The following is a 72089-nucleotide window of genomic DNA, read 5'->3' on the forward strand; positions in this document are numbered from 1 at the left end:
CGAACAGCGCGCGGGAAAAACGAACACCTAAACCTTTCTGTTCGAGCTCTGATTTCTCTTATTTTATTTTGATGATAATTCCTACCTATGTAGGTTGGGCTCAACAAAATATTTTCGCATTCAGAAGAGAAAGTTGGTGACTGAAACGTCTTTGCTGTAATGACTTCCATCCCAATTCGCGTATCATATCTGCCACACTCTCTCCCCTATTACATGATAATACAAAACGAGCTGCCCTTTTTTGCACCCTTTCGGTGTCCTCCGTCAATCCCACCTGGTAAGGGTCCCACACCACGCAGCAATATTCTAACAGAGGACGAACGAGTGTAGTGTAAGCTGTCTCTTTAGTGGACTTGTTGCATCTTCTAAGTGTCCTGCCAATGAAACGCAACCTTTGACTCGCCTTTCCCACAATATTATCTTTGTGGTCTTTCCAACTGAAGTTGTTCGTGATTTTAACACCCAGGTACTTAGTTGAATGACAGCCTTGAGAATTGTACTACTTATCGAGTAATCAAATTCCAATGGATTCCTTTTGGAACTCATGTGGATCACCTCGCACTTTTCGTTATTTAGCGTCAACTGCCACCTGCCACACCATACAGCAATCTTTTCTAAATCACTTTGCAACTGATACTGGTCTTCCGATGACCTTACTAGATGGTAAATTACAGCATCATCTGTGAACAACCTAAGAGAACTGCTCAGATTGTCACCCAGGTCATTTATGTAGATCAGGAACAGCAAAGGTCCCAGGATGCTTCCCTGGGGAACACCTGATATCACTTCAGTTTTACTCGATGGCTTGCCGTCTATTACCACGAACTGCGACCTTCCCGAGAGGAAATCACGAATCCAGTCGCACAACTGAGACGATACCCCATAGGCCCGCAGCTTGATTAGAAGTCGCTTGTGAGGAACGGTGTCAAAAGCTTTCCGGAAATCTAGAAATACGGAATCAACTTGAGATCCCCTGTTAATAGCGGCCATTACTTCGTGCGAATAAAGAGCTAGCTGCGTTGCACAAGAACCATGTTTTCTGAAACCATGCTGATTACGTATCAATAGATCGTTCCCTTCGAGGTGATTCATAATGTTTGAATACAGTATATGCTCCAAAATCCTACTGCAAACCGATGTCAATGATATAGGTCTGTAGTTCAATGGATTACTCCTACTACCCTTCTTAAACACTGGTGCGGCCTGTGCAATTTTCCAATCTGTAGGTACAGATCTATCGGTGAGCAAGCGGTTGTATATGATTGCTAAGTAGGGAGCTATTGTATTAGCGTAATCTGAAAGGAACGTAATCGGTATACAATCTGGACCTGAAGACTTGCCCGTATCAAGCGATTTGAGTTGCTTCGCAACCCCTAAGGTATCTACTTCTAAGAAACTCTTCTAGGGTCTGCAGCACACCACAGCTGCCTTGGCAGCAGTTATAAATAACACCATTCTGTCATGCACAGTATACTTTAACCATGGAGGCATGCAAACAGTTTTCAAACTTAGCAATTTCAGAAATGCTTCCACCCTCAGCCTGGAAGCTCATGCCCTTTTGGACATCAGATACATTGCTTCATTTCCAAATTACTATGACTGCAATGACCCTGCCCCCAAGATGCATTACACGCCTTCCATTACCAGTGCTACCATCTGTGGTGTGTGACTGGTTATTGCATATTAAAATTGAACATAGGCAGTCATCACATTAATGTGACTGGAGTGTGTATTAAGCTGAAAAAGCGTTAAAAATAGATTATCATCTGGAATTGGTGACATCCCATATTTAACTGTAAAGAACCACATAAACAAAATGACTGTACCAAAATTTATCTTTGATCTCAGATATATTTCCTAATTGCATGGAAGTCAAAAAATTTATCCCACTTTTTAAGGGAGGTCGAAAATAATGCGAGAATTAGAAGCTGAGATCATTGTTACCTTTGTTTGGTAAACTTCTTGAAAGATTAATTCATCCAAAATTAATTAATTTTCTGGAAAGGAACTAAATCCTCTCTGATGCTCAGCAAGGCTTCAGGAAGAATACAGCTATGACTGTTATCGTTGCAACTGGTGCTTGAACACTACTGTCAAGTGTGAAGTTCACGCAGTTATTTGATTTTTGAATGCAAAAAGCATTAAACTGGTTGAAATTCATTGTCAGTTGACAGAAGTATGTGGTCAGTCGTGCATGCATGTCAAAAATGTTCCAAGTGGTATGGAGAGTTTAAAGCCAGTTGCACTGAAATTCACAACAGAGACAGGAATTGTAAGCGATGAATTTCCTACAGGACAGTCATGAAGGTTAGGAAATCATGCATAATGCTCAGAGTATCACTCTGGATACTCTCTGCATTGTCCCTAATTCTACTCGAAAAGTTGCAATTTCAGAGGCTGTGTGCAAGATGGGTACTGTGTATGCTGACGGAAGACCACAAACAGCAACAAGCTGATTCTTCCCATGAATCTCTTGACCACTGTACAGATGCAAAGGACAACTTCTTGGACTCTACTGTCTCGGGTGACAAGAGCTAAGCTGGGTATTCAACTTTACACCTGAGACAAAACAACATTCATGCGAGCAGCAGCATCCCTCTTCTTCCAAGAAATGAAAATTCAAACACAGTCTGCCGGTAAAGTCATGGCAGCTGCCTTTTGGAGCCAGAAGGGCACACTGTTTTTGCATGCTGCGATGAGAATAAATGGTGACAGGTACTGTAAAATAATGGAAGAACTCAGAAGGAACACTAAGAAAACTCAGAAGGGCAGTTCAGTACTGGAGAAGAGAAATGTTGAGCAAGAGTGTATACACTATCCACAAAGGCAGTCCACACATCGCCCATCGAACCATTCATCTCCTGCAGATTTTGGCTGGCACGTCATCACCCATCCACCTGACAATCTAGACTTGGCAATGAGTGACTACCACCTGTTTCCTAAACTGAAGGAACATTTACATGGAGGGCATTCCCCTCCAATGATGAGGTGAAAGGTGAGGTTAACACTTCCTGAAAGGCATGGTGGCAAGCTGGTGTGACATGGACATTGTAAAACTGCCACAGCATCTGCCAAAAGGCATTGGTATTCTTCAATATTTAAAATTATGATGTAGAAAAATGTTATTTGTATATCTAAAAATATAAGAAACCTCGCTTTCGGGTTTGCCCTCGCAAATCTGACATTCTCCTCACTCAGAAGAGAGCTGTGAGAGTAATAAACAGTCCAAAGCCAGCTATGACATCTCCCCTGAAAGTCACTCATTTTACCTCTTGGCAATTTCTACATTTTAGAAATATGTATTCGGAAAAAATAATATTGAGAAATTCAGCAAAAATGTGAATGTCCATGATCATGCTACAAGACAGACAATAAAACTCAACGTTTGAATAATTCTTATCTCTGCCTTTAAAAATTCACCATTAACCAAATAATGTAAAATCCAGGATGGAATAATGGCAGTATTATAGAAAGGATAGATTGCTATTCATTATATAGAAATGTTGAGCCACAGACACAAGAGAAAGAATTGCTATACATATGAGCTTTCTGCCAAAAGGCCCTTTCCCAAACATAGAAAACACACATTTTCACATAAGCACTGAGACCTTAGTGACCAGAGATGTTAGCTATTTGTGTGTCAGTTGTGCTTATGTGAATGTGTGTGTATTTTTTCTATATTAGAAGAAGGCCTTTTGGCCAAAAGCTCACATGTATAGCAGTCTTTTTATTGTGCCCACATGCGACATAACATCTCCTCTATATGGTGAGTATCCATCTGTCCTTTTCACACTACTGTCACCATTTAACTAAGGCATTGAACTTTACTACAGTCTGCTATCAACTATAAAAACATGAAGTTTCTGTCTTCATTTGATAGTAATGTAAAACCCTTCTAGCTAGATTATTGCATTTACAATGTATCCAAGTTTTTGGCCCATACTTGTGTGAAGAAATATACTATCTGCAACTATAGGAAGTGTATGCTTTGAGAGAGGGGGATAGAGACAGAGGGAGGGAGGGAAAGAAAGAGAGAGAGGGGGGGCGGGGGGGGGGGGGGGGGGGGGGGGGGGGAGTAAGCTGTGACTATGCCATCCACACATTTGTTTCGTATATGTGTGAATAGGATGTAAAACTAAAATAACGTTTTCAGGAATAAAACCTATGTAAAATAGGTTTCGTAAATTCTCGTCACATCACCTCACATCATTAATGATTGCATCATACTATAAGTTGTCCAATATCATAATGCATGTGTTGTGCATCACCATGTGCATGTGTTGTACAACAATAATTCAAAGGAGAAATAAATAAATATAAATAAACACTATTAGTGGAATTATAATTGTATAGAGTAAAACTCTAACTTTAATCTTATCACCTTTATCACATTTCTTATGTATTGGGATGGGTAATTGCATCAGTAATTAATACACTGTTATAACTCATCTAAATGATGTTTCTAAATACTGTTTGGTATTTCATGTTACTAATGCACCTGTGTTTTTCTGTTTCATGTGAGGTGTGTGCACACATTATGACAATGAGGTGTTATTTGGCAACTTAAGCAAAACTAGCCATTTCTGAGAGGATAACAACAGTTAAAGTCCATAAGGAGATGGAAGCAAATTTGTCACAAGGAGCAGTCCAAATTATTACTTATACAAATATTTGAAAAAAATCCCTCCTGATGAACTACCAATGTAAGGTATAGGAGCATCCAGTTGACAAGCTACACTATAATTATCTTTTATAAAATGAAAGTGTGGTATGGTTTTTATTTATTTTGAAAATAACATTAAATTGACATGACTTTTATTTGTTTTGAAAATAATAAAAAAGGCTTCTTAATAAAAACAAATTAAAATGTCCAATGGAAAAATAAAGAAATTCATTGCAATATGACATTATAGTTTGCAGGAGTCATGTAAAATTAACAAACTAAATATTTGTTGCTAACATCCAGTGCTGATATAAGTAATCAGTTTCAAAATAATATGGGCCTCTCTCTATCTTTTCTTCTTTTTATTTTTTAAAAAAACTGTATGAGATGCAGTAATGTAATAATTTCATGAAAAATAATTATTTTATTGAGATTCATCAGTTTTTCAGTAGGATATAATGAAGGACTGATATATATCATGCTATGCTGAAGTATCAAAGTCTGATCCACTTACGAGACTTACGAGGCTTATATTTTCCAGTGTAATACACCACATAAGCAGGATAAAACTCATTATCAGAATATTTGACAATAACTTGACGGTTTGGCTTGACTGTAGTGTCATACCTCAGTTTTCTTAATTCATCTTTGTAAGGTGGTAAAACCATGTCTGGATTTCCCTCAGTTTCATCTGCTATGATGACTCTGAAAACGAATATAATTTTTTCCACCATATTTTTGTCTGAGTAATGACTTGCATAACATGAAATAGGAGTCAGTGAGACCCCTTTCCCAAAGATATTTCCAGTTATAGATCCATGTTTTCTCCAGTCAAGATTTTTTTCACAGATTGAAGAAATATTTTCGATTTTAGAACCATGGAAGAGATATTCTTCTTTAATATGACCATATCTGGACATCATTTCTGCTTTTTTCAAAAGATAATAACTATACAAAAAAGGATTTTGCACTTCAACTATTTTGGTGATATTAAAATGCTTTTGTGTAGTACCCTGAAACAATGTTTTTATCATACTGTATTTAGCACTAATACAAGAAATATCAACTAATTTGAATACTTCATCCTGTAATAAGGCTGTCCAGGATATTTCTTGTTCAAAGACGATCATATGAAGACTCTTTTCTGATTTATTTTTTGCACTGTCTGCCACTTCCTCATTTCCTTTTTCAACCAAAAGTAAGCCGTGGTTTTCTGCACTATGTGCTTCATTATGTGCTACTATCGCATCTGATGATGTCTCAGCTGGAAGCATGCAGTGAGTTTCTTCATCATGTACTTCATTAGGTGTTAGTATTATGTCCGATGGCGTCTCATTGTTTCCTTCTTCTTCTGGACTCGGTTGGTTCGTTGTGAATGTGTCATTTGAGATGAATTCCTCACACACTGGCTTTGTAATTCCCCTATTTTCCACATTCTGATTTTTATCCTCAGTGACCAGAACAGCAATTTCTTTCACAGAACTTCCTGAGCCTGATTCATCACAAGCTGTTTCATTTCTTTCTGAACCATCTTCAATTTCTGATTTATTGATTTCTTTTGCTGTACATGAGCAATTATTTTTCCCATAAGGTGCTTCATTCAGTGTGGTTGTTTCCTTTTTCTGGGGCTTTTGATTTTGATCCTCCAACATTATTATTTCCTTTTGAGGATATTCCGTGCCTGAATTATCATTGACTGGCCTCTTGGTTACACTTATTAGTACTTCCTGGCCTACGGAGACTGGCTTCACACCTTGCATTTCTTGACCATGGAATTTTTCCAGTGACTTGGGAAACAGTGTCTCTTCTTGATTGTCCACTATGGACATTTTGCTCTTTGTTAGTCCCTTATATGCTGCTTCCTCTTCAGCTTCATTTATCTGTCTTTTCCCAACTGTAGAAGAGCAATCAATTTTGTTATGAAACACTTCACTTGTTATTGTTTTCTTGCTTAAAGTATTTTGATCATCATTACTGTTGTCTTCATGAAATAAATCTGCAGTTATATTAAGAGGAAAGCCAGTAACTGACTGTTGAGACTCTTGCTCATTTATATTACTTTCTGACTCCTTATCTGACTGAGTACAAACATGAAAATCTTCTATGTTGTTCGCAACACTTTCTTCAATCTCTAATTTGTGTTCTGTTTTTAACTTCTTTGTTGGTGGATCTGCAGACATCTCAGCTTCTTTTCCCTTCAATAATGTTACACACTGATCCAGACTAGATTGTATGTTTGCTTCATTATAGCCTTGTGCTTCTCTCAGCTGCTGTGCAACTATGTCCACTCCTGACAGTAAACAGCTTTGTGAGCAGTTTTCACAATTCAAAAACATGGTGTTGTCTTCCAGGTATGTGTCTTTTACATCAGGTTTCCCACAAGCTTCCTGAATATGTATATTTTGTATATCCATAGTACTTGTAACTTATCTTCTGCCTGTAAAGGAAGCAGATATGACTCATAAGTTATTACTGCATTTAACTACATTAGATTAGATTACTACTTGTTCCATAGATCATGAACACAACACTTCGTAATGATGTGGAATGTGTCAGGTTAATAAAAGATGTCCATACAAGATATTACATTAGACAAAATATTGGGAAATTACCCACTTACTATATCCAAAAATTCATGTAATGAGTAGAAGGAGTTGCCATTAAGAAATTCTTTTGATTTCCTTTTAAATGCTATATGGCTATCTGTCAGACTTTTGATGCTACTAGGTAAGTGACCAAAGCCTTTGGTGGCAGCATAATTTACCCCCTTCTGAGCCAAAGTTAGATTTAACTTTGAGTAGTGAAGATCATCCTTTCTCCTAGTGTTGTAGCCATGTACACTGCTATTACTTTTGAATTCGTTCGGATTGTTAATAACACATTTCATAAGTGAATATATATATTGTGAGGCTACACTGAAAATTTCTAGCTCTTTAAATAAATGTCTGCAGGATGATCTTGGATGATCTCCAGCAATTATTCTGATTACACACTTTTGTGCAATGAACACTATTTTACTCAATGATGAGTTACCCCAGAATATGATGCCATACAAAAGCAGAGAATGAAAATAGGTGTGATAAGCTAATTTACTCAGATGTATATTGCCAAAATTTGCAATGACCCTAATAGCATAAGTAGCTGAACTCAAACGTTTCAGCAGAGCCTCAGTGTGTTTTTTCCAGTTCAACCCCTCACCAATGCATACACCTAAAAATTTTGAATATTCTACCTTAGCTACCAATTTCTGAGCAAAGTCTATATTTATTAATGGGGTCATTCCATTTACTGTGTGGAACTGAATATACTGTGTTTTGTAAAAGTTCAATGAGAGCCCATTTGCAGAGAACCACTTAATGATTTCCTAAAAAACATCGTTTACAATTTCAACAGTTAATTCTTGTCTGTCGGGTGTGAGAGCTATACTTGTATCATCAGCAAAAAGTACCGGCTTTGCATCTTCGTGAATATAGAATGGCAAGTCTTTAATATATATTAAGCACAGCAGAGGACCCAAGACCGAACCTTGCGGCATCCCATTCTTGATTGTTCCCCAGTTTGAGAAATCTCCAGTTTTTTTTTTTTTTTTTTTTTTTTTTTTTTTTTTTTTTTTTTTTTTTTGCATATTATGTGAACTGCTTATTTCAACTTTCTTCACTCTTCCAGTTAGGTATGATTTAAGCCATTTGAGCACTGTCCCATTCATAGCACAGTACTTGAGCTTATCTAGAAGTATTCCATGATTTACACAGTCAAAAGCCTTTGATAGATCACAAAAACTCCCAATGGGTGACTTCTGGTTACTCAGAGCATTTAATATTTCATTAGTGAAAGTATATATAGCATTTTCCGTTGAGAAACCCTTCTGGAAACCAAACCGACATTTTGTTAAAACTTTATTTTTACAAAGGTGTGAAGCTACTCTACAATACATTACTTTTTCAAGAATTTTGGATAAGGCAGTCAGAAGAGAGATTGGGCGATAGTTGTTGACATCAGTCGTATCCCCTTTTTTATGCAGTGGTTTAACAATGGCATACTTCAGTCTATCTGGGAACATACCCTGCTTCAGAGAGCTATTACATACGTGGCTAAGAATCTCACTTATTTCTTGGGAACAAGCTTTTATGATCCTGCTGGAAATGCCATCAATTCCATGTGAGCTTTTATTCTTGAGAGAGTTTATTATCTTCCTAATTTCAGCAGGAGAGGTGGGTGGAATTTCAATTGTATCAAATGGTGTGGGTAAGGCCTCTTCCATTAACTGCCTTGCTTCTTCTAATGAACATTTACATTCTATTTTCTCTACAACATTTAAAAAATGATTATTCAAAATGTTTTTGACTTCCAGCTTGTTGTTTATCAAGTTTCCATTCGCTTTGATGGTGATGCCATCATCCTGTGCTCTTGGTTGCCCTGTCTTCCTTGTAATAATATTCCAAATTGTTTTGATTTTGTTATCAGAGGCATTAATTTCAGACATGATGCACATGCTTCTGGACCTTTTAATAACCTTTCTTAATGTAGCACAGTAGTTTTTTATAATATTTGGCTGTTTCTGGGTCATTACTCTTTCTTGTTGTTAGATACTGTTCCCTTTTGTGGTTACAAGATATTTTTATTCCTTTAGTAAGCCAAGGTTTTTTGCATGGTTTCTTATAATGTGATTTAACTACTTTCTTGGAGAAACAGTTTTCAAATTCTCGTACAAGTGTATCATGAAATAAGTTATATTTTAAAATTAGCATCAGGTTCAAAAATGGCTCTGAGCACTATGGGACTTAACATCTATGGTCATCAGTCCCCTAGAACTTAGAACTACTTAAACCTAACTAACCTAAGGACATCACACAACACCCAGTCAGCACGAGGCAGAGAAAATCCCTGGCTCCGCCGGGAATCATACCCGGGAACCCAGGCGTGGGAAGCGAGAACGCTACCACACGACCTCGAGCTGCGGACAGCATCGGGTTCCTTGTACACCTCATCCCAGTCTAACTGCTGAAGATTTTCTCTTAAATTTCTAATTGTTGAGTCATTAATTGAACGCACTAACTTGGAGGATAGTTTTGAATTACTGAATGGAGCTATGTCATATACTGTAACTAGCTGAGCATCATGATCAGAAAGTCCATTCTCAACAGGACAAGAATTTATGTTTTTAAACCTATCTTGGTCTATAAAAGTGTTATCTTTCAATGTGCTGCTGTCCTTCACTACCTGAGTAGGAAAATTAATGACAGATGTCAAATTGAAAGAACCGAGCAAGACTTCCAGGTCATTCTTCCTATTACACTCTTTCAGTGAATCAACAATGAAGTCCCCACAAATAATAATTTACTTTCCCCTACCTGACTGATAGCACAACAAGGCATCCAAGTTTTCCAGGAATAAATGAAAGTTTCCTGAAGGGGACCTATATACTGTTACAATTATAAAAGAGCCCTCCTTCAGTTTAAGTTGACAGGCACATGCTCCTATATGTTCCTCTAGACAAAACTTTTTTGTATTTAAGCTTTCTACACAGTGATAACTTTTGACATATATGGCAACTCCTCCTCCCACTTTATTCTCTCTACTCATATGTGGAGCTAGTTTATAACCACTGATATTTACCTTTTCCATATCAGACACAATGTGATGCTCAGACAGGCACAGTATATCTATTAAATTATCAGATTCAATATCATCTAAACAAACCAGGAGCTCATCTACTTTATTCTTCAATCCCAGAATATTTTGGTGAAAAATGGTAACATTATTTTTTACTTTACTTTTGTGATAATCTACTTTTTTCTTTAATCCACCAATATTTTGGTTAAATATGGTGGCATTATTATTTACTTTCCTGTTGTGAGAATTTTGTGAGTTTTGGACCTCTTTAGCACCTGACAGCCTGAACTTCTCACTGGACACTGATATTAGTCTAAAAAAGAGGTACATCCATGAATACTAGTGTCCCCCCTTACGGATTTCGCTAACAAACCTGCCAGTTTACCCTTCCCTTTCCTACTGAGATGTAGGCCATGCCTTGTGAAATCCCCCCTATCAATAGCCTCGACAGGAACCAGTCCAATGTCTGACAGAGTGGCCGCCCGGCGCAACTGATCGAACTCCATATTTACCCTCCTGACAGAGTGGTTCAACTGGGGCTGATGATGCCGCATGAAACCAGGCACCAGCCCAACATTGGTATGGGCATTATAAACACTAGACAGAAATGATGAAATGCAACCACTCATTTTTTATGATTGATGCATGATACACACATGTAACAGCACACAAACTTTACCTTTTACACCTCAAAATTTTCTTGCCCCATACATCTATCCCACATCCGTTGCCACATTAATTTCCTCTCACTCCACTCCTCTCGATCTGAGTAACAGCTCATAAATGGTTAGCACATGGGTGTGTTTGAGTGACAATGTGTGAGAGTGCAGAAAGTATAACAGCTTGAAAGCTATGAACAATCTCTCTATTATTATATATATATTTGTACAATACATCAATCAGCCATAGGTGAGTGATTGCCTTTCCTCATTTATGGATTTTCATTCACAATATCCTGCCCGTCTAGCCCAATGCAATTTCCTGTAACATCACTTAGTGACACCTGTTGCCACTGCAAGCCTGTCACTGGTCACCAAGGCCTTCAAAAGCTCAACTTCATCTTTTGCCAAGGCTGCTACACATCTTTATGTGCCTTGAGGTGAGGAATATCTTACCCAAAATATTGCCCTCAGTACAAAAAGCAGTATTCCATCACCTACCCAGCCTATGGAGTACCCTAGTTCATCCCTATGATATACCCTGCACCAAATCCTGCACCATTACAACATCCACACCTACTATGGTACCCATCCCTGTGGATGAACAAGGTGAAATACATGTTCTGTACATCTATCCACCAACTACTACTGCACTCCTGAACAGGCTCATATAGTCCTTAAAAAATCGCATTACACAACACACATGAAGGCAGTCATGTTACACTAGATTCATTGCAGAAATTACTGGAGAAAATTCCGTGAGTGGATAACTGACCACCTACTTACTAACATGAAATGATTACCAGCAAACAGTGGCTAACTGCTAACTCAGCCACTCTGTTGCTGAAAATTCTGCACAAAACACCAAGACTTCAATATCTGATATAGTATCCAAATATTTGGATTCTCCAGCCCCAGTGTCTTTGAAATATGTTAATGGAACAGTCTCTCAAGCATATCCACCTTCCTCCCAACATGTCTCGCCTAAATCTCTGTGACTCCCTTTCCCATGACTTCAGCCTTAGCCATTACTTTTCCTCTCCTGTCATTTACCACACCAGTCACTGTCAATCCAAAGTTAGTGATTTGTTACCTTTACCCACTCAATCCCTTACTGTTCACAGCTTGGACAACTCAACACATCTGTTTTTCAGAGTGTTCTTTTTCAATCCAAATGTATTTCCAAAGTTTCTGCAGTTCTTGCATCAACACGCATCAGTCAGCTACAAGGTGAGTGTTTAGCTTTCCTTGTTTGTAATTATTACATATGTCCTGAAATTACTGTTTTGCAAAATAATTATATACAACTGATAAAAATTCTTCATTTTATAGCAAAATCTGCGTATGGCAAACCTGGTAATGTTTACAACAGATGTTTGATGACAAGGACACTTCCTATGTCAAGAAATACTCCCAATTATTAACAAATTGAGAACAATGAGATATCAACCTCCGTTTTGGAAACGTTCTGGATCAAACTGTGAAATTTTCTGTGAAAAAATGATTTCTTATTTTTAATACAAATTTAAGGAAAATAGATCTACATGAATCAAAACAAAATGACCAAAACTTCAAACTATTATTAGAAAAACAGAATGAATTGATGTGAATATTTACACACCACCACTATCACCCTTGATAGCAATAAGATTTTTAGCCTGGTAAATCTGGATGATTTAAAATGTTGCATGTACAAACTCATTCCATCCCTTGAGATATACACGAGTAGGATAAAATAATACAAATATCCATTTAATATAGCATGGAGCTATCTATGGCACAAACACAAACACAAAACACACTCATGTACCCAATTCTTTAACACTCAAATTTATGGGACACACACCAAACAGGGCTAACAGGGGATAATAAATGTTTGCAAAGGACACCATGCAGGTAACAGGTTAGTTTGACCAACAGGAATGTGTCAGAGAAATGCTGTAAAACCTGAAGTGGCACACACTTGAAAACTATTTCTCACACAAAAGCTTACTTATTAATATTTAAGTATCAAGTGAAGAATCTTGGAATATACTACAAACTCTTATATATCATTCCCAAAGGGACCACAAGGACAAGATTAGACTACATATTGCTGCACAGAGATGCAATTTTTCTTCTCACACTCTGTGCTCAAATGGAGTGGGATAGAACCATGTTAGCCTACATGGTTCAATGGAAAGTATTCTCTAAAATGCAGAGTATAGATGTAGACATAGCCATGTAAAGAGAGATGGTCCCTATCACAGAAATTAATCTGATATGTCTTTGGTAGTAGAACGAATTATGTACAGCAGCCATGGTCAATATTATATGAATGCCGTGGAAGAGTGAATCTTTATATTTTTCTTATGGTATTAAACATAAATGTAAAACTTATGTTCCAGCACTGCAATTTTGATCCCTTAAGCCACTCCTTTTCAATCAGCCTTAAAGTATGCAGGCAGTAAGTCATCTGTTATGAGTAATACAAGTATAACTTTGCAGCTTACACACTCAAGTGCATGTGGAGAAAGTAAGACATCACAATCAAAGTGACAAATATGCACATTGCAGTATTACCTTGGGTTGGCTGTTATGAATGCTGAAGTATTTACTACACAAAGGGAAGGTCTTACATCATAAAAAGCAGGAAATTTGCATGAACTTATGAAGGCAAACAAGACACATCCATGGAGATACAAAATAAAAACAGGATAAGGTAGATACTACATACAGACTCATTGTGATTTCCACAGCCATCAAAGCCAAATCCTATAACAACAGTTGAGCAATCAGAAGAAGGCAGGCAAAAGACAAGATGAATTACAGCGCTAGCCATTAAAACTGGAACATCAGGGAAGACAGTAAGTAAGAAGATTTACTTTTGTGCATAAACAATTCAATTAAGCTTCCCAGTGTGGTTGCAAATTTTCTTGGAGTAGCATTATTGTATTGTCTCATGTTAGGTTCTTTATTATTTCAAAATGCCATATGTGCCAGAAGATGAAAATGCGCACTTGAAATTCAGCGAACAGTTACAGCTTGCCAATAGTGTGGAATGAAACACTTCATTTAAAATAAATTGACTGTCTCTGTAGAAAAAATTAATGAAAGCCAAATTCCTTTAGCAAAGAGACAAAAATAACTTCAGTGTTCTGCAAGGCAATTAATGCAACTACCAAGAATGGGGCAATAAAATTAAATCAGGAAACTGAAACTGGTGACATATTTCAGCCTTCTGTAATTATGTACTTTAATTTTCTTGATAGCTCCTAGCCACAGAAATCCGTCTTGTTTTCATCTGATGTGAAAGCTGTAGATGGAGAGGAAACAGAAAATCATTAAACGCAAACATAGATCTTGTAGAGACTATCCCCTCCCCACTACTACTCTGACCACTCTGCACATGCGTGAATCTGGAAGCTTGGGCGCACCAGAGAACTGTTTCTGGGTAGCATCTGGCTGCTTGTTGCTACTGCTGATACAGTTAGCAGCCACACTTCAAGTAGCCAGAAGTGGGAGAAGGTACTGCTCACACGCGACTCAACTGAGCATGTGCATGAGTCCGCTGGCAACTGCACAAAGGGAACTAATGTAAATAATAGTGACACCATGCTCATGCTGACTGGGAGCAGTTTGTTGATATTAACTAGTGCTTCATCCTACAGCCTTTAACGCATTTTTATGTTGGCAGATGCTGGTGTATTTTGTTTTTTTTCTCTCATTCATGTTTTATTGTTGCAGTAGTGGGATACAGCAAAATTTTTTTGTTGGAGCATCAGTTCCTACCAGTCAAACTAACAAAAAATTAACTGAAATCTAACAAATGAAAAATTCCTGGAACTCTAAAAATTCCAGTTCTTCCCAATTTTCTTCCAGAGGAAGAAATTCTCAGGTTTTTCCCAGATCTCCCGGTTGTCCATGGGCATGCATATACACCAGGAGAACATAATATAATTATTGCTAACACTTGGTTTAAGAATCATAAAAGAAGGTTGTAAACGTGGAAGACACATGGAGACACAGGAGGTTGATTATATAATGGTTAGACAGAGATTTGGGAAACAGATTTTAAAATTGTAAGACATTTTAAGGGGCAGTGTAGACTTTGGGGTACGAACCGTAGATTAAAAATGAAGAAATTGGAAAAAGTAGGAGATTAAGGAGTTGAAAGAACCAGAGGTTGTTGAGGGCTTCAGAGGGAGAATTAAGCTATGGTTGACTAGAATGGGGGAAAGGAATATCGTAGAAGATGAATGGGTAGCTTCAAGAGATGAAATAGTGAAGGCAACAGAGGATCAAATACATAAAAAACAAAGCCTAGCACAAGTCCTTGGATAACACAAGACATAATGAATCTAACTGATGGATGGGGAAATTTTAAAACTGCAGCAAATGAAGCCGACAAAAGGAAATACAAACCTTTAAAAAAACAAGATTGACAGGAAGCACCAAATTCCTATGCAGGAAGGGCCAGAGGACAAATGTAAGGATTAGAAGCATATTTCATTAGGGGAAAGATAGATATCACCTACATGAAAATTAAAGTGGCCTTTGGGGAAAAGAGAAGCAGCTGTATGCATATCAAGAGCTGAAATGGTAAACCAGCCCTAAGCTAAGAAGCGAAAGCTGAAAGAGTATACAGAGTGTCTATACAAGGGAGATGAACTTGAAAGCAATATTATAGAAAGAGAAGTGGACGTAGATGAAAATAGGATGGGACATACAATACTGTGAGAAGAATTTGACAAAGCTCTGAAAGATCTAAGTCAAAACAAGGCCCTGGGAATAGACGATATTCCATCAGAATTACTGATAGCCTTGGGACAGTCAGCAATTACAAAACTCCTCCATCTGGTGTATAAGATATACGAGACAGACGAAATACCCTCACACTTAAAGAAGAATGTGGTAATCCCAATTTCAAAGAAAGCAGTTGCTGACAAATTCTTCCCATAAATACCAATCTTTCTGAATTCACAGGAGGTAACTCTATCCGGAACATATTCTTTGTTCCCATAACCTCCCTGGCCTCTATCTTTGCTAGACCCTATCCTTCACTTACATCTATTGACTTACTCGCTTCTACTTGAGTGTCTCATACATCCTTGTATCCCCTAGTGCACTTGCGTGAGTGAGTCAGTGCACAAATGGTTTAATTCATACTTAACTGGAAGAATGCAGAAGGTTGAAATTAACAGTACAGATAGTCTACAAAAACCAACATAGTCCTCTAACTAGGGAGGTATCAAGAATGGTGTCCCACAGGGTTCAGTCTTGGCTCCCTTATTGTTCTTAATATATATTAACGACTTGCCACTCTATATTCATGAAGATGCAAAGTTAGTTCTTTTGCTGATGATACAAGTATAGTAATCACACCCAAGAAGCAAGAATCAGCTGAGGAAATTGCAAATGATGTCTTTCAGAAAATTATTAAGTGTTTCCCTGCAAATGCACTCTCACTCAATTTTGAGAAAACGCAGTTTATACAACTCTGTACAGTAAATGGCATAACACCACTGATAAATGTAGACTATGAATGGAAGTCTGTTGCTACGATAGAATACTCAAAATTTCTGGTTGTGTGCACTGATGAGAAATTGAATTGGAAGAAACACAGCGATGATCTGCTGAAACGGTTAGGTTCAGCTACTTATGCTATTAGGGTTATTGTAAATTTTTTCTTCTAATAATTTCCGGGTATGCTGCCGGATCCCGTCGACATTCTGCCACGATATTTCGGCCCAGAGACGGCCGGCCATCATCAGGTGAGTACACAACTACTGAAGAGCCCAGGTGCAGTCGCGGTATTTATGCCGAATCTCGCGGATACCCGGAAATTATTAGAAGAAGAAATACGCCGGGAAAATTTCAGAAGTCACATTGTAAATTTTGTTGATAAACATATCAGTAAATTAGCCTACTATGCCTATTTTCATTCACTGCTTTCATATGGCATCATATTTTGGAGCAATTTGTCATTAAGAGACAAAGTATTCATTGCACAAAAGTGTGTAATCACAATAATAGCTGGAGCCCAACCTAGATTACCTTGCAGACATTTATTTAAGGAACTCAGGATATTCACAGTACCTTTACAATACATGTATTCACTTATGAAATTTGTCATTAATAACCCATCTCAATTCAAAAATAACAGCAAAGTGCATAGTTACAACACTAGAAGAAAGGATGATATTCACTATTCTGGATTAAATCTCACTTTGACACAGAAAGGGGTGAATTATGCTGCCACAAAAATCTTTGGTCATTTGCCAAATAGTATTGAAAGTCTGACAGATAGACAACCAACATTTAAAAGCAAATTAAAAGAATTTCTGAATGACAGCTCCTTCTACTCAATAGATGAATTCTTAGATATGAAGTAGTAACTGTAAAAAAAAAAAAAAAAAAAAAAAAGAAAAAAAGAAAAAAAAAAAAATTAATTAATTAATTAATTTGTGTAAAGGAAACTTATGTTAAAGTGACACGTTCCACATCATTACAAAATGTCGAATTCATGATCTATGGAACAAGGATTAATGTATGTATGTATGTATGTATGCATGTATCTCCCCTTCTCTGTTCCTCTCCCTTTTTCCCCACAACAGAGTCACCTGATTCTGCTAAGTTCATCCCATGGCTCGTGGGTCAAGACCTGAAAGACCTTTCCCTCATAATCTGTGAAGAGCTTTTGGATAGCGCAAATGAGAGCAAGAATTTCCTTAAGAGAATCTTTCACTGGTGATGAGATGTGGATCTATGGTTATGATGTTAAGATCAAGGTTCAATCTTCACGATGGGTCAAGAAAGGTGCTCCAACACCAAAAAAAGCTCATCAGATCAGGTCAAATGTCAAAGCCATGCAGATAGTTTTCTTTTAACTCTGAAGGATTGGTTCATCATGAATTTGTACCACATGGACAAACTGTTAATCAAACGTAGTATCAGGACGTTGAGCCATGCCAGCTTTGCAACTATCGATATTTATTCAGAGATGCTAACTTTTCAGCACTTGTGTGTCGGTCGCGAGGTGGCACGGCTGTGAGTGGATCGACAGGTGAGTGCAAGAGTTTGTTTGGAGATGGGGAGGAGACGGTGCAATTGCCTGAGGAGGGGAGGTAACTCGGTCGGTAAAGAGGTGTTTTGAAAAAGCATGTACAGGGACAGTTGTAATGGCTGTGTCTTGAGATGGTTTGCACAACCAATCAGTTGGTGGCCATTAACCGATTACATTTTATTGGGAGATTGTACTGATGACCTACTTTTCTGATGCTGTTGGACAATTATTTCACTGACCTGATAAGGTGAAATCATTCTGTTTATGTCTTTCACCAGCCATGCACTTTCTGCCTTACGTATTGCAAGTGTACCTCACCTGAAACAAACTATTAGCAAGTGCTCAGCTATAAAACTCTGTTAGTAATCTTTGTTGTGGTTGGATGCTACGCAATTTGTTGCATCATTCTGATCGAACTGTCATTGCTTGGTGTCTAGTAGCATTGACATTCTGCCTTACCATCCAAGCTGTGGGGCTTATTGTGTATAATGTTTTAAAACTGAGTGTTAAGTTTGTTTCAGGTAATATTGTGGATCTTGAACTGTATGATGTATCAAAGTATGCTAACTCTGTGAGACACTTGTGCCGAGGTTTGAATGTCGGCATCCAACAAGGGCTTGATTATCATACGGAAAAAATATCATTTAGTGTCTTTTTGGGGATATCACGCATGGAAGTGAGCTCAATCAGTTATTTAAAATATCTCAACCCTGAATCTTGTTTAATTGTTACTTGTAAGCTAAATTTAGCAGTCACAATTTGTTTTAACTCTTTCAATACTGCTGCAATGCCTTTTATTTTAAGTTGTTTTATTAACATAGCACTGTTTGAGACATTCCGTTGTAGCGTGTTGTTGCTAAATCTGCACATGCGATTTGTTGGACTATAATTGTTGACAATTTGTTCCACATCTGTGCCTAAGTGGAGGGACTGGGCTACACCTTTGGGTTCTCACTTGTTCTTGTATCTGACAGAACTGAACTTTCCGTTAAGGCCCAGGTGCACCCAATGACAGCCCTCTGAGTTAAGCGTTCGTGGGGAGTGAAGTCGGACGCACCTACTGTACATCACGCCCTCGGTCAGGCCAATGAAGGGGGCCCAAGCGGCACAACCAGGTGTGGCCCGTGTTGGCTGCTCTGCAGGACATTCATGTCTGCACTTGGTCAATGCCGTGAGCCAGGAACTATTTGTAAGAGAAGTGTCTGATGTATATTATTGCATGTCTGGTTGGGAGTCCGTATGTAAGGTTACTGTTTATTGTAAACGTATATATTTGGGCAAGGTTTTAAAACTGTCTGTAAGTGAATGTACAATAGCCCTTTGGGCGTGCAGTGTTTTCTATTTTCTATAAAGAAGGTTTTACCTTTCTCATTTGAAAATTTGTTATACACTCATTGGTGATTAAAGCCAACTGATAGGCTTCATGTATGAATGTTCTCTCACTGGGAGTTTATTATTATAAATGTTATTCCTTCACTATTTTGTTAATACAAAAAATAGTATTTACAGTTCATGTGTAAGGTTACCCTTTTTTTTCAAAAAGAATACATTTGGGCAAGGTTTTAAAACTATCTGTAAGTGAACTTACGGTAGTCCTTTAGGCGTTCAGTGTATTCTATTTTTTTATAAAAAGCCTTATCTTTCTCATCTGAAAAGTTGTTATACTTTCTTTGGTATTTAAAGCCAACTGATAGGCTTCATTTACACATGTTCTCTCACTTGAAGTTTATGCTAATTGTGACTTCTGTTGATTGACTTCAATATATATTGTGAGCAATAAAAAGTGAATGCTCCCCTATCCTCAGGCCAGTCCTTCCACTTAGTCCGTTGGGCATTTTATGATATGCCAAGGTAATACCGGTATCAGATGTTTTGTGATGCCTGTGAGAAAATGTGAGAAGGAAATGGTCTGAAGTGTGGTAACACAATTCATGGCTCTGCACCCTCACATTCATCCCTGTTGGTGCACGACTACTGCACAAAAAACGAAATCACTGTGCTGACTCATCCTCCACACTCTGCAGATTTCTTTTTTTATTCCCAACACTGAAAACCCTGTTAAAGGACAAAGATTTGCAACAGTAGATGAGATAAAAGAAAATTTGCAGACAGCACTTCATGTCATCCAGCAAGAGGCGTACTAAGACTGCTTCCAGAAATGGAAACAGTGTTGGGAGCAGTGTATTAATTGAGGAGGAGAGTATTTCAAAGGAGACCATGCACAATGAGTAAAAGGTAAGTGCAGAAAAAGTTTGTGGACAAAGTTCCAGAATTTTGAACAGACCTCGCATTATGGTCAAATGTTAACAATAAAATATACCAACTATTTCAGTATAGATCACAGAAGAAATGTACTGCATTGAGAATCATGAACATCGATTTAAAAAAGGTGTTTTAGAGAGAAATTATGGGAAGAATGCTGGGTAGACAGTGTTAATGGAAAATTCAATTCTTTCTTAAACATATTCTTTAAACAATGGAAGCTGTCGGTACCAGTTTGAATTACCACAATCGACGGTTTAACATCTGCGTGTGCTTGTAGGCTAAATAATAGAAGTAGGGTTGTCTCAGCTCGATGTAATAATTTATTAACAAAAGCCTGCGGTCGGAACAGACAATAATACACTGCAACCGATAACTCGTGCGAAGGCATGAGAAAAGTTCAGCATGGTAAATTATTCCATATCTAACACATTTGGATTCACGCTTCCGCCACAGAGTAGAACATAGAACAGAAATCAACAATCAAAGAGTAAATCACAGAACAAATGTCACTTGTGTATAGCGTCTCTGGCGTCCAGCAGAAAGTTTCACGGCACTGTACTTTCAAACACCCGTGCGTGTCACGGCACTGGACAATGACAGAAGACGCTACAGAAACTCTTGGTTGGAAAATCAACAATGTAGGAAAACACAGATTGCCACTTACCATAAAGAAGACATGTTAAGTTGCAGACAGGCACAATTAAAGAGCATTCTGTTCCGAACGTGAAATGTCTTTGCTTGTGCGAATGAATGGTGTGTGTTTCTTCTTCTTCTTCTTCTTTTAACATGTTCTTACAATACTATTGAGTCTTTTAATCCAAAATACTTTTGAGTCTTTTAATCCCCTAAACCAAATACAGACAAAATTGAACAACAGCAAGAATATGGGGTGGATGGCTGCAGGAAAAAAGTATCTTGTGCTATAAAAAAAAGAGCTCTATGTAATTCAGAGAACAAGGACTAGCCAACATTTGAAACTCCATTACCATCAATATTGTCCAACTCTCCAGTCTGTTATTAACTGCTCATTTATAATGCACATAAAAAACACTAAGAATAAGGCAAAATTATTTGGAACATTATTAAACAAGAAAGAAACAAACCTAATTATCCACATGAAATTAAGTCCCCAGAAAACAGCTCTAGCAGAAACAGTGACACTTTCAAATCACTGGCCACCAAATTCAGTGGTTACTTCATCACAGTGGCTGAGAACACTGCCGGCAATATCAGACGTGTCAGATTTTTTTATACAGACATTGCATGCACCACCAATAGACATTACTTTCAAAAATACAGCTCCTATGGTCGTTACATAACTCACTAGGTTACTAAAAAGTAGTATTTCTGATGGTGTTTCTAGCAGAATATTAGAACCTTGTGCTGACTTGCAGCATATTTCCTGTCATACTGAAATATGTTGTCATAACATCCAATAAAACTGTTGATAAGCAGAACAACTCTAATTACAAACCAATATCACTCCTTCAGCCCTTTCAAAAGTATCTGAGGGAGATCCTATGATAGAATACTGACTCATTTAACTGAGCAAGACTTGTTAACCACCTCTATTTGGCCTTTAAAGGTTTCTCCCTACAGAAACAATTGCAACAGCTCAAGAAAGAACTGCTAACAGAGCTAAACATGAAAAATTATCCTGCTGGTGTGTTCAGGAACCTAGTCAAAGGCTTTGATTGTGTGTGTCACAATATCCTGCTTGACAATCTCCAGAGAGTCTCATTAACAGACAGTATCTTGGATATTAAAATAGCCTCAGAATGGGGGAGCATAATATGCGGAGTACCACAGGCATAAGTACTAGGCCCACTCTTGTTGCTGACCTACAAAAATGGTCTTCCAGTGACTTTAAAAGGCAGTTCAAAAACTAATAGAAGCACACTAATGAAGGTCCCAATCGTAGAACATACTTGACAGATAATAGCTAAACAGGCCTATGAGTGATTCTTTGCTAATGCAGTTGCATTAATGAGTAATTTTACTAAAATAGTGAAGTAACTTAACAGTGATAAGAAACAAATAAAAGAAAAACTAGACACTGTGATTGCCATAACCTATAGGTTAGGAATTTTATTACTACGAATGAAAGAAGCATCTCAGTCTTCAAGAAACATGGAAAGACAACTTGTAGAGGCCATGGAAAATCATGTGTCACATATTATGCCTGAATGCTAAACTGAGGCAAAACCCAAATGCAAGACTGGAGTGTATCCGAAAAACAGCACCTATCACTGTCACCAATCATAATAGTAGTAAAAAGACTATGAATCAATCAGGGGGTAATTTTCCAATGACATATAATGGTGAAGTATCAAACATTGCTACTGTGGCATCTGCATCAAGTGCAAACAACCAGTACATCAGTGAAACAAAATCTATCACTGAAAACAAATCAAATACACATGTAAATGACAGGGTGAATGGAAACTCTTCAAAAAGTGTCAATAAAAATTGGCAGGAAGTGAACAGTTGAGGAGGCCTAAGAAATTCAAATGTAGCTAAAATAAATAAATAAAAAGAACCACTCAAAATCACTGCAGACACAGCAAAAGAAAATAAAATAGGGAAAAGCAGGTGAACAGTATGCCTTGAAACCTTATACGTAAACATTCGAAAATGTCAGTGCTAAAAACAGAAGTAAAGTCATAATACATACTGGCAATGAAAATCGACTGCTGTTACGTGAGAATAATGTCCAATTCCACCTAATCAAAGTAAACGGTGGCACCACAGCTAAAACTCTAACTAACTTCTTACAAAACACTTCTCCAGATTACAGCAGTTTTACAGTTGAACAACTGGAAATGAACAGAATAAATAACAGCTTTGACATTGGTGTTGATTTCTGACCTAAAAGATAAAATTATTGACAACAGTATATGGCTGAAGAATGTTGGGATGAATCGTTTTTTATTCTGGAGGATGCTACCTGTACCCATGCAATAAACTCTTCAAGACCAACATCCTAGTGGAAAGGTAAATGACAGCACTGGGAAAAAAGGAAGACTTAGTTATAGCCAACACAAATGTGCAGTGTCTCTGGAGAAAATTTTATATATTGTCACTCTTTGTTGAGGAACTGAGTACCGATGTATTATGCGTGTGTCAGCACTGGCTAGCCCAACCAGAAACATGATACTATGGATATACTGAATATCTGCATGGTGATGTGTCTGTGTATGCAAATAGTAAGTGCAGTACCAAGAAAAGTGACATAAAACTTATGTGTAAATCTGGGCTTAGAACTATTTGCTTTGGGGCTGCCAAATGCTAACTTAACAGTTGTTTCTGTGTACAGTTCCCCACATGGCAATTCTGAAAATTTCATCAACCAACTGGAATCTGTCTGTGTCATCTAGTGTGCCTAGGAGTAAAGATTGCCTATGTGGAGACTTCAACATTCATATCACAGAATATAGCGATAAACTGAGAGCTTTCATGAACTTAGTGGGCAGCTATGGACTCTTTGTGGCAAATTGTCTACCAAAATGAGCAGGTGTCTGTCTTGACACAACTGTCACAAGCCTAAATAGTTGGCACTACTAAGTGTAATTTGCCCTACACTAGTAGATCACAACGCAATAATCATGAAGCTATGGAGAAACTCAGTAAGTACACAACAAATTCACAGCTAGCGTTCAAATTATGTGTTCCTCAATAGGGTTGTTGCAATGAAACATTTAGATGCTTTCAAAACTTCAGTGTCTGCTGTAAACTGACACCAAACAGTTGGAAAATTGGCACCAAATGATGCATTCAGTTGCATGTTCCACACTTTTAAAGTTGAATTTGATGAAATTTTTTCACTAAAACCCAACAGTTATTCAACTAGCAAATCAAAGTACACACAGAAGTAAAGATAGTGTATACTACTAGACTAACTAAAATAAAACACATTGTCCAAATACTAAATAAGCTCAAAGCAAGTAAAGACGCAGACTGTTATTCACATGCCAAAGGGATCTACAGAAAGGAAATAGAAAAAGCAAAGAAGAAAAATAATGGCAAATTTATTGAAGAAACTGACAATCCTTGCACAGCAACATTGGATCTGGTTAATGAACACAGGAAAAGAAGCACCACTTGCTCTAATTCTTGCAGTCCAATGAATTTAATTGATATTTCATAACAACAGTCGAAAGTAAAGTACGTGAAATTCCAAACTCTGCAGCTAAAATTCAGAAATAAATGCATCATGACAAAGCAGAAGACTTGTGTCCAAATGACATAATAAAAACTGTAAAAAAGAAGTACAAACCCCCAGGGAGTCTCAATATTTAGAGCAGACTCTGTAGTACATCAAACATTATAATCCAGGAAATTGGACAGCCGTAATAAATGTCTCCATGCTTTGGAATTTCCAGACTCCCTAAAAGTAGTACACGTACTACCTATTCACAAAAAAGGTACCCCACATGAAGTCTCAAGCTACAGGCCTATATCTATAATACCAGTACTAGCTCAGGTGATGGAGCCCGTAATGAAAGATCAACTATTGTGTTACTTTTACAATGCACAAAATGACTTTCGGAAGGGCAGGTCAATGACAACAGCAGCACACCAATTAGTTACAAGTATAGGGCAGGTCAATGACAACAGCAGCACACCAATTAGTTACAAGTATAAGTCTGGGTTTTGAAGACAAAGAGTTTATAGCAGTGGTACTCTGTGACCTTAGAAAGGCATTCGACTGTATCCCAAATAAAGCTCCACTCAGAAAACTAAAATCATATGCTATTGGAGAATCTGTTCTGCGAACTCTTGAATCCTAGCCGAGTAACAAAAGACAGGCTGTTATCAGTACAAGAAGTTACAACGTGGTGTGCCAGAGGGATCCATAACAGGGCCTCTGTTGTTCCCAATTTTCATTAATGACTTAGGCCCTTTTTTCAAGCTTGTCCTCAAAGGGAGAGGCTGTTCAACAACCAGTAGTCCTATTCAGTTAAGCCAAGGCATGATTCACCATGAACAAGATGGAAGTTGATGATGACAGAGAACACAGAGGATGATGTGCATCCTCAGTGATACTGGAGCACTGGCTGACACAACATCCATTAAAGGTCTGGGCATTTTCATTGATACCACGTTAACCTTGCATCAGCACTCTTAATATGTATGTTCCAAACTTTCACAGATCCTATATCTCTTGAAGAAAAAAAAAAGTACAACATAAGAACAGTAACTGCAAACAGTGTACTATTCAATGTTTCACATCCACATCAGTTATGGAGTGTTGCCATGGGGCCATTCTGCAGACACAAATCATGAGACCAACAGAAAGAGAAATGAAGTTCACCAACACTGCACTTGCAATGAAGACAGTATAGCTCAACCAAGATATCTATTAACAAAGGCCCAAAACAGCTTCCCAATGGCAACCTTAAAACTATTTAATGTACTGATTGAATATATTACTCTTTATCAATGCAGAAATTTAGAACTAACATTTTGTGCAAATTAAAAGAGCGATCTTTGTACAGTATTGAAGAATTCTTCTCTGGTAATAGCACAGAATCTACTTGAGCTGCAACCGAGTACTGTAACTACAACAGCACCTCTGCCATTTAATAACACTATGTTCTTGTATTGATTTTATATTTGAGATATTGTTGTCAAGTATACTGTAATCTAGTCAACTTTAATATGTTGTATAGTATCCACATTAGTATCATGGTATAAATTGCAATACTGTAGTCATTTTATGGTGGTAAAATTATTGTATCTTGGTAATATTATTGTATCTTAATGCCCTCTATCCAGTCTTGGCTGGTGAATGAAAGAATTGGTAATAAATAGTAATAACAGTTTAAATCTTAATCTCTCAAAGACTCAAGTTACGCAGTTTTAAACAAGCAATAATAATCAAAACATTAAAGTAAAAATTAATGGTCATACACTAAATGAAAGACACTGTGCAAAATTCCTTGAGGTCCAATTGGGTAACAAGATAAAATGGAGTCAACACATTGATAACTGATGAAGCAACAGTGTTCCATGTGTTATGCCTTTAGAAGAATCTCCCAGTGTGTTGCTCTAAAAGTCATGAGTGTTTTGCCTTATGGAATTATCTTCTGGAGCAGTGCACTCAAACTAAATAGTGTCAGTTCTGCAAAACTGAGCAGTAAGAATATTCTGTAAAGTAGATAATCATACATCTTGCAAAGGTCTCTTTAAAGGTCTTGAAATTCTTACCCATTTCTCAACATATTTATACTAAATGGTTTTTGTTGCCCATAATAAAAAATAGTTTCAGTTTGTGTGATAAAACCAGTCACAATACAACACAAAATAATTGTCATGTAAACTTTGTCTCCTTGTGCAGTGTGCAGAATGGAGTTATGTACCCTAGTGGTGAGAGATTCAACAAGCTCAGATCTAACAAAAAGCAAGAAATTAGGAATCCCTATCAATCAAAAGAAAATTAAAAAAGTATCTCATCTGCCACACTTTCTACAAATTATCTGAATATCTCGATCAGGGATTAAAAATTTCTGTAGGCTACACAGCAAGTAGCAGTGTCAGTTGTAAATTTATATGACTCTAAATGACTCATTATTTATAGGTCTAAAAATATTTTCTTTGAAAAATACCACTACAAACAAGTAAATATTAAGCTACTAATAGGAGATAAACAGCAGCTATCATAAAACTGAGGAGAGAGCACATGTTTCCAAAGCAGTTGCTTTCTTGCTAATTTACTCGATTACATTTACACGGAACATGTGTAAATAGCACTAAGCAGTACAGTGACTGTTTGCTGTTACCTGTTGTTGTTGTGGTCTTCAGTCCAGAGACTGATCTGATGCAACTCTCCATGCTCTTCCATGTCCTCTGCTGTCTCCGACAGAATTAAATCATCGACAGTTATTATTTCTTCTCCATGGATTTTAATTCCTTCTTCAAGTTTTTCTTTTGTTTGCTTTACTGCTTGCTCAATATACACGTTGAACAACATCAGGGATAGGCTACAACCCTGTCTCACTCCCTTCTTAACCACTTCTTCCCTTTCGTGCCCCTAGACTCTTATAACTGCAATCTGGTTTCTGTACAAGTTGTAAATAGCCTTTCACTCCCTGTACTTTAGACCTGCCACCTTTAGAATTTGAAAAAGAGTACTCCAGTCAACATTGTCAAAAGCTTTTTCAACGTTTACAAATGCTAGAAACAGTATTTTGCAAAACTGACATGCTTTCTTCTGGATTGGAATTATTATATTCTTCTTGAAGTCTGAGGGTATTTCGCCTGTCTCATATATATTGCTCACCATATGGAAGAGTTTTGTCATGGCTGGCTCTCCCAAGGCTACCAGTAGTTCTAATGGAATGTTGTCTACTCCTGCAGCCTTGTTTCGACCTAGGTCTTTCAGTGCTCTGTCAAATTCTTCACACAGTATCATACCTCCCATTTCATCTTCATCCACGTTCTCTTCCATTTCCATAACATTGCCCTCAAGTACTTAGCCCTTGTACAGACCCTCTATATACTTCTTCCACCTTTCAGCTTTCCCTTCTTTGCTTAGGACTGGTTTTCCATCTGATCTCTTGGTATTCATACAGGGGTTCTCCTTTCTCCAAAGGTCTCTTCAATTTTCCCATAAGCAGTATCTATCTTACCTCCAGTGATACTTCTACATCCTTACATTTGTCCTCTAGCCATACCTGCTTAGCCATTTTGCACTTCCTGTCAATCTCATTTTTGAGACATTTGTATTCCTTTTCACCTGCTTCATTTACGGCATTTTTAGATTGCTTCTATCACCAATGACATTCATATCTCTTCTGTTATCCAATGATTTCTACAAGCTCTCATATTTTTACCTACTTGATCCTCTGCTACCTTCACTATTTCATCTCTCAAAGTTACCCATACTTTTTCTATTTATTTATTTCCCCTGTTCTTATGAACCATTACCTAATGCTCTCTCTGTAACTCTCTGCAACCTCTGGTTCTTTCAGTTTACCCTGGTCTAATTTCCTTAAATTCCTACCCTTCTCCAGTTTATTCAGTTTTATTGTGATCAGAGTCCATATCTGCCCCTGGAAATATCTTCAAATTTAAAATCTGGATACTGCATCTCTTTTCTACCATTATATAATCTCTCTGAAACCTTCCACTGTCTCCAGGCATCTTTCATGTGTACAGTCTTCTTTCATTATTCTAAAAGCAAATATCACCTATGTTATGCTCTGTGCAAAATTCTGCCTGGCAGCTTCCTCTTTCATTCCTTACCCCAGTCCATATTCACTTACTGCTTTTCCTTCTCTTCCTTTTCCTACAATCAAATTCCAGTCCCCCATGACTATTAAATTTTTGTCCCCCTTAACTATTTGAATAATTTCTTTTGTTGCATCATACATTTGCTCAATTTCTTCATCATCTGCAGAGCTAGGTGGCATATAAACTTGTATTACTGGGATAGAAGTGGGCTTCGTGTCTATCTTGGCTACAATAATGCGTTCACTACGGTGTTCGTAATAGCTTATCTGTGTTCCAGTTTTTTTAATTCATTATTAAGCATATTACTGCATTGACTGATTTTGTATTTATAATCCTGCATTCACCTGACCAGAAGTGTTGTTCCTCCTGCCACTGAACTTCACTAATTTCCAATATATCTAACTTTAACTTATCCATTTCCCTTTTTAAATTTTCTAACCTACCAGCCCAATTCACAGATCTGACATTCCACACTCTGATATGTAGAATGCCATCAGAGAATGTTTCTCCCGATAATGACGTCCTCCTGTGTAGTGCCACCCAGAGATCTGAATCGGGGACTATTTTACCTCCGTAACATTTTACCGAAGAAGACGCCATCATCATTTAACTATACAGTAAAGTTGCATGCCCTTGGAGAAAATTATGGCTATACTTTCCTCTTGCTTTCAACTGTTTGCAGTACCAGTGCAGCAAGGCCGTTTTGGTTGATGTTACCAAGCAACACCCCTCCATCGTACTTTATATTGTTCCACGACCCTGATGGTTCTCCTTCTTGATATAGTATATAAAACGTGATTGATGAATGACTGCTAAGAGTGAGTGTGCTTGAAAATGGTTGCCATATGACTGTCTAATGACTGAGTACTATACTAATGTATATCTGTTCCCTGGTATGAGTTTGTTTTCTGGGTCAACTCTCTTACTGCTTATAACTCTCAGGACAGGCATAAAGAAGAGTGACCAAAAAGGATGGGAATTCTTCTTTTGCCACGTATTTATTTTCTTGGAAGTGCAGTGTTTATTAAGAAATATACAATAATATTTCCTAATATCTTCCTCAAAAATGAAAACAGACATGGGACGGAAAAAAACTTTCACACTCACCAAGTAAAAACAGGACTTTGCCAACAAGGAGCACTACAATATATTTAAATTATGTAGAATAACTGCCAAAAGAAATTATTGCAGAAAATGACCTCACAAAATTCAAAGCAGCCATGATAGGATATTTACTTATGAATTGTGTTCCTCCACAAAGTTTGAGGCAATTTAAGTCTTAAAAGCTTGTAAGAGTGTTGCAGGGTAGGTTGTGCAGAGAAACAATTGTTAAGAAAAAAATTCTACATGTTGCCCTGTTTCGGAGCTAATTAGCTTTGAAGTTAGCCAATCAGGCCACGGTGCGCACAAATTCAAGCATGTTGTCATATACAACTAGTGTCAAGTATTCTCACAGTATACATGATAGTGCACGAGACTGCTCAGCTTTTGGCTTTTGTTTAATCCTTGATACTGTGCCATGCCTAATTTTTGTATCTGTCTCTTGTTCAGTTTTAGGAAAGCAACCGAACATGTTTGTGACACTTTCTGTGGAAGGCTGCTTGAATTTGTGTGCGCATTAGCCCAATTGTCTAACTTTGATACTAATTAACTCAGAAATGACACAATGTATCGACTTCTTTTTAACAGTTGTTATACAGCACCACACACCATTCAGTTGTAATTATCTCTAGGGCAATAAGTTAATCACTTGTGAAGCATGTATATATGTCACTGATTTATTTATAATTACCTATTTAAAGTTTATATATGCTTAAACCATGCCTGTTCACAATTACTGTTATTACACAAACAACTTATTTGTATCACGGATATGTAATAGATATTCAGTCACAATTCGCTATTTAAATTTAGTACAGCTGTAAATAATACCTTATGCAATATCTAAAGCACTGAACCATAAGTGTGAGACTTACTGGACCACGCAAAATATGATACACAACAATACCTGAAACAAATCTACGAAAAATGGCATGTACTATAACTTACTACCTGGATAAAAAATACTGTTGGCTGAATACAATCTTGGTGCCATTAAGAGAGGTTGTTTTTCATTTTTCATTTTAATATTCTCCTATAATGTACAAGTAAAATTATTTGTGTTCTATGTGCTGTGTAGGTCTATCAATTCGACAAAGGTTGTTCGTTGCTGTGGGACGTGATCTGCTGGCAACATGCAAACCATGCACCTGTACTTGGTAATCAAAAGGAAGCATGGGAGATAAATCATGTGTTGACTGCTGGCCACCACCTGGAGTGTTGGTTCCAGGCTGGATGCCCTCTTGAGCCCCAGCTTTCAGCTAGCAATGTCATGACACCTTTCCCATTTGTTGCTTCTCAGACTTTGTACCAACACTTCTTGACTACCATGACTAGCTACTCCTTCACGAACCAACCTGGGTACAAATCTCTTGCATGGTCCTCCTATATATGTTCTTACAGAACATTTACAATTTACAGCCTTTACAAGGTATCTTTCTCCACCCAGTTGGTCTACTTGTTCATTCCATTTTCTCCTATTTTCCTTTATTTTCTCATTTAAGTTATATATTCCTAAATGTTTCCTTACCTCTTCATTTCTTTCTTGGTCTTCCCTTGTACATCCTTCCACACTTCTTAGAAATCATATTTCTTGTGACTGTATTCTACTTTCTTGATATCTTGTTCTTGCCCACACTACACTTCCATTAAATAAGGGTTGGTCCTGCTATTGTTTTATAAAACTTCAGCTGGGTTTCTTTTCTGGATTTATTCTGCAAACTTTTTACGATAGTTAAACATAAGGAAATACAGGGTGATTATAATTAAAGTTAAACTTTCAAGCTGCTGTAGAAATAACACCACTGTTCAGAATGACATCAAATTGCAACGGAATATTATCGGAGAAGGGCAAACACATTGGCAGAAGAAAAATAAATAGTTACAATGTATAACAATAGATGACACTGTAAGCATCTTAATTTAATAGTGATCAGCTACAATTGACAAATGAATCATACAACATTGCCTAAGGTGCACGTTTGATGTTAAACAAACTGTACTACTCAGTGTGCATGGGTGTACAGGTATGATACTGTTAGTTACATAAGAACATCCACCATGGCAACGTCATATCACATCAGATGGGAAAAATTGGTTTTTAATTGTCCCAAGGCCAAAAACCCCATAAAAAGCATCACTCACGTCGGTTTTTAATTGTTCTGAGGCCAAAAACAACATAAAAAGCATCAGTCAAATCGGTTTTTAATTGTCCTGAGGCCAAAAACCGCATAAAAAGCATCAATCAAAATCATATTGGACTATTAAATTCCATGTGACTGGTGCAAAACATGATCAATATGCTGTCCACCATTTCCTGCAACAAGTTGAAATTGAGAAACAGCATGTTCCTCGAAGCGTTTCCGGGGTTATGTTCAGAATGTGTTGTGTAATGTGAGCCTTCACTGCAGCTAAGTTCGCAATCTGAACACTGACATCCACCCCCTTTCAGAGAGCCCCACAGCCAGAAGTCTCACAGATTAAGATCAGGTGACTGGGATGGCCACACTGTAGGGAAATTATGGCTGATGAATTCTAGCATTTCCGAAATGGCACTTCAGCAGCTGCTTAACTGGATTTGCAATGTGCGGAGGTGCGCCATCTTGCATAAAAATGATCCCACCCACACATCCACGCTGTTAGAGAGCTGGAATGACATGGTTGTGCAAAAGGCACTCATAGCACTTACCAGTGATGGTACAGGTAACAGGACCAGAACCACCTGTATCTTCGAAAAAATATGGCCCTATGATAAATGATGCCATAAACCTGCACCACACAGTGACCTTTTAAGGATGAAGTGGTACTGGTTGATTTGCTTGTGGATTTTCAGTTGCCCGTATTCGACAATTCTGTGTACTGACCTATCCTGTCAGATGGAAGTGGGTCTGTCTGTCCACAAAATCTTCCACGGTCGATTATTGTCCACTTCCACGTGAGCAAGAAATTCGAAAGCAAAGGTTTCTCTTGCTGGTAGGTCAACAGGAAGCAACTCATGCACATGGGTAATTTTGAATGGAGAGCAAAGAAGGATGTTTAGTTGGATTTTAAACACCATGCTCAAGGGTATGTCAAATGTTCGGGCAATTCTCTGTGCACTAAACATTTGCACACCACCACTCATCTCCTCCTGCATTGATGTGGCCACTGCTTCCACTGACAACAAATTGATTCATTTCCTCCCTCTACCAGGTTGCACACCAAAGAACCCACCTTTTTGAATTTCCGAGTTATTTTCTCCAGACCCACGGCAGTCATGGGACCAACGCCTTTTTCCAAACCCTTCAGTGACCGGAACTTCTACAGAGCAACATGTGCGCAGTCATCATTCTTGTAATACAGCTTCACAAGCAGAGCGCGATCCTGCATAAAGACAGTAATGGCGAACATTGCAGACACGAAAGGAGGAAAAGCCGTGTACCTGGCATGTTCATGGCAACTTCAATGGGTCGTGCACATGACAGGGGTTTTCATTTACATATTCTGACACACACACGCTGCCATCTATTGATCAATTTAAATCACTATTTTTTTTCTTCTGCCATACATTTTCCGCCTTCTTGGATAATATTCCATTGCAATTTGACATAATTCTGACCAGTGGTGTTATTTCTATAGCATTTTGAAAGTTATAACTTTAATTATAATCACCCTGTAAATTTACTTAATTTTTTTTTCCACATCATGGTTATATTCATAACTGATATTGCATCTTAGATATTAAAAATGTTTTACTTGCTCGAAGATTTTATTATTCAAGACTATTTTAGATCTTACTGGTTGAGTCTGACCTGAAATGTCATTACTTTCATTTTATCTACTGACAATGCAAGGTTGTAATCTGAGACTATCTGCTGCAACTTATTTGGAGGTCATTTTCATTCTCTGTAATCCGAGTTAGGTGATCTGTATATAAAATTGCACTTAAGTCTCCTATCATAATCTAAAAGAACTCAATTTATGTTCAACATTTTCCATTTGCTGATAACTTCATTTATTTGTATATTGTTGAGTGTTGGAGAAATACAGCATCCTTGTCATACTCCTTTGTTTGTGTTAATTGGCTTTGATGCTATATTTAGCATGTTGTTGTTGTTGTTGTGGTCTTCAGTCCTGAGACTCGTTTGATGCAGCTCTCCATGCTACTCTATCCTGTGCAAGCTTCTTCATCTCCCAGTACCTACTGCAGCCTACATCCTTCTGAATCTGCTTAGTGTATTCATCTCTTGGTCTCCCTCTACGATTTTTACCCTCCACGCTGCCCTCCAATACTAAATTGGTGATCCCTCGATGTCTCAGAACATGTCCTACCAACCGATCCCTTCTTCTAGTCAAGTTGTGCCACAAGCTCCTCTTCTCCCCAATTCTATTCAATACCTCCTCATTAGTTACGTGATCTACCCATTCTTCTGTAGCACCACATTTCGAAAGCTTCTATTCTCTTCTTGTCTAAACTATTTATCGTCCACGTTTCACTTCCATACATGGCTACACTCCATACAAATACTTTCAGAAACGACTTCCAGACATTTAAATCTATACTCGATGTTAACAAATTTTTCTTCTTCAGAAACGCTTTCCTTGCCATTGCCATTGTACATTTTATATCCTCTCTACTTCGACCATCATCAGTTATTTTGCTCCCCAAGTAGCAAAACTCCTTTACTACTTTAAGTGTCTCATTTCCTAATCTAATTCCCTCAGCATCACCCGACTTAATTCGACTACATTCCATTATCCTCATTTTGCTTTTGTTGATATTCATCTCATACCCTCCTTTCAAGACACTATCCTTTCCGTTCAGCTGCTCTTCCAAGTCCTTTGCTGTATCTGACACAATTACAATGTCATCGGCGAACCTCAAAGTTTTTATTTCTTCTCCATGGATTTTAATACCTACTCCGAACTTTTCTTTTGTTTCCTTTACTGCTTGCTCAATATACAGATTGAACAACATCGGGGATGGGCTACAACCCTGTCTCACTCCCTTCCCAACCACTGCTTCCCTTTCGTACCCCTCGACTCTTATAACTGCCATCTGGTTTCTGTACAAATTGTAAATAGCCTTTCGCTCTCTGTATTTTACCCTTGCCACCTTCAGAATTTGAAAGAGAGTATTCCAGTCAACATTGTCAAAAGCTTTCTCTAAGTCTACAAATGCTAGAAACGTAGGTTTGCCTTTCCTTAATCTTTCTTCTAAGATATGTCGTAGGGTCAGTATTGCCTCTTGTGTTCCAACATTTCTACGGAATCCAAACTGATCTTCCCCGAGGCTGGCTTCTAACAGTTCTTCCATTCATCCGTAAAGAATTCGTGTTAGTATTTTGCAGCTGTGACTTATTAAGCTGATAGTTCAGTAATTTTCACATCTATCAACACCTGCTTTCTTTGGGATTGGAATTATTATATTCTTCTTGAAGTCTGAGGGTATTTCGCCTGTCTCATACATCTTGCTCACCAGATGGTAGAGTTTTGTCAGGACTGGCTCTCCCAAGGCTGTCAGTAGTTCTAATGGAATGTTGTCTACTCCGGGTGCCTTGTTTTGACTCAGGCTTTTCAGTGCTCTGTCAAACTCTTCACGCAGTATCATATCTCCCATTTCATCTTCATCTACATCCTCTTCCATTTCCATAATATTGTCCTCAAGTACATCGCCCTTGTATAGACCCTCTATATACTCTCTCCACCTTTCTGCTTTCCCTTCTTTGCTTAGAACTGGGTTTCCATCTGAGCTCTTGACATTCGTGCAAGTGGTTCTCCTTTCTCCAAAGGTCTCTTTAATTTTCCTGTAGGCAGTATCTATCTTACCCCTAGTGAGATAAGCCTCTACATCCTTACATTTGTCCTCTAGCCATCCCTGCTTAGCCATTTTGCACTTCCTGTCGATCTCATTTTTGAGACGTTTGTATTCCTTTTTGCCTGCATCATTTACTGCATTTTTGTATTTTCTCCTTTCATCAATTAAATTCGATATTTCTTCTGTTACCCAAGGGTTTCTACTAGCCCTCGTCTTTTTACCTATATATTTAGCATACCAACAAAAATTTCAGTGTTTGTGTATAGACTCTTAATGGCATTTATAAGGTGAGATGAATAATCTTGTTCAGCCACGATATTCCATAGCATTTCTCTACTCACATTATCAAAATCTGTGCCCCATAATTTAATGCCATCTCAAGGATGCACTAATCATGCCTATCATGACCATGTCTATTCTACACCTTACAACATTCTTTAGGTTGAAAGTAGTGACAGGGGCGGGAAGAAATTGAGAAGCAAACATAACTTTTTAATTCTTAGAGAAACTTTAGCCCAGATTAATACTTATATGGCCAAATATTTTGGAAAAGTACTGTGGGAGTACATCAACCAGTCTTTGGATTGAAGAATGCAACTGCAAAAAAAAACATTTTTTTATGAATGTGACAGCAAATTATTTCAAAGTGTTGAGGTTTCCAAATAAACTACTAACTTGCTTTATTACTCCTCTCTAGAAATATTCCAATAAAGCCAGTTGATTTCTCCTTTTTCTGTTTATATGGTGTGTCTGATTAACTTAAAATGAGTACCAGAAAGCAATCTGGAGTGAGGACCGGGTGTTTGACAGGTAGACTAACTTAAAATGAGTACCAGAAAGCAATCTGGAGTGAGGACCGGGTGTTTGAGAGGTAGACTAACTTAAAATGAGTACCAGAAAGCAATCTGGAGTGAGGACCGGGTATTTGAGAGGTAGACTGACACTATCAAATTTTTATTAAAACTAAACACTCATCCAAATTTTATCATTAATCACACTCTTACTGTTTGGGTACTCCTTCTGTGGATTATATGTCCCAGTGGATATTCAGCAAATAATTTTCAATTAAATCATTCACAGAAATTTGCAGCTACACAGAACTACTTCCTTTAATATTTTAATTTACAAGAAATTACTTAACCAAAAGACTGTAAAAGCATAATGATCATTTACACAACTAAAATTTATTTGATCCTGCTTCAGGCACAATTTTCTATTAAACATGAAATAGTACTTAAGGATTATTTTTTGGATTTATGTCTACACCCCGCACATCATACAAGGAAAGCATCTCACATGCTGTCACAATCAGGTAGGCTTTAACAATCCTTAAGGCTACATTAATTACCTACACTTGACAAGGATTAGTAAATTTCTTCTGACCGCAGGTTGGTTAGCAATGCAGGCACCCCAATAACTTCACACTCACTACATAAACAACTGCCACACAGCATACAGTGGCAATTGGCTCCAGACTAGTATTACTGACAATATCAACTGCCAGTCCTTAAATGCCATGTATATCATACATTTCGTCAGGTAATAGCCTTACTGCTTTGCTGTCTATCAGTCACACAGCCTACTTGCTGTCTATCAGTCACACAGCCTACTTCTGTTGTACAAAATCCAACAATCTCCACCCCCAGGAAACAGTTGCACAACATCTCCGTAGGCATACCCAACCTTGAAATCTGAATAAATGCACACAATCTGTGTTATAACCTTTAATCACTAATAAAGTGCGTGGATATACAAAAGTAGAAACACTAGCGGGTTACATGTTACTAACTCCGTATCTGTCATTCGACTGCCATGCCGTGACATGCGGCCGGCGCCGTTCATAACCAGGTGGCGCTCCCGCGCTCGGCCGAGCTGCGGAGCGCCTCTATCGCCGTGTTCGCGTACTGACGTAGCGGCACTTTTGAATGTCGTGGCACTGTCACAACACTTTTCCCCCCTTGAAAAAAAAAAAAAAAAAAAAAAAAAACTCTCACTTCCGTGGAGACACGGACAGTGCGGAGACATCCATGGCCTCTTGGGAGGTCCCGAGAAGATCCTGCGGAGAAACACGAGAGTATGGTCGAAAATGTCCAGGACGGAAGCTTGCGCGTGGAACGTGCCTCCTGAACGAGATGATGGGTGAAAACTGAAAACTCCGGAGCAGCATCCATAGGTGTCGTGGACCTGGGGGTGTGCTCCAGCGAGATGGGTCCCGGAGAAGGCGGCGTCGCGACTGGGGCCGGTTCCGGCGTACTCGGAAGCGGTAGCGACGGCGGCGGCAGCAACACGCCCGGAAGATCGGCAGCAGCGACAGGACTGGCTTCTCGGGCTGGTGGAGACGAAAGAAGGGGCGGTGGTACCGGCGTGGCCACCACTCGTGGGCGCATCTGGTCGTAATGGCGAACAACCATGCCGTCGTCCGTACGTATTTCACAAAGCCGGCGGCCGCGAAGAGCCTGGACCACCCCTGGAATCCATTTAGGGCGAGATCCATACCCCCGTGCCCACACGTCGGCCCCCACTGGGTATTTTCCCGCACTAGGGGACACAGTACAAGGCCTGACAGGGTGAAGCAGATGCAGTAGGGTGCGCGGTTGGCGGCCATGCAAGAGTTCAGCAGGGCTGCGATCACCCAGAGGTGTGAAGCGATAAGAACTCAGAAATTGCAACAGAGCGTCATCTGTGGAAAAATCAATAAGGAATTTTTTCATTTGGCTTTTGAAAGTGCGGACAAGGCGTTCGACCTCCCCATTCGATTGCGGATGGAAGGGCGGTGCTGTAACATGATGAATCCCTTGTCCAGTACAAAAATCACGGAAGGCCTGCGAAGAGAACTGAGGGCCATTGTCCGTGACAATCGTGGATGGAAGACCTTCTAGCGCAAAGATTTTTGACAAGGCCAGCGTCGTCGCCGCAGTGGTGGGCGACGGACATCGAACAACAAACGGAAACTTCGAGAAGGCGTCAATCAACAGTAGCCAATAAGTGCCGAGGAAGGGGCCTGCAAAGTCAGCGTGCACCCGTTCCCACGGCTGCGCCGGATCAGGCCACGGAGAGGGCAGAGTACGAGGCGCAGCCAGTTGTTGAACACACTGATCACACGCAGCGACCATGTGGGCGATGTCCGAATCAATACCGGGCCAATAAACGTGCCTGCGGGCCAGGGACTTAGTCCGAGAAATCCCCCAATGGCCCTCATGCAATAGTTTGAGAACATCTTTGCGAAGAGAGGCGGGCACCACAACCCGTGGAGATGCGCCATCCGTGGCCAGAAGAACAACACCCTCACGAACAGACAGACGAAGGCGCAAGGCATGGTAGTTGCGAAGGGGATCCGACGCCCGGCCCTTGGTCCTGTCCGGCCAACCCCGCTGAACAAAACCGATCACCTGACGCAGGACCGGGTCCTGCGCAGTAGCCGACGCGACCTGCGAACCTGTAAGTGGAAAACCCTCGACCGCACGACGTTCTTCCTCATCAATGTGGAAACAGAGGAGTTCATCTCGATTGAAAACCGGGTCGGGGCCCATCGGCAAACGCGACAACGCGTCAGCGTTGGCGTGCTGGGCCGTGGGGCGATAGTGAATCTCATAGTGGAAACGGGACAAGTATAAGGCCCAACGTTGCAGGCGGTGAGCTGCCTTATCCAGAAGCGACGCCGAGGGGCTGAACAGAGAGACCAGCGGCTTGTGGTCGGTGATGAGGTGAAACTTAGAACCATACAAAAAAACGCTGAACTTTTTCAGAGCATAAATGATAGCGTGCGCCTCCTTTTCTATTTGAGAGTAACGCCGTTGGGCATCGTTGAGGGTCTTGGAAGCGTAGGCGATGGGTCGTTCCGACCCATCCTCATACCGATGGGCGAGAACAGCCCCTAAGCCATACTGCGACGCGTCAGTCGCCAGAACCAAGTGCTGACCCAGACGGAATGTGGCAAGACAAGGCGCCGACTGCAAATGAGCCTTCAGGCGGACAAAAGCCTGCTCACACTCGACGGACCAACAGAAAGGAACGTTTTTGCGTAACAGCTGATGCAGAGGATGAGCCACCGCCGCCGCGGAGGGAATGAATTTGTGATAATAAGCAACCTTGCCTAGAAACGCCTGAAGTTCTTTGACCGTAGACGGCCGGGGTAGAGCGGTAATGGCCGCAACGTGCTGTCGTAGAGGACGTATACCCTCACGGGACAAGTGGAAACCAAGATACACAATGGAGGGTTGGAAGAACTGAGACTTGTCCAGATTGCACTTCAACCCTGCTGAATGCAGAACCCGAAACAGTGAACGCAAATTGCGAAGGTGCTCCTCAGTGGAGGCCCCCGTGACAACAATGTCGTCCAGGTAGTTGATGCAGCCGGGAACGGAAGCCGTGAGCTGTTCCAAAAACCGCTGAAAAATGGCCGGCGCGCTAGCGACGCCAAATGGTAACCGCTGGTACTGATACAACCCACAAGGAGTGTTGATGACGAGAAATTCCTTGGAAGATGCATCCAACGGCAACTGATGGTACGCCTCCGATAAATCAAGTTTGGAAAAGAACTGGCCCCCAGCGAGCTTGGTAAATAACTCCTCAGGACAGGGAAGAGGATAAGTGTCAATGAGGCTTTGAGCGTTGACAGTGGCTTTAAAATCACCACACAATCGCAGACTCCCGTTTGGTTTAGAAACCACCACGATGGGCGATGCCCATTCGCTGGAGGTAACAGGAAGGAGAATCCCCGAAGCTGTTAACCTGTCTATCTCAGCTTTGACAGGCGCACGCAACGCCATCGGAATAGGGCGTGCCCGGAAAAACTTAGGGCGAGCCGTAGGTTTAAGAGTAATGTTGGCTTCAAAATCCTTGGCCCGACCCAGACCAGCAGAGAACACGGACGAGAATTCAGAACACAAGCCATCCAGCTGTTCATACGGAATGTCCTCAGATATGAGGTGCACATCATCGTCAATGGAAAACCCGAACAACTGGAAAGCATCATAACCGAACAGGTTTTCAGTGCCCGCATGATCCACCACGTAAAACGTGAGGGGCCTAACAACAGACTTGTAGGCAGTGGAAGCATCAAACTGGCCAACGATAGGAATTTTCTGCTTATTATAAGTTCGTAGATTTCGCGTAACTGGAGACAAGGAAGGGGAGCCTAACTCCAAATACGTGCGAGAATTAATGAGAGTTACTGCAGAGCCAGTGTCCACTTGCATGCGAATGTCTTGATCCAGAACACGAACAGTAACAAACAACTTATTCGTTTGAGAAAGCACACAGTTAACATCCATGTCCGATGCCTCGTCCTCGTCGACAGGAACTTTAGGGGACTGACACACAGAAGCAATGTGGCCTTTTTTCTTACATGAATTACACGTGGCCCAACGTTGTGGACACGCGGCTCTGTCATGCTGTACGAAACAACGTGGACAAGAAGGAAGGGCGGAACGAACCTGCTTCCGTGGTTGCTGTTTTCGCTGCGAGCGTGGCGGCCCAACGCGACGTTGTTGACGCGAGTGCACCGCCGCCACATCGTCGTTTCCCTGTGAAACAGGCACATTGTCTGCGTCGAAAGTGGTTTGTACAGCGCCTACATCACACCACGCGTCTATTTGCGCACCAGCAGCGTGAGACACTTCAAACGATTGAGCGATGCTGAGAACTTCCGACAACGACGGGTTTGGCAATTGTAAGGCACGTTGCCAAACTTCTTTATCAGGAGGAAGCCGTAAAATAGCGTCCCTAACCATTGAATCAGCGTAAGACTCATGATGAGTGTCCGTGACAAACTGACATTTCCGACTCAGACCGTGTAGTTCCGCCGCCCAAGCCCGGTAAGATTGATGGGGCTGTTTACGACACCGGTAGAACGTCACGCGGGCGGCAACGACATGGGTGTTTTTTCGGTAATAGATAATAAGTCACACATTTCTTGGAAGGACAGAGAGGCAGCTTCCCGCAGAGGGGCTAACTGAGATAGCAGCTGATAGATCCGTGGGGAAATCCAAGAGAGAAATAACGACTTACACATAGGAGCGTCGACAACGCCGAAAGCCAAGAAGTGTTGCCGCAAACGCTTCTCATAATCCTCCCAGTCTTCAGTGGCCTCGTCATAAGGAGGGAACGGAGGCGGAGAAGAGGAAGACAGATGATGAGTAAGCGACGTCGACAACGCCTGAATAGCAGCCGTCAGCTGTGTTTGTTGTTCAATAAGCACTTGCAGAAGCTGTTCCATGTCTGCCCCGACACGAACACACAAGTCCACAACGCAGGAAAAAAAATATCCGACCTCGTCGCCAAAAAGTGTTATAACCTTTAATCACTAATAAAGTGCGTGGATATACAAAAGTAGAAACACTAGCGGGTTACATGTTACTAACTCCGTATCTGTCATTCGACTGCCGTGCCGTGACATGCGGCCGGCGCCGTTCATAACCAGGTGGCGCTCCCGCCCTCGGCCGAGCTGCGGAGCGCCTCTATCGCCGTGTTCGCGTACTGACGTAGCGGCACTTTTGAATGTCGTGGCACTGTCACAACAATCTGTACTGAGCATGCCCAGGAGGAACCTGCCATCTCCTCATGCCAACTAATACTGACTGCCACCCTCCTTCTAGTTCTGGTTTCTGACCCAGGATGGAGCCACTGCCAAGCATCAAAGACATTTGCCATCACAAATGTGTCACTCCACGGCACATACTCCCCCACTCCCCCAACAAGCAACTACCATTTAGGATCCTTAAGCAAGGGTCCCCTGCCTTTAACTACTGGCTTTACTTGGGGCAGGTTTCATAAACTCCATAATCTCCCAAGGCTTGTGATACTGTGGTTGTAGTTTTGTGGTGATCTTATGAATAGCCTTACCAGCTGCCCTCCGATTCCACAATATAATCTTATCCACAATCTGGTAAGGTTTAGGCCACCAGCCATTGTTACATTTTAGTGCTCACACCCATGAACATTTCTGATACTACTGGATGCTTTCCTCCACTGGACAACAAATTTCTCTGGCAAAACTTTGTCAGGCAACAAACCCAAAACAGACATGTTGCTCAGTGGAGCAGTAGCTTCAAACACAAAAAATAAGTCACCAGACATGGCCCTATGACACTCATGCCTAGCCATATTAAGGGCTGGCATTAACCCTGGTAGAGGAAGGTCCCATAAGGTTTTTTTTCACAACTGTGATAAGCGATTAAAGCAGAACACAAGTTCCTATTAACTCGTTCTGCATAGGAGAGGTTCAGGTGGTACAGTTATGGTGTATCTCTAGGCCCACATAAAAGTTCTTGAAGACATATGATGTAAGACATGTAGCACTGTCTGTAATGAAGGACTGTGGTAGGAAGCACATAGCAAACACACTCTTCAGTTTATGAATCACCACCTTGGTGGTAGCTACCTCAAACCATGTCAACTGCAAGAAGGCATCTATGCAAACAAAAATATAGGTATTACCTCCTTTAGACTTAGGTAGTGGCCCGACAAAATCAGTATACATCTTATATCATACCTTTTCCACAGGTTTAGGGGTAAGGAGTCCTACCTTACTGTTTTGAGCAGACTCACTTTCCACAGACGGCTTACAAATAGATATTCTGTTCTTTATATCTCTGTCCATGTTGTTCCACACAAATTTCCCTCTAATTTCTTGTCTTAAACATCCAAAATGACAACCAACGAGTGATTCATGGTAATAATGAAAAATATAAGGAATTATGTCTTATGGAATCACAATTTTTAGTTTTTTTTATCATACCATGAAATATAACAAAACAAATTCTTGTTAAATAAATAAGGTGTGTACAGTTCAGCCTTTTACAATTTTTCTTTAATACCATGAATTTCCATGTCCTTAACTTGATAACTTGGATTTCTTTAAACAACTGGGGCACACAAATTAGTACTTGTTGGCATTTGCTCTCCCATCTCACCATCTGTTTTTAGCATCCTACCAAGGGTATCGGCTATTACATTATCAGTTCCGCAAATACTGAAGGTATCAAATTTAAAGGCAAGTGTTTGTGTTGCTCATCTTGCTATTCACCATGTTTTCCTGGATCCATCCAAAACTCAATGAAACACTGAATCACAAATATTTTTTTGCAGCTGATACAAATATCCTAATTACAGGAAACACCCCAAATCAACTATGCGCAGATGTACATAAACCTAAGCACAATTGTATGGCTGGTTTGAGGGGAATAAGCTACTGACAAACACAAAAAACAACATCCCTAAATTCATGTTTACAAGGTGATGCATACGACACCAGTATGATAATAAACTCCAATAAAATTACACCTTCCTCGGAAATAAAGGTTTTAGGCATTTGACTTCAAAATGACTTCAAATGGCATACATACATAAACAAAATAAATGGAATGCTAAATAGAATAAGTAATAGACTGCATTTACTCTCTGTTAAAAGAAATTTCCACAGCATTCTACTGTATGGAATTATATTCTGAGTTAATACAGCACATAGTTCAGTCATTTCCTCAGCTCAGAAAAGAACTATAAGAGCAATGTATCATGTTTGACAAACAGATTTTTCCAAACCCCCCCTCTCAAAAGTCATCAGTCCTAACACTTCTCTATTTGTATATACTATAAATTTGTAAATATATCAGAACAAGTTTAAAAGACATAAATAAAAACTTTAATATGCATGAGCATGATATATGGCAAAAGGAACAGGTTTGTGTCCAATGAATAAGGACACCATCCAACAAAACTTCCACTACAAAGAGTGCTATACAAGTTTACAACAGTCCTCCACTTTTTCATAAAACCCCAAGGGCATTCTTACTGGATCATTGTTTCTATTCGCCAACAGAAGCTTTAGGACATTTGAAATACCAGAGACTTGAAACAAGGCAGTATAGCTACTACAATAGCGCAAATTCTTTTATGGACAAAGCAAAAAATTCATATGCTTGCTGAAATAATACTGTTTTTGCACTTCGTGTGTGTGTGTGTGTGTGTGTGTGTGTGTGTGTGTGTGTGTATGTGTGTGTGTGTGTGTTTTATATCTGACACTTCCTGGCAGATTAACACTGTATGCCAGACTGAGACTCAAATTCAGGACCTTTGCCTTTCTGGGCAGGAATGCTAGTTCTGCAAGGTTCACAGAAGAGCTTCTGTGAAGTTTGGAAGGTAGGAGACGAGGTACTGGCAGAATTGAAGCTGTGAGAATGGGTCACAAGCTGTGCTTGGGTAGCTCAGTTGGAAGAGCACTTGCCTGCAAAAGGCAAATGTCCCAAGTTCAAGTCTCAGCCTGGCACACAGTTTTAATCTGCCAGGAAGTTTCATATCAATGCACATTCCACTGCAAAGTGCAAATCTCATTCTGTTTTGTGTTTGTTTGTGGTTTTGTATTGTATCCCATAATGTGGAAAGATTTTTAGGATGAATTAATAAATAAACATTTATCAATTTAGACAGAAAAGCATCATCAAATGATGTGCTTCAGGTTTTCATGTTAAGTATACTATTATATTTTTGTGTGTGAATTGTAGCTCCAATCGCATCTTCTTGCAATGAACAGAGCCTTTCCTCCATAACAAAAAGCAGTGGTTAGGACAGACAAACTGTGAGACAAGGATAAAACTAAACTCAGAATGGGAAACCACTATCTGGAATGTTATCCACTCCTGCTCTGAACATAATTACTGTATATGCTCTTCTAAAGACTTTACATGACTATTACCAAAACTTGTAATGTTTATTGTTGAACAAAGAAAATGCTCAACACAAATAAAAACACTGTGAACTGCTGTGTATACACTTGTGAGTGATCTAACTAAAAATTTCATATACAGTGTTTTTGTTCCTCTACTGTCATGTGCGGAACATGTGCGTGATGACAGTAACACCAAAACATATTACAAGAGGCTATCAGGCCTGTTATAGAAGGTCCCATTATGTCTAACCAAGGAGTAATTCAGCTTTCAGTACACTAAAAATCCACTGGTAACTACACAATTGTTATGGACCATGTGTGGGTAAGAAAAGTAACATATAAACAATTTTTTTGGTTTGTAGTAACAGACAACTTAACCCAATTCTATATACTAGTATGGCAAGCTTAATTTTTGTTAAAATATCAAAAATCCAAAGGATGATTAGTATTGTAAGAACTTTAACACTTTAAATCACAACCATTTTAAAGCATTTCCAGCCCTGGTTTAAAGAAACAAAGTTCATTCAAAATGTGAGGTTTGTTACTGTCATTCTAAAACAAACTAAATTTCACTAGTCACAGAGCCATTTATCCATCGAGGACACAATATTATCCCTGGTTACTTTACTAAAACCTAACTCATGTGTCTGGACTGGGTTTCAAATCCCACAATTCCTGCGGACAGTTCCAATATCTCAGTAACTAATCCATCTCAACAACTCCAACTGAAAAAACAATAAGCGTGCACCTGTAAGAGAGAAATTTGGTAGACTTTACTGGCTGCTTCTGGAGAAGATAAAAAACAAGTAACACAGAACATAGCTGATAATTTTGGAAGTGTGTAGGATGATAAGCATAGTAAGACGGGTAGAATAACAAAAATGATAGTATCTGAACAAGATGAAGGCTCCCATGGCGCAGATGATGCAGATTTTGCAACAATAGAGGAAGAATTAAATACCCTGAATCAGTCAACTACAGAGTTAGGTGTTAGCCCTGTTAAGAAACCATGGTCAGTGAAGTCAAGTCATAAGCTCTATGCATCATGAAAGTGCAGATAAATTACTAAAGTTATGGATTAATACACTACAGCAAAACTGATCACCCTCTTCAAAGAAGAAGTTCCATCTTCAGAAGAAAATGATTCAAAGCACTCCTGCACCTCTTGCCAGGAACTTTTCACAAATATAAATTCAGCTGTTGAACACTGCGCATCCTACAGTGAAAAGGTGCAAGTTTTAACTATTATTCCAGAGACATTTTCAAAGAAAACAATTTCGAACCACATTCCATCAGTATCAAAGTACATGGTAGACAAATCAAGAAATGTGAGGGCTGTAAAACGAGTCTTTGGAAGACCAGATCCATGTTTTGGTTATCCTGTAAAAGCAGTTCAACTTCAAACAGTGCAGTCATGTACTACGACATAAGTGGGTAGTTCCACATGCACCTAGAGCTGTCTGTTTATGTGTGTACTGTGCGAATTTTGAACTGTGTGTGGTAACTCTGAAGAGCTTACTGGAGCACATGACATAGGACACCTTGGTTGGGCGTGTGAAGTCATTAGTCTGTGACGTAAAGCAAATGTGGTGACTGCCTGGAAAGGGAAGACTGTTTTTACAGACACTTGGCCTGGAAGACGTAGCAAATAACTCTGCAGAAATTACATATGCAACATGGGAGGAAAATAAACTAATTAAGAAAACTGTTGCCTTTGGCAATTTCATTGATGAACTAGGTAAATGGTCAGTGAAGGCAGCAACACACCAGCATCTGAAGAAATTGCAACAATAACACATTGCAGAAGTGAAAGGGTGTGTACAGGCTGAAGAACTATGTTTAGTGCTTCACTGTGATTTTGCTGACAACTGGTCTGTAATTCTCCAACATGAAGTACAAGGGTATCAATGGAGTAATGACCAGGTTTGAATTTTTACAGGAGTGACATATTTTCAAAACAAGACCACAAGTGTTTTAGTTATAAGTGATGACACAGGACATGACTCAGCACATGCTTTACTAGCAATGCACAAAATTCTTCAACTGCAAGCAGGGGCAAAGAGGATCATCATTATTTCTGTAGGTACTCCTAGTCATTTTAAAAACCGTTACCAGCTGTTTGAACTGAATAAGTCACTTTTGCCAACTGACTGGGTATACAGTGCTACTGGTCACAGGAAGAGGCCTTGTGATGGTGTAGGAGGCCTGCTGAAGCACCATGCTACAAAACATAATCTTTCCAGACCAAATACAGCTGCAATTCAGAATGCTGAAGATTTTACAAGACTCATGAAATCTTACACCTCCAAGTCCTCAATCTTTTGTCCAAAGAGGAAATCGAAGAATTCCATAAAAACAAAAATGAAGAATTGTCCAAACGAACTAATCCCGTTTCAGGAATTCAGAAGACACATTTTCGGACTCAAAGTGATGGACGAACTCATATTGCATGCACTTCAAGGAGCAAGAAATAAGAAATTTTGTTCATTCAGTCAACACCTCAGAAGCAGCAGGCTAATGTTCAGATTCACAAACCTGAGAAGGTGGATGTCTGTGGCGTGTGTGTATGACTATGACTGATGGATTGCAGAGATCATAGACAACAGTTATGAGTTAAACGAAATTGTAGTGAACTTTATGCTACCTCATGGACTAGCTGCTGGATGTAGGTTTCCAACTGAAGGACAGCAACAACACCATCGGTGCTCACTTCCTGTTCACAATGTTTTGAAGATTGTAAGTGCTCCAGTTCCTATTGGTTCAACAGGAAGGCATCACTCTATATCAAAGGAAGATACTGAAGCAATTTTTAGTTCACTGACTGGCTAATTTCAGTGCAATGCAGAGAGTACAGAAGTTGCACAAATTGAAAACTTTAATGTTTTTGACCTTTCTCATACATTCTGGGACCATTTAAAACGCTTGAAAAATGAGTCTCTTACTCATCTTTCAAAACTAAAATTTGTAAAAGCTGCTCAAGCTAAAAGTGAAAGCTCTCCTTTTCATGGAATGTTGAACTATATGGTACTAACCAACAGAAAAAAAATCAAAATTTTATGGATTGAAATTTTTGAAACAAAAATTTCCCATAAATTGTAAAAAAAATTTCAGAATGCCATAGTAAATGAACTTTGACAGATAAGTCCAAATGGAGGATTTCTTTGTAATCATAACGCAATTATCTTTCAAACAAAAAACACAACAAAATATCTAGAACTGTTTCAGAGATTTTTTCCAAAATTCGCATCTTCAAAATGGTATGCGCAGTGTCATCTTTGGAGGGCTGCATCTCTGAGCAGACGTTTTTTGGAGGAAACAAAAATATATGTGTTCCTTACTTAGTCCTAAATTCAATAACATCAGAGACTATGAAGGTAAGATTTTTTCCTAGCCTGCCTGAATTGATATGGACTATGCCTTATGTATTGCTTCTATCACACTTACAAATCCAAGATCATACTAAATACAGGATGCACAGAAGTTTATTAAGTAGTCATTCTGCATAAACTAGCGAAAAGGGAAAAATGCTACTGTCTGGTACAATAAAAGTTATTCTCTGCCATGCACTTCACAGTGATGTAAAAAGTATGGATGAATTGGTAGACATACAAGAGACAGACAAGTTGATAATCTTGGATACTGCTATGTTATCTTCATGTTCAACAAAATACTTGCATATTCCATGTTTCTCTTTAAAGTTTCTGCAATAAATCATGACAATAATACACCTATAAGATACTTTGTCTGTCCAATTCGGACTTCAAAATGGATTCTCTATAGAACATTCTACTTTTCAATTCACAAATCAGGTTATACAAAAACTAAATGACACAATATAAGACACCTAAGGAATGTACGCCACAGATGCATCACTGAGTTTGTCATTACCAACACGGTAATGTTTTGGGGATTAAGTGGTAAATATCGAAATCTTGTTCATACACTGAATAGTGCGATACCCTACCTTGTAATAACATGATAAAAAGATTTTTCAAAATAGCACAGCTGCAGATTATCATAAAGTAACGTCTTACAGTTTTACGGACAACTATGCAAAGTATCGTTAGTAAATACACAATAAGCGGTAAAACAGAAACTAAAACCACTGCCACTGTAAAATGTAATACACACACACACACACACACACACACACACACACACACACACACACGTCAACATTCTTCTTCCGAAAATACTCCACAGTGTGGATACTGAAAAGTAGCATTCACAGAAATCACTGATATCGGAAAATCGCAGTTTAGCCCATCACTACTCCACACCCCAAGGTTTAGCTTCTCCCCGCCGCCCACCCTTCAAGATACCTTATTGGTGCCCCTGACTTAACCATACGAAGTCAAACCATAACTTTTACAGTTAGCACTACAGAAGAAGATCAAAACAACACTCGCCAAACCCCTTGCAGCACACATAGTAAACAGTTAATGGTAACGTATCGCCCAAATAATAAAATACCTACGTATTTAACGCTGTACCAATCACCTTCCTGTTCCGCAGCACTCCCTAGAACCACTTACGCTGTCACGCAGCTCTCCAGACTCCTAAGGCAGCCTCTGTATGTTGCGGGATTCCCCTACCGTGACGATACATTGGAGCTTCCCCCATAAAAACAATTAATGTACTTATTCCGGGAAACATGCAACATTTCTAATATCTGCTGCTTGCAAGATGCACAAATTATAAAATTCAGATAATAAAGCAATGCCGGTGCAGTCGTATGCTGCGCATTCGTGGTGGAATAGTCTTTCCCTTGCTTTCGTCTTTTGGTATGGAAAAGTATAAAAGAGTTTTGATGTTCTTTAACTGGGATACAAAATTATACCTGTTTAAGTACTTACTAAAGAAAGGTATTTTGGTAATGCAAAACTAACAGTAAGTGAACCGTAGCTTTCTTAACAATATATGCTTAAAGTATTCTACCGGTATTATAAATTACTCGGTATCTGAAAACGGTATTGCGAAGTTTAACGTCGCTAATGTGTTCATAATAAATAACGAATTACTGCTTTGCAGTTCAGCGTCTTGATGGATGCTGGCAAATCAGCGTAATGCGGTACTAGATAATTCTATCTGGCTGCTTGTTGACGCGACCTTCGGAACAGGAAGGATCCCAGTTTACGAATTCGATCCGAAGGCGTCCGATGGTAACCGAAATATTACGAAGCTGTTTCACTCCGTACGACCGGCAGACTACAGATGGGTCTTACTCGTTCATTCCCGTGAACTACTTCATTCATTTCACTCTTTGCCGTGAAGCGTTCAAATGAAGTAGTTTATTCATGAAGTAAGGAAGCCTGGCGAAGTTGCCCAGTTCGCCGCTCAGCCGCGGCTGCGCTCGCTTCGCCTCGCTCGTACAATAAAGCTTCGTAATACTTCATAATTTTACCAATAGGTGGCCGAACTATGCAGTAACGTACACGCAACGTTTTACGCCCTCTCAGCGTCTGAGTTAACTTAAATAGAGCATGGTCGAAGGGGGCAAAGGAAAGATAGATAGAAAAGCCTGTCGCATACAAAGAAGGTATTACATTTAATCTCAACATTTTCTCATGAAGCGCCCAGAAAAGTCTTTATCTGCCAAGTGAAACCTTATTTGTTGTATTCATGGACTGAAAACTAGAGCTACCAACGAAATGCAGTCCAATTTTATGTTTCTTTTAAAATTTAATCCAAAATAGAATGAGTATGTTTACCATTGTCACAAAGTCTATATACATACGTTAAGTAATTATTCAGAAGTTTTCCTGTAGATTTTATTTTTGTTGAGAATAATAACCCTCCAAATTCAAAACGTAAACTGTCACCTGTAGTCACTGGTACGATTTCAGGTAAAATACCTCTTTATTTTATTCGGAAAGCAGTTTTTGTGTCTGTTCACGCTTATACAATGGCTAGCAACTCGCGATCGGGTAAAAATTGTGAAATTTGCTGTTCCTTCGCCGATTTAGGTGATGGGAAAGCAAATTGCAACTGTTGTTCTATGTGTATTTCATATAAAGGAGGAAATACATTTAATCTAGCATGTCATGTTCGAGTGCTGCATCCAACAGTGTCATTGTCAGTGAGACGCTTAGTGCCCCCTGCTCCTGAATTTTCCGATATTTCTTGGACAAATAACCCGGACAATTCGGAACCAACATCAGCAATTGCCAGAAGCGAACAGCAGTCGGTGCCAGCAAATAACAGTATCACTTCATTATCAGACAGCGGACATCAATATCACGGAACATCACCTATGTATTTTCCGAAACCTCTTTCGAACAAAAGAAATCAGGAGATAGATTTCGCACTTCTGGAGACTGTTGCGAAGGATTATTTGCCCTTCAACATAGTGGAAAGCAAACATTTCCAAAGTTTTATGGGCAAACTGAATCGTGCTTACAGAATGCCAGCTCGGAAGACCATTTCCAATACACTACTACAACAGCAGTACGCCATGATAAAAGAAATTGTGAGAGTCAAAATTAATTCTGCGGAAGAGGTTGTGCTGACAATGGATGGGTGGACCTCAACCACAAATGAGAGTTATTTGTCGGTGACAGCACACTGCGTTACAGACCTGGAGCTGGCGTCTTCCCTCCTAGAGTGCTTTAAATACGACGAAAGCCACACGTCAGAAAAACTCTCCGAAGATCTGCGACGTGTCACAAGGGAATGAGGCATTCAAGAAAAAGTCGTGTATGTTGTTAGCGACAATGCTGCTAATATTGAGGCAGCTATAAGACTCACAACCTGGAAACACATCACCTGCTTTGCACACACATTCAGTTTAATTGTTCAGAATGAGTTTCCGCACATTCAACCTATTCTGAATAAAGCAAAAAAAAAAAAAAAAAGTTGAATTTTTTAAAAGAAGTTCGCAGGCCTGCACGAAACTGAAAAATATCCAGGAATAGTTAAAAGAGCCGGTTCTGACACAAACAGGACACTGTTACAAGTTGGAATTCAACCTATGGTATGCTGTGAAGAATAATCGAGGGTAAGAATTCCCTAATGAGAGTTATCACTCTGAATCACCCGGATCTTCCAAATCTGACTGCAGAGGACATTGCAAGTGCAACACAAGTCTGTGACCTGTTGAAAGTTTTCAAAGACTGCACTGAGGAAATGTCAAGTGAAAATGTTGTCACTACTTCTAAAGTTATACTCCTTAGTCGCTCGTTGAAAAAATGGTGTTGCAGGTTTGTTAATAACGCTGAAATTCATGTAGACGTGCAACAGATGGCCGAAAAGTTAGCTGAAGACCTAAAACGACGATTTCGAAATATAGAGGAAAATTCCGTTTTCGCAGAAGCAACTTCAATGGATCCCCGGTACAAATTACATGTTTTTTCTGAAAAGAATTCTGCTGAGAAGGTGAAATTAAACCTGATCAGGCACTGTGAGAAATTTACGACGAACACATCCACTGCTACTGCAACAATCTCAGTTCCAACCACTAAATCTACTTCTAGTCTCTGGCTCGAATTTGATGCAGTGTTTTCCAGACTGCAGAGTAATCCACACCGAGAGCTGCTGCAGTAGTGGAAGTGGACAAATATTTACAAGAGCCCCTGCAACAGAGACAAGGCAATCCACCTCCGTGGTGTTCTGAATCGCTGTCAGTATACCCCTCGTTCTTTGAACTTGCAAAAATACGACTGCGTATTGTTGCAACCTTCACGCCGTGTGAAAGAGTGTTCTCGAAGGCAGAACACCTTATAACTGACCGAATAAATCACCTGACAGGAAAAAAAAGTGGAACAAATCACGTTTTTAAACGGAAATCTCTGAACATTCGCCAAATCCGTTGATGTTTATTCATAAATATATACTTTAAAAAAAATTAATTAGGACAATGCTCAAATTGAAATTTAGTGTAATTATTTCAATAATGTATACCCGATAAACATTCCTACATGAAAGATTATCTTTCAAGCGTGGATTCCACGCATGCTTCAGTTCCAGACTCACAGGGTAAGCCTTTTATTTTCATGTTGGCTGTGCGTGCTCACACAGCCAGCCTCTTCGTTTGTATCTTTAATATTCATTTGTCTGCAAGCGCTGCCAACGGTAGGCTACCCGTAGACACGAAGTATAACTGCACGAACAGTTACGGGTAATGATGTCAACACTGCTAACGCTGCCTTCCCCTCACCCCTCACCACCAAAACCAGTGCCACCTAGGAACAAGGCCGCTACACTGTCTTTGGAGTCGCTCGTGACTTAAGCACTACGGGTCATAACAAACACAAAGCCACATGTGCTGTCGTGGTTGTTTCGCCTGTCTAGCCGTTATATGTTTGTGAATTGAAATGTTAGTGTAATAGTGTTCCTACTACTTCAGCATATAAATATGCCACGTAGATGCTGTATGCCTGCTTGTAGAGGCAATTGTACTGCTCAGGAAAGAGTCAGTACATTAGATTTCCCTCGTGATGAAGATGCAAGGAGAGAATGGATAAGAACAGTTCACTGTGATAATTTTACCCCTTCAGATCACTCTGTGGTAAGTAGCAGCTTTAGTAAATAAACCTATGAAATGGTTCTGTTTAGTGTGAGTGTTAATTGTAATTTATAAACATAACCTGTATGCATAGGTCAAACTTTTCTCATGCTAACGTAACGTAATCCATTATTTTTAACAGGTTTGTGAGCTGCATTTCCATGCACACGATATAGAAAGAACTACGTCAGCATATGATTCTAAGACTGAAAGATTAATTTTAGCGCCTCTTGACTGTCCAAGTCTAAGGAAAGGTAAGTTGGTTGTTTATGGACTTCAACTTAGGTTATATAATTATTGGATGAATCTCTTACGCTTTTGGTTTATATGGTAAGGTACTGACAATTAATATTTTTTTATAGGTGCAATACCAGCACTATTTTCAGGAAGCCCTGGATATTTATCTACACCATCAGCGTCAAGAGAACATCCTGAAGATCAAAGACAGCATTTAGAAAATGCTTTCATCAGATCTGCACTGAAAGAAAGTTTGATTACTCATGAAGGCCATAAGAAGGCAATATCAGTCTCTTCGTTGAAGGAATTATGTGATAAAATTAATAGTAGTGCACCCTATGAACCATGGACCTTGCCGTTGGTGGGGAGACTTGCGTGCCTCAGCGATACAGGTAGCCGTACCGCAGGTGCAACCACAACGGAGGGGTATCTGTTGAGAGGCCAGACAAACGTGTGGTTCCTGAAGAGGGGCAGCAGCCTTTTCAGTAGTTGCAGGGGCAACAGTCTGGATGATTGACTGATCTGGCCTTGTAACACTAACCAAAACGGCCTTGCTGTGCTGGTACTGTGAACGGTTGAAAGCAAGGGGAAACTACACCCATCATTTTTCCTGAGGGCCTGCAGCTTTACTGTATGGTTAAATGATGATGGCGTCCTCTTGGCTAAAATATTCCGGAGGTAAAATAGTCCCCCATTCGGATCACCGGGCAGGGACACCTCAAGAGGACGTCATTATCAGGAGAAAGAAAACTGGCATTCTATGGATCGGAGCGTGGAATGTCAGATCTCTTAATCAGGCAGGTAGCTTAGAAAATTTAAAAGGAAAATGGATAGGTTAAAGTTAGATATAGTGGCAATTAGTGAAGTTCGGTGGCAGGAGGAACAAGACTTTTGGTCAGGTGAATACAGGGCTATAAATACAAATTCAAATAGGGGTAATGCAGGAGTAGGTTTAATAATGAATAAAAAAATAGGAGTGCAGGTAAGCTACTACAAACAGCATAGTGAACGCCTTATTGTGGCCAAGATAGACACGAAGCCCATGCCTACCACAGTAGTACAAGTCTATATGACAACTAGCTCTGCAGATGGTGAAGAAATTGATGAAATGTATGATGAGATAAAAGAAATTATTCAGATAGTGATGAAAGATGAAAATTTAATAGTCATGGGTGACTGGAATTCGAGAGTAGGAAAAGGGAGAGAAGGAAACGTGGTAGGTGAATATGGATTGGGAGAAAGAAATCAAGGAGGAAGCCGCCTTGTAGAATTTTGCACAGAGCACAACTTAATCATAGCTAACACATGGTTCAAGAATCATGATAGAAGGTTGTACACATGGAAGAATCCTGGAGATACTAGAAGATATCAGATAGATTATATAATGGTAAGACAGAGATTTAGGAACCAGGTTTTAAATTTTAAGACATTTCCAGGGGCAGATGTGTACTCTGACCACAATCTATTGGTTATGAACTGTAGATTAAAACTGAAGAAATTGCAAAAAGGTGGGAATTTAAGGAGATGGGAACTAGATAAACTGAAAGAACGAGAGGTTGTAGAGAGTTTCAGGGAGAGCATAAGGGAACGATTGACAGGAATGGGGGAAAGAAATACAGTAGAAGAAGAATGGGTAGCTCTGAGGGATGAAGTAGTGAAGGCAGCAGAGAATCAAGTAGGTAAAAAGACGAGGGCTGGTAGAAATCATTGGGTAACAGAACAAATATTGAATTTAATTGATGAAAGGAGAAAATATAAAACTGCAGTAAAAGAAGCAGGCAAAACGAAATACAAACGTCTCTAAAATGAGATCGACAGGAAGTGCAAAATGGCTAAGCAGGGATGGCTAGCGGACAAATGTAAGGATGTAGAGGCTTATCTCACTAGGGGTAAGATAGATACTGCCTACAGGAAAATTAAGGAAACCTTTGGAGAAAAGAGAGCCACTTGTATGAATATAAGTGCTCAGACAGAAACCCAGTTCTAAGCAAAGAAGGGAAAGCAGAAAGGTGGAAGGAGTATATAGAGGGTCTATACAATGACGATGTACTTGAGGACAATTTTATGGAAATGGAAGAGGAGGTAGATGACGATGAAATGGGAGATATGACAGTGCGTGAAGAGTTTGATAGAGCACTGAAACACCTGAGTCGAAACAAGACCCCGGGAGTAGACAACATACCATTAGAACTACTGACGGCCTTGGGACAGCCAGTCCTGACAAAACTCTACCATCTGGTGAGCAAGATGTATGAGACAGTTGAAATACCCTCAGACTTCAAGAAGAATATAGTAATTCCAATCCCAAAGAAAGCAGGTGTTGACAGCTGTGAAAATTACCGAACTATCAGTTTAATAAGTCACAGCTGCAAAATACTAACACGAATTCTTTACAGACGAATGGAAAAACTGGTAGAATCCGTCCTCGGGGAAGAGCAGTTTGTATTCCGTAGAAACGTTGGAACATGTGAGGCAATACTGACCTTACGACTTATTTAGAAGAAAGATTAAGGAAAGGCAAACCTACATTTCTAGCATTTGTAGACTTAAAGAAAGCTTTTGACAATGTTGACTGGAATATTCTTTTTCAAATTCCGAAGGTTGCAGGGGTAAGATACAGGGAGCGAAAGGCTATTTACAATTTGTACAGAAAAAAGAAAATGGCTCTGAGCACTATGCGACTTAACTTCAGAGGTCATCAGTCGCCTAGAACTTAGAACTAATTAAACCTAACTAACCTAAGGACATCACACACATCCATGCCTGAGGCAGGATTCGAACCTGCGACTGTAGCGGTCGCTCGGCTCCGGACTGTAGCGCCTAGAACCGCACGGCCACTCCGGCCGGAATTTGTACAGAAACCAGATGGCAGTTATAAGAGTCGAGGGGCATGAAAGGGAAGCAGTGGTTGGGAAGGGAGTGAGACAGGATTGTAGCCTCTCCCCGATGTTATTCAATCTGTATATTGAGCAAGCAGTAAAGAAAACAAAAGAAATATTCGGAATAGGTATTACAATCCATGGAGAAGAAATAAAAAATTTGAGGTTCGCTGATGACATTGTAATGGTGTCAGATACAGCAAAGGACTTGAAAGAGCAGTTGAACGGAATGGACAGTGTCTTGAAAGGAGGATATAAGATGAACATGAACAAAAGCAAAACGAGGATAATGGAATGTAATCGAATTAAGTCTGGTGATGCTGAGGGAATTAGATTAGGAAATGAGACACTTAAAGAAGTAAAGGAGTTTTGCTATTTGGGGAGCAAAATAACTGATGATGGCCGAAGTAGAGAGGATATAAAATGGAGACTGGCAATGGCAAGGAAAGGTGTTTCTCAAGAAGAGAAATTTGTTGACATCGAGTATATATTTAAGTGTCCGGAAGTCGTTTCTGAAAGTATTTGTATGGAGTGTAGCCATGTATGGAAGTGAAACATGGACGATAAGTAGCCTGGACAAGAAGAGAATAGAAGCTTTCGAAATGTGGTGCCATAGAAGAATGCTGAAGATTAGATGGATAGATCACATAACTAATGAGGAGGAATTTAATAGAATTGGGGAGAAGAGGAGCTTGTGGCACAACTTGACTAGAAGAAGGGATCGGTTGGTAGGGCATATTCTGAGGCATCAAGGGATCACCAATTTAGCATTGGAGGGCAGCGTGGAGGGTAAAAATCGTAGAAGGAGACCAAGAGATGAATACACTAAGCAGATTCAGAAGGATGTAGGTTGCAGTAGGTACTGGGAGATGAGGAAGCTAGCACAGCATAGAGTAGCATGGAGGGCTGCATCAAACCAGTCTCAGGACTGAAGACCACAACAACAACATAATAGTAGTGATTTGAATGAGTGGACCTGTGTCAAAAAGTCGAATAGTGTGTATTTTGTTTTAATTAGTGAAGTGCCATTTTTGAAAGTTCTGTGTTATGTTACAATTATCGCAAATCTCACTCTCACTGTCCATGTCAATGATTTTCAGCTTGGTAAAATAGGAACGTAAAGTTTCCAGTTACTGTAAGTATCACAACACAATTAATTAATAATCTTAATATTGTCAAATTAAAATTTAGCAACAGAGAAGATCAGGAACCTAATGAGAGTATTGATTTCATAACCAATATTTTGAATAATTTACCTTGAAAAGTGGCCAGATAAACATGAAATTATAAACATTATGAAAGAACAAATTCTATTGCTAAAATACAAGAAGAATAGTGCAATACATTCATGGGATATTTTAGTTTTGTGGTCATTAGTTCAATCTATTTCTCCTCATTGTTACAAGTTTTTGAGAAGCAGTGGTACAATAACTATGCCTAGCCCTGCTACTCTGACTAGAATATGTGGTGCTTTTGCTAGTAATCCTGCTCTTGAACAAGTTTCTGCACATTTTCTTGGATACATAACTAAGAAAGTGAGATTTTTAACTGAAGAAGACCGGACAGTTCTCCTCTTGATGGATGAAATCCATTTAAAGTCACAAATGGACTACAAAGGGGGAAATATAGTTGGCCAGACCTACAATTGTAGTGAATGTGCATCTGCAGCCTACGTATTCATGGTGCGTAGTTTTGATACTCAGTACACTGATGTAGCTCATATTCTGCCAGTCAAAGTCATGCAGGCCCCTGCTCTTTTCACCTTCCTTAAAGACATCGTATTGCAGTTAGAAAGCATAGGTTTTGAAGTTGTTGGTATTGTATCTGATAATAATGCCATCAATAAGAAAGCTGTATCTTACTTCAGTGATCCACCAGAACTTAAAATTAAATACCGACACCCTTCTCCAGGTGCTGGAAGTAGGCCTTTTTATTTTCAATTTGATAGTGTGCACATCTTAAAATGCATATGTAACAATTGACTGAGTCAGAAAGAAGAGATTATAGAGTTTCCGGATTTTAATAATGAGCTGGATGGCGGTTTTTCGTCTTTCAGTAGTTTGATATCTCCTCATTTGCTTGAAAAGGCAAATTTATTGAAATTTGCAAACAAGCTATGTCTTAAATCACTTTATCCCTCAAGCATATAAAGGCAGAAAAAAATGGTTCAAATAGCTCTGAGCACTATGGGACTTAACATCTATGGTCATCAGTCCGCTAGAACTTAGAACTACTTAAACCTAACTAACCTAAGGACATCACACAACACCCAGTCATCACGAGGCAGAGAAAATCCCTGACCCCACCGAGAATCGAACCCGGGAACCCAGCCGCGGGAAGCGAGAATGCTACCGCATGACCACGAGCTGCGGACTAGAAAGGCAGAATGTAAAACTTGCTCTCCGTATTTTTGACCAGACAACAGCTATTGCTCTCAGGGAATTAGGCTCTAAACACAATATTGAATACTGCAATGATACTGCAACTTTCATTGAGATCGTTTGCAAGTGGTGGGATGCAGTTAATGTAAAAACATTGTTAGAAGATCAAAGGTTATTAAATAGGTTCAAGAGCCAATAACCAGGAATTCTGAGCACATACTAGAGTTCCTACATCAGTTTGCAAATTGTTTAATATAGGAAAATTCTCAGGGTTTAATTGGTCTTAGCAGACAAACACATTTAGCTCTTCGGCATACCACTCTTGCATGGGTGGATCTGGCTAGGTATTGGCTCAATGAGAAAAAGAGGCAATACTTTCTAACAGGCAAGGTTCAAACTGATGACCTGGAAAGCAGGTTTGGTGAATTTCGTCAGATGAGTGATGGTAATTACCATACATCAATTAGACAGATTTTTGAGACAGAAAGTAAACTGATGGTATGAAGCTATGATTCATTAATATTAAAGCCCAAAAAAGTGGGTGATGTTGTAATTGCCAAGGATATTTTTTTCTAATGAGACAGACATAAATGGCCTTCCAAAAGTGACATATAATGAAGAGTATAATGTATTAGTGGAAGATATTGATGTACAGGAATTAGATGAGGATGTTTGGCCTGTACTTCACTACATAAGTGGTTACTGCTCATATGCAGTCATTAAGAAACTGAAATGTAATTATTGTAGAATGTATCTAACAGGAGATGATGAGAATGTGAAAGATGACAGAAATCATTTCACAGCTGTGACCAGTAGAGGTGGTCTCTGTTATCCTAGTCAGGATGTTATAGCATGTGTATATGTTACCGCACAGAAACTGCTTACAGAAAAAGAAGAGTCATTTCTTCGGGAAAAGTGTCAAAGAAATGTATTGTTTTGTGTATGTCATAGCAACTTGTCTGATGACATGTCTGTTGGGTTTGCTTGCAGTGCAAATCACTCTGTACAGGAAATCATTGACGATAATATACTTGGAGTGGCTGTCAATATTCTTTTGAATAATTATACAAAGAGGGTCAATGACATTGTTAATACAAATAATGTCACACCCCCCAAGAGAAAGAGAAAAATGGGCTGACAATTTGGCTCTGTTTATTTTCTTGTACTTTTAGATAATAAACAAATACAGTAACTGTGTAAACATAAATACTAATTCGTTGTTTATTGAATTCCCAAACTTTTCCTTGATTTCTGTAAACAGATATTTATACAGATAATGCATGATTTCAACTAACTTTATTTAAAGTATTAGAATTTCTTTTTTATTTTAGATGAATGAATTATTTCATAAACATAAAGTCCAATACACACTTGCAGCTACAAGTCTCTCTTGACTCGTAATGTAGTGGTACGACTCTTACGCTGACGTCACACACGCAGTGTAGCGGCCTTGTTCCTAGGTGGCACTGCCCCAACCCCTCCTAAACCTATAGTTCCCCACAAACACCGCGCAATTCGTAGACAGGCAGTAGAGGGAGGACTGAAGTGAAGGGAGAATGGGCGACGTAGCGCCGATGTAGTTGGGAGAAGGGAGAAACATTTGAACGACTCATTCACGAGCTCCCCATCACCAAAATGGACATTTTGGCCAGCTGATTTTTCTTGTTGGACGATTGGTTGGGTGATGCCCCCCCCCCCCCCCCTCATCCCTGTAATGAAGCAATAGTCGATTGACGACTGATGCCTGCCAGACTTATCAGTGGTCAATAAAAGACCCGGCAGAGAGAATATGTTTTCTAACGAGGAGCAACTAAATCTAGAGACTGATTGTATAGATAAATAAATGAAACAGCAAGAGTAAATATTAGAAAAAAATCATTGAATGGAAAATAAAAAAATTGACGGTCACTAACCACACGATTTCCATAACACTGACAAATGGCGGTATTTACTAACCAACTAGGTCTTTCGACACCTTTGTGACTTTTTTTGAAAACACATTTTAATGCACTGCAACTTTTCTCGCAGAATTTTTTTCATCAAATAGGCCAATTCTCAGACAGTGGACGTCATTTGGCGATGAAACAAGAGTTTATATAAAGATGGCAAACTAGTGTTTTTAGATGTGGTTCGGAAGTAACTTTATTTCGCGAAAGTGCATTAAACCAGCGTGTTTTCAGATACAGCGCGCAGGTAACTATATTTCGCGAAAGTGCGTTGTAGGTACGTTAACGTTCAAATAAGGTGTTTATTTGTAGTAATGAGGATGAAATTAAGTTAATCATTCATCCATTTCCTAAAGTTGGTAGAGACCTCAAACAGAACACAAACGGCACGACGACTTCCGACTTCACCGACAACTAGGTTCAGAAAATGCGGGGAGAAAGTGACAAGAAAACTTTTACATGCTATAGCCGAAATTAGTGTGACCATGTTTCGGCAAAACGCGGTAAACTTCCATCAGTAGCCAGTCATTGCCAATTTTAGCAACACAGCATTGTTACAATATGCTTAACTCAATGTAATATTCATAATTATTAATAAGTACCAAATTTGACCATAAACATCCTTATCCTGCGCCTTCAGGAAACCTTATAATTTTCCTTTATTGTTTCTACCACATCACTGAGCGGCGTGGCATTGTGCCTAATACACTAGAGCCGCATTCGAGAGATCCAGGTTCAACACCACAGCCAGCCATACACATTCCGGTTTCACGTTGTTTCCAAGTTCATTCTAGGTGAATGCAGGGATGGTCATGCCATGAAGAGAGAAGTACATGGAAAAGAATTTCCAACTTGCTCAATCCTGACAACACATGCGTGGTTCCCACTTCTTTGGTTATTGATAACCGCCAACGGTTGAAGTGAGTTAGTTTATTGTTTTACTTCTTGTAGACAGCTAAGGCCATTAGAAATGGAGCTTACTTGGCATTGTTATTATTGGAGGGGGCGGAAGCGGCGTGGCCTTTTTAGGGCACCATCTCGGCATTCGCCTAGAATGAACTTGGAAACAACGGGAAACCCGAATCTGGATGATTGGCTGTGGGGCTGAACACGTCTATACCTTTGACCGTAACTGTTATTAATGTTTTGTTGTAACGTAAGTTTTATGTGGTGGTGTTTGAATTGGTATACCGTATACTTCGGTTTTTGCTGCTTTATCGCCACAGATTCTTAATCAGAAAAACCAACAGCTAAAATTTAGAATCATATTTATGACAACAATATATGAGATTATTTGATATAGGTTTATTTGACTTACTTGCAGCTGAACTGTGTAAGGAAGTAATAATTTTACGACAGCTTTCCTTTACACTAGTTTGAATTTATTGGAATTCCTTCCGCTGTTAACATGTACAAACACAATGAATTGTTAATTACAGTATGGTACAACTTGTCATCTCCTACGAGCTTACGATCATCCTCAAACTTGCCAGTACGGCATTTAAACAAAACTGTGTGAGCCATTCCTCATTTCCCTTACCAAAATCTCGCTCCCACTACAGTACCGATACTCTTTCATTTTTGTTGGCTCAGTTAAATAATGTGGTACCCTATGTTGGTGAAAATTCATGGAACCGCACCTTCATACACTTTGGTGGAGTTCTTGGGCACTGCTGCCCATTTACATGCAGATCTTTAAAAAAAACTATAATTATTACTAAAGTCCGGTTCTTACAAATGTTTCGCACAGACCACGGATCTCTCGGAAATTATCCAGCTATTCCTAAGAACTGCTTTGGGCGTGTGTGTATCTGTTGAGAACCGTAATGCTGCATTCTAGCTCATATTACCACTCTAAAAACTGTTCGTATATCCTGGGACAACACATTTGTCTGGCATCGGAAAAATGTTATTTAATTAATAATTATATACATTTTCTATAAGTGAAACACAAATTTTTACTGACATGTCACTGCCAGTGTGTGCAGGATAAAACATTGTTCAAATATGACTGGAGGTGGGTAGACACTAGACCAACGAAGGTTGTCCAAAACTTGCTTAGTGCGTGCGGGCGGCTAATCGGAGCCAACGAAGCGGTTGGCCTTGGTTGCAGTTCGGACTGCCAATGCTAATTATCAAAGTGGTGGCAGTGAGATGGGCCTGATATCACCTCCTCGTGTGGACGCCGCGTCAAATGTTCGTTGGTTCAGTAGCGATTTGCTGTATCTGTTGAATGGGTATGTATTTGTTGTGTCTAAGAATGTTGGACTATTGAGTGGAGTAGGGAGACAGCATTAAAGCTGACATTTTACCATGAACGGGAATATTATGGGACCCTACGAACTGCGACTGTAGAAAGAAACTGAAAAGATTAGACGCTTGGAGGGAAATAAGTCAGCTGTTAGAAATTATTGCGACGATGTGAAAAATAAAATAGTCTCGATAGACATATTTTTACTGCAGATACCAAAAAATTATGCAACAGCCCATATTCCAATCCAGCATTAAGGACAGACATTAATTTCGTCCCACCCTCTCTACATTTTGAGTGAGCGATCATCCACCAGCGTCGTTTCTTCTACCTCTCCTGATGATTCACTTCTTGCAGTAAAATAAACGCTGCATATGCGACGACTGCCAAGTCCTCTTCTACCCCTGTAAATAATATCGCCCGATGAAACTGTTATTAAAACGCTTTTTTATAACAATAACAATATGGGAACGACCTCGACAAGTTATGCGAGCGAAATGCGATTCCACATCGCTGAATCCCTTGATCGCAATCCCTTGGTTTTGTGAGGATGAAGGGCTAAATCCACTGCCTGCCATTCGTTTACGTTCGTTGGTCTAGCATGTACGCGCCTTCACATGACAGTGTGAGGCGGACGAAACTTTGATGACTGAGTTTCAGAGGAAATTTAAAAACACGTCGAGTGACGCGTTTAGCAGTAGTGATACAAGAAATTAGGCAATTTTTTTTTTTTTTTGCTTCATAATGATATCTTGTGGCATTCAGAGGCAGTAACAGTGCATATTTTATAAATAAAACTCCACCGACCTTTTGAATTTCTGTTTTTAGGTTTTCTTTCTGATAACCAGTCTCAGGACTGAAGACCACAACAACAACAACAACAACAACAATCATCGGAAATGAAATCTAAATGCCGAAAGAGACAGGTTAGAATTTAGATTTATCATAAATGAAAAAAAAAACGAAATATTGGCAGATTAGATTTTAGATTTCGTTTCCGACACGTATCAGAAACAAAATCTGAAACAGAAATACAGTAGACGGACTTTTGTTCATAAAATATACTCCCTTCATTGTTAGAAAAATCTAGCTTATCGCCATCCCTTCTGTTAGAAGAACAACGTGAAGGACTTTTTATCACACTTACAATATTTGCTAAATACCACATTTCTTATGTATATATTGCTGCAGTTATTATATGTTGTGCGCTACCACCATTTGTAGTCTTTATTTTTCTAATTTGAAATGAGTTTCTTAAACTTATAGGTGACATCTTCTATACTACACACAAAAATAAATTAATAAAGCGTACATGAGCATAATTTGTTTTATTTACTTTACCATGTTGCATTTCCTCTGGCAACTATAAATCTCGTTGCAGGTTTTAGGAATCAGTTTAGATAATAATTGTGGGGATGTAGCTATACTGAAATTGAGGTCTTCTAACTTCTGTCAGTGGTTAGAAAATGTAATGCAGTGAACAGCCTTTCCTCGCAGCTTACAGCTTTTCTCATGAGTATATTCTTTTTCGTCAGACATGGTCTGATGTTGAAATTGAAAAAAAAGATCATAGTAAACAAAACAAATATGTGCCCGTTAACGTAAGACCACAGTTGGTGGCAGTGCATTGTTTCTTTGATAGTCTGGCATTGGTACTGGTTGCTGTTTTGAATAAAAAAACTGTTCTGCCGTTGTTAGTAGCCATCTGCTTTCATGTATTCTTCTTAAAAAAACAAATCCCGTGTAGTATCTCAAACAATAAAAGGCAATTCCCAGATTTTACAACGAGATATACTGATGGACAATGAGCCAAGTACTGCTGGAAATCAGAGGAAGCAAAATAAATGAAAATCTTCGAGTGTAAAAAGACTTTACTTTTCCTGCAAGAAGATTTGTGCATCGTGCATCGAAACACGGCTTCATCGGCAGAAAATGTAGTATTACACAGTGTGCCAAAATCAGGGCTGGGTTAAACCACATGCTAGAAAAAACCTGTGGTCGCTGCTGCCTTCATGTAGGTCTACTACATTTCTGTGAAAGTACTACAGGAAAGTTAGTGGAATACACATAGTTCTACGACACCAACCATGCGATGCATTAAATGATATTATACTTAATGGAAATTTCCAAATACATAAAAAACACATAGCATTACCCTTTTATATAAATGTAATAAACAAAAATATAAGTGCTCCAAAGCATTCTTTTCCTAGATTTTGTCCTAGCAAAGTCTTGGTCGGATATTCAACTGATAACAAGGTGAGAGCAGAAATGCGTTCTTCACAAGGAATAGTTTGCAGAATCCTCCCTCCGCTTCACAATTCACAATTGGTACTGAGAGGAAAATCCGGTAAGCAATGATTACATTTGGAAAAACATCACCAAGATTATTTCAAACATTAATTCATATAATTCGACTGGTGACATGTTAGCAGCCTTTTCTTTGGGGAAACACTGCAAATATTCACTAAAACAAAGAATTTCAGAATAAAAGTTTCTCCATCGAAATCACCTCAGTATTTTTCACAAAGTTTTGGCTTTTCCGTTAAGAGTTCTTTAGCTTCATGCTTCACTATATTGTTTGTTAAAGGTCGGAAAAGATCGACTACTTAGTAAAGCTTTTCTTCTCGTTCTTTTAGTTCTGCTTGTATTAGATAGGTGCATAAATTCATAGCATTTTTGTTTTGTGTGTTGGTATTCCATTTGCCATTTCTCAGTTGTCATTTTTATTTGTAGTTCACTGTTGCTATTTGGGTTCACATTTTGTCATTTGAGTATAGTGGGTGGAGCTGTGGACGCTAGAAAATGGAGCGCCAAGTGGAGAAATCGGAACATTTCCGACGTATTCGATTTGAGTTCAATAGAGGGGCTGCAGCAGCGTAGGCAGCCAGAAACATTTTCCCGCTGTGTGTGGGGATAATACCACTGGGGCAGAGCACGGCAAGAAAATGATTTTCTCTTTTTCAGGAGGATCATTTAGACATTAGTGACTGTCAACGTTCAGGAAAAACTTCAGGTTTTGATGAAGATCGTTTACATGCATTAATCCCCAATGGACACGTCAGCGCTCTCGAGAATTGGCAGACGTGATGAACTATGATCAGTCCACATTCAACATCTGCATGCAATGGGGAAGACTCTAAGCTAAAATGGCAAAAATAAGTGGATAGCCGTAAGTGTATCTCTGCTTGCTCGTTATCAGTTTGTTTGTGAACAACACCAGCCATCCTTACCCTGCGTCGTTACTGGTGACGAGGAGTGGTGTCTTTATGCAAACATAAGGAAAAGAAACGAATGGTTGAGACCAAACAAAGCTGCAACCGCCCAAACAAAGACCTGCTCGCATTCACAAAAGATAATGTTATGCATCCGGTAGAACAGCAACGGTGTGATTGCTTCCCCGCGGTGTAGCCATCACTGCTGACGTTTGTCAACAATTATGATGTCCAGCAGACGCAATCCAAGAACAAAGACCAAGAAGACTGCATAAGTGATGCGACTCCATGATAACACCCACCCGAATTCTGCTTGATGGACAAGAAACGCTATCCATGAGTCGCGTTGGGAAGTAATTTTGCACAATATTAAGCCACGTGATCTTCCGGATGAAAATGAGCTCCGTCGGCCGCGGTGGTCGGGCAGTTCTAGGCGCTTTAGTCCGGAACCGCGCGACTGCTACGGTCGCAGGTTCGAATCCTGCCTCGGGCATGGATGTGTGTGATGTCCTTTGGTTAGTTAGGTTTAAGTAGTTCTAAGTTCTAGGGGATTGATGACCTCAGATGTTAAGTCCCATAGTGCTCAGATAAATTGAAAATGCGCTCCGAACACGACCCGATGAGTTCTTCACCTCAAAACCGCGTGATTTCTACAGTCGCATAATCGAAAAGTTACCCCAGCGTTGGCAGACTTGTAAATTGTGAAGGAGAATATATTATTGATGACTAAAGTCATTGTTTGTTATGTGCATCTGTTGTGTTTATTAAACTTGTGGAAAATCACTACAAACCTATGCACCAACGCAATAGTTTCTCAACAATTGTAATAATTGATTAGAATAAGCAGTTTAGCCCCATTTACTAATCACAGCCAATCTGCAAATATACTGTACATACGAGGTGCATTCAAGTTCTAAGGCCTCCGATTTTTTTTCTCCGGACTGGAAAGAGATAGAAACATGCGCATTGTTTTAAAATGAGGCCGCGTTCATTGTCAATACGTCCCAGAGATGGCAGCACCGTACGGCAGATGGAATTTTACCGCCAGCGGCGAGAATGAGAACTGTTTTAAATACTTGAAATGGTGACGTTTTCCTTACTTGAACAGCGTACAATCATTCATTTTCTGAATTTGCGTGGTGTGAAACCAATTGAAATTCATCGACAGTTGAAGGAGACATGTGGTGATGGAGTTATGGATGTGTCGAAAGTGCGTTCGTGGGTGCGACAGTTTAATGAAGGCAGAACATCGTGTGACAACAAACCGAAACAACCTCGGGCTCGCACAAGCCGGTCTGACGACATGATCGAGAAAGTGGAGAGAATTGTTTCGGGGGATCGCCGAATGACAGTTGAACAGATCGCCTCCAGAGTTGGCATTTCTGTGGGTTCTGTGCACACAATCCTGCATGACGACCTGAAAATGCGAAAAGTGTCATCCAGGTTGGTGCCACGAATGCTGACGGACGACCACATGGCTGCCCGTGTGGCATGGAGCCAAGCAATGTTGACGCGCAATGACAGCATGAATGGGACTTTCTTTTCGTCGGTTGTGACAATGGATGAGACGTGGATGCCATTTTTCAATCCAGAAACAAAGCGCCAGTCAGCTCATTGGAAGCACACAGATTCACCGCCACCAAAAAAATTTCGGGTAACCGCCAGTGCTGAAAAAATGATGGTGTCCATGTTCTGGGACAGCGAGGGCGTAATCCTTACCCATTGCGTTCCAAAGGGCACTACGGTAACAGGTCCATCCTACGAAAATGTTTTGAAGAACAAATTCCTTCCTGCACTGCAACAAACACGTCCGGAAAGGGCTGCGCGTGTGCTGTTTCACCAAGACAACGCACCCGCACATCGAGCTAACATTACGCAACAGTTTCTTCGTGATAACAACTTTGAAGTGATTCCTCATGCTCCCTACTCACCTGACCTGGCTCCTAGTGACTTTTGGCCTTTTCCAACAATGAAAGACACTCTCCGTGGCCGCACATTCACCAGCCGTGCTGCTATTGCCTCAGCGATTTTCCAGTGGTCAAAACAGACTCCTAAAGAAGCCTTCGCCGCTGCCATGCAATCATGGCGTCAGCGTTGTGAAAAATGTGTACGTCTGCAGGGCGATTACGTCGAGAAGTAACGCCAGATTCATCGATTTCGGGTGAGTAGTTAATTAGAAAAAATTCGGAGGCCTTAGAGCTTGAATGCACCTCGTAACAACGCTCTAAACATAGATTATGGATATTATTTATTGTCTATGACTCTAAACAATATTGTCGCACGAATGAACAGTTCCACTCTATATGCACAAAAAAGCGATAAAAGTAGCGACCAAATGAAGGAGGGGACAGGGGATGAATATCTCACAACACACAAATGTGTTTGAAGTAAACTGGCTATTATTGTGGTCAAAAAACTGTACCCGATTTCACGTATACAGAGTTTCCAAACAGACGGAACTTGCTGATATATAAGGAACAACATACTGTGCATCTACGCTGTGACTAAATTTTTCTGCTGGATTGGGACTGGTTATTATATAATTACATGAGACCGCAGAACATAAAAGGATACATCGAGTAATTTGTATTTTACATTAAATAAATTCACAACTGCGAATTAGGACAACCATCAGCTGTAGAATGGAATGACAAAAAAATTGTACCAGACCAGGATCTAACACGGATTTCCAGCTCATCGCGAGCGGTTGCCTTACCATTTTTGTTTCATTGTATTTGGACTTAGCGGACGTCACATGACATCCGTTGAAGTTCGTTGTTGATCCTTTTACTCAGTCTTTTTTTTACAAAGAGCAGGCAGCTCTCTGACCGAGCACGGTGAGCTACCGTGCCGGCTACCATTTGGCTATCCGTGCACAACTCACGCCCACCTCCAAATTTCCATATGTCGTCAAACACGCGTCTACGACCTGTACTCGTACATCTACACTGAAACGCCAAAGAAACTGGTACAGACGTGCTTATTCAAATATAGAGATAAGTAAACAGGCAGAATATGGCTCTGTGATCGGCAACGCATATGTAAGACAACAAGTGTCTCTTGCAGTTGTTAGATCGGTTACTTTTGGTACAGTGGCAGGTTATCAAGATTTAAGAGAATCTGAACATGGTGCTATAGTCGGTGCCCGAGCGATGGGAGACAGCAACTCCGAGGTAGCGATGAAGTGGGTATTTTCCAGTACGACCATTTCACGAGTGTACCGTGAATATCAGGAATCTACCAGATATCAAATCTCCGACATCGTTGCGCAGCAAAAAGATCGTGCAGGAATGGGATAAACGACAACTGAAGAGAACAGTTCAACGTAACAAAAGTGCAACCCTTCCGCAGATTGCTGCAGATTTCAATGCTGGGCCTTCAACAAGTGTCAGCGTGCGAACCATTCAAAGATACATCATGGATCTGGGCTTTCGGAGCCGAAGGCCCACTCGTGTACCCTTGATGACTGCACGACACAAAGCTTTGTGTCTCGCCTGGGCCCGTCAACATCGACAATGGACTGTTGATGACTGGAAACATGTTGCCTGGTCGGACGAGTATCGTTTCAAATTGTATCGAGTGGATGGACGTGTATGGATATGGAGACAACATCTTGAATCTATGAACCCTGCATGTCAGCAGAGGACTGTTCAAGCTGGTGGAGGCTGTGTAATGGTGTGGGGGGTATGCAGTTGGAGTGATATGAGACCCCTGATACGCCTAGATACTACTCTGACAGGTGACAAGTACATAAACATCCTGTGTGACCACCTGCATCCATTCATGTCCATTGTGCATTCGGACGAACTTGGGCAATTCCAGCAGGACAATGCGACACCCAACACGTCCAGAGTTGCTACAGAGTGGCTCCAGGAACACTCTTCTGAGTTTAAACACTTCCGATGGTCATCAGAATCCCCAGACATGAACATTATTGAGCATATCTGGTATGTTTTGCAACGTGATGTTCAGAAGAGATCTCCAGCCCCTCGTACTCTTACGGATTTATGGACAGCGCTGCAGGATTCAAGGTGTCAGTTCCCTCCAGCACTACTTCAGACATTAGTCGAGTCCATGCCACGTGGTGTTCGGCACTTATGCGTGCTCGCGGGATCCCGACACGAAATTAGGCAGGTGTACCAGTTTCTTTGGCCTTTCAGTGTATTATATATATTCTCGTACGGATAGACATTGTACTTGAAAGTCGTTTGCCCGGTATCGGCAGATAAATACGATATTACAGTGCCTGTGTCATTCTGATTCTGATTACGATGCGAAGTTCCTTTGGACATGCATGCACGTCCTGTACGGGAATGTACATAATGGATGTACGAGTACAGATCTTAGACACATGGTCGACGACATATGGAAGTTTGGAGTTGTCCGTGAAACGTGCGCGGAGAGCCAAATGGTAAGGCGACCATTCGCGAGAAGCGCCAAAGGCGGGTGCGGGTCTCCCCTCCCCCCCCGGCCCAAATTTTCATTGTTGTCATTCCATTCTACAGTTGATGGTTGTCGTTAGTCGCAACTGCGAATTCATTTAACGGTATTTCATAACGTCTGTAGTCGTCGCAGTGCGTGTTCCCACATGCATCTCCAAAAGAACTTTGCATCGTAATCAGAATAACACACGCTCTGTAATATCGAATTTGCATTTTGTGTGCCGCGCGGGATTAGCAGAACGGAAAGCCGGCACGGTAGCTCAGCGTGTTCGGTCAGAGGGTTAGCTACCCTCTGTAATAAAAAAACTGAGTGAACGGATCAACGAACAACCTGAACGGGTGTCATCGGGCGTCCGCCCCGAACGAATTCAACGAACAATATGGAACAAAATGAGATATAAAAAAAATAAGGCGCTGCAGTCATGGACTGTGCGGCTGGTTCCGGCGGAGGTTCGGGTCCTCCCTCGGGCATGGGTGTGTGGAACAAAATGAGATATAAAAAAAATAAGGCGCTGCAGTCATGGACTGTGCGGCTGGTTCCGGCGGAGGTTCGGGTCCTCCCTCGGGCATGGGTGTGTGGAACAAAATGAGATATAAAAAAAATAAGGCGCTGCAGTCATGGACTGTGCGGCTGGTTCCGGCGGAGGTTCGAGTCCTCCCTCGGGCATGGGTGTGTGTATTTGTCCTTAGGATAATTTAGGTGAAGTAGTGTGTAATCTTAGGGACTGATGACCTTAGCAGTCAAGTCCCATAAGATTACACACACATTTGAACATTTTTGTATTTTATGTTGTAGATTCTATTTTAAATATGTAATCTAGCGACCAAAAGAACTTTGCATCGTAATCAGAATAACACACGCACTGTAATATCGAATTTCACTGTAATATCGAATTGGTATTTTGTGTTATAGATTTTATTTTAAATATGTAATCTAGCGACTTTTCATGGCAAGGGAAGACAGACTTCGTGTATATCAGTGATTACGATTAATTACTATTAAAATGAACAAAATGCTATCTCTGACATTTTCTCAAGTTGTTCACCACTTGTTTTAATGACACACTGTTTCTCGCTTGTTCTTTAGAGGCAGACACTTATCTCTCTCTCTCCTGCCTTGGCCACTGCCTATGTAAGCACTTGTAATTTTCGTTAATAATAAGTATGTTAACGTAAAATTTGTGGAAGTGTGTTTA

General features: G+C 39.8%; 1 protein-coding gene across 3 annotated transcripts; it reads right to left on the bottom strand.

Moving 5' to 3' along the window:
* Nucleotides 1–4890: 4890 nt before the first annotated feature.
* LOC124612931 (protein mono-ADP-ribosyltransferase PARP14-like) lies at nucleotides 4891–50088 on the bottom strand. Of its 3 annotated transcripts, XM_047141429.1 has the most exons (3): nucleotides 49517–49652; nucleotides 45683–45787; nucleotides 4891–7100 (listed from the first exon to the last, which is right to left on the bottom strand). In XM_047141429.1, exon 3 carries the CDS (start codon nucleotides 7075–7077, stop codon nucleotides 5158–5160), a length of 1920 nt encoding a protein of 639 aa, XP_046997385.1. In that variant the 5' UTR covers nucleotides 7078–7100; nucleotides 45683–45787; nucleotides 49517–49652; the 3' UTR covers nucleotides 4891–5157. The 3 variants fall into 3 exon arrangements, with proteins under 3 accessions (XP_046997385.1, XP_046997387.1, XP_046997386.1); XM_047141431.1 differs by lacking the exons at nucleotides 45683–45787; nucleotides 49517–49652 and adding an exon at nucleotides 49994–50088; XM_047141430.1 differs by lacking the exon at nucleotides 45683–45787 and having other exon boundaries at nucleotides 49517–49602.
* Nucleotides 50089–72089: the final 22001 nt, after the last annotated feature.

Source organism: Schistocerca americana, chromosome 4, assembly GCF_021461395.2.
Source record: "Schistocerca americana isolate TAMUIC-IGC-003095 chromosome 4, iqSchAmer2.1, whole genome shotgun sequence".
In the NCBI taxonomy this organism is placed as follows: Eukaryota; Metazoa; Arthropoda; class Insecta; order Orthoptera; family Acrididae; genus Schistocerca; species Schistocerca americana.

Coding starts and splice junctions, on each gene's coding strand:
- LOC124612931 (XM_047141431.1), bottom strand. CDS start 7,077: ATGGATATACAAAATATACATATTCAGGAAGCTTGTGGGAAACCTGAT.